This window comes from Pararge aegeria, chromosome 24 (assembly GCF_905163445.1).
Source record: "Pararge aegeria chromosome 24, ilParAegt1.1, whole genome shotgun sequence".
NCBI classification, from domain to species: Eukaryota; Metazoa; Arthropoda; class Insecta; order Lepidoptera; family Nymphalidae; genus Pararge; species Pararge aegeria.
The window spans coordinates 11,821,282-11,893,370 of NC_053203.1; the positions used below are offsets into that span (position 1 = coordinate 11,821,282).

At 37.2% G+C, this 72,089-nt stretch overlaps 2 protein-coding genes across 2 annotated transcripts in view; both read left to right on the forward strand.

The window, feature by feature from the left end:
• Window positions 1–27,640: 27,640 nt before the first annotated feature.
• On the forward strand, window positions 27,641–50,625 carry LOC120634514 (ATP-binding cassette sub-family D member). Its single transcript, XM_039905188.1, has 14 exons — window positions 27,641–28,063; window positions 34,587–34,715; window positions 35,009–35,213; window positions 35,575–35,806; window positions 36,705–36,844; window positions 37,624–37,796; window positions 38,740–38,914; window positions 39,883–39,989; window positions 40,879–41,035; window positions 42,483–42,636; window positions 45,195–45,341; window positions 46,195–46,419; window positions 47,619–47,744; window positions 48,679–50,625. Exons 1-14 carry the CDS (start codon window positions 27,899–27,901, stop codon window positions 48,824–48,826), a joined length of 2,283 nt encoding a protein of 760 aa, XP_039761122.1. The 5' UTR covers window positions 27,641–27,898; the 3' UTR covers window positions 48,827–50,625.
• Window positions 50,626–62,062: 11,437 nt separating this feature from the next.
• Window positions 62,063–72,089, forward strand: part of LOC120634549 (inhibin beta B chain) — a 21,043-nt gene continuing 11,016 nt past the window's right edge. The window contains exon 1 of the mRNA XM_039905240.1: window positions 62,063–62,428. Within this exon, the coding sequence (XP_039761174.1) occupies window positions 62,119–62,428 (310 nt within the window). The 5' untranslated portion in view covers window positions 62,063–62,118. The remainder of the gene's footprint in view (window positions 62,429–72,089) is intronic.

A 72,089-nucleotide genomic window follows, 5' to 3' on the forward strand; every position in this document is an offset into this window, starting at 1 on the left:
TTGTACCCTACATTGCTGAAGATCTGTTTGGTTTGGAGTGTAATGATTGAAGAAATTATAAATTACACCATACAGATTCACCTGCTTTTCGCGGATTATAGCAAATTAAGTTTAATTTTCATAATTTATCATGGAATTCCGCAAAGGCCTGTTCTTACGCCTGTTTCTATCCAATAAAATGGAGAACTCTCAGTCATATAGGTTTTCTAAACGATTACCTGCATCGTTAAAGCACGTGATTTTTAATTGCTTAAAACGCACATAACTCCTAAAAAAATACGGTCTCAAAAGGTATGCTAAACATTGCCCTGGGCTCTTGGAGATCAACAACAGTGTAAAGTTTCAATAAGTAACTTCAATAAAACGCACATAACTCCTAAAAATACTGTCTGAAATCCTAAACGATGCCCTGGGCTCTTGGAGATCAACAACTCTTTCAATAAGTACCTACAATAAAAACGCACATAACTCCTAAAAAATAAACTTACTTAAAGGTATCCTTAACAATGCCCTGAGCTCTTGGAGATCAATAAAAGTGTAAAGTTTTCATAAGTACCTTCAATAAACTAATTTATGAAAACCAATCAAGCTTGCATCCCTAAACAGTTTTAACATGATGATTCCGTCATCTTCGCCGGTTGTATAACAGTTCCGATCAGCGACATCTCAATTAATCGTCCGTCGAGTCCGCGCCGAGAAAGTTTTGCGGCCGGTTTTTGCTTCATTTTTTTTGCCAGCTCGTTTTGATAACACTTTCACCTTCATAACGCCTTTCGTTTAGCTGAAGTACTTACCGGAAGAGCTTGAATTAAAATCGCTATATATTTTTTTATTCCTCTAAAAGTTAACCCTGGATTTCATGGTGTTGATGGTACGTGATGGTGCAGTCTAAAACATTAGTGGGCTAACCTGTTAGGGGTTTATTAAACCCATCATAATATAAATCATAATTCAGATACTTTTAGTTTTTTTAATTTTTACAATATAACTTAAGTGAAATAACATCATCTGTTTGTCTAAAGGTTTCTTCCAACTTTTTTTGATTTTTTGATCTTCTTACTTATTTTGATGCTAGCGACGTTCTAACGTAAAAAAAAGAAACTATAGCTTCAATAAGAAGCATGATAAAAAAAAGATGCTTCGAAAAAAGTGTTGATAGCTCAGTGGTCACGTAAATCACGTATCACGAAGTTGCTCCCCATTAAAAGTTCTTAATAAAAAGTCCGCGTCCGTCCGTCCAACCTTAAAAACGCTACCAACGCTAGTAAAAAAATATAAAAAAAGATTTTCTTTTATGTGTCTTTATATTCTTTTATAGAGTAACAATAATTGATTGTAAGATATTGAAGTGGCTATCCAGGCCTCTTATGCCAAGCTAAAGACTGCGTTTTATTTTGAAGGTACTTTTTCAGTTTTGTTAAAAGACAATTTGCAAAAAGTGTTTGTAGTCGTATAGCTTTTTTTTGATGAGCTCGTTCGAGGACGTACTACCGCCGTGCATATTTCTTGCCCTTGAGGCTGGTGGAGGCTCTGGTTAATGGACACAGGGGGGGCACGTTGCAGAGACGGGTCCTCGTATTCCCTGTGAAGTTGTGCTCTGAAGTCTGTATATAGGAGATGGTTTCTGTCTGTCACAATTATTACTATAAAAAAAAACCATGAAACGAGGAATCCTACGCTGACGAAGTCGTCTCAAAACTCTAGTTTATATTATTCTCGTTTTTTTTGTATAATATTTCACTCGTTTCTGAGTCAATGTCAGTATAAAATGTTATAAGCCTCATTTTAAAACACTGCGTCAAATTTGACCCTGTTTTGTAACTTTGAACATCGCGCGATCGTCATTGCTGAGGATAAAGGTGCCTTTAAACGGTATTGCGTAACTTTTCTGATAATCAAATTCAAATTTCATTTATTTCAACTAGGCCTAATTTGTAAGCACTTTTGAAACGTCAAGTCAGTCTGTTTGTAGTGACTCTACCACCGGTTCGGAAGGCAGAGTCCACTGAGAAGAGCCGGCAAGAAACTCAGCTCTTTTCCAACATCATTTTATAGTTTAACAATCTTTAGAATTTTTCTGTTTTGTGAGAGATGAGAGAGCGGAGTGGCCTGCTTCCAAGCAGCCTTGTCGTTAAGGAATTCATCAATTGTGTTGTAACCGCGATTTGTTAAATGTGTTTTAATATATTGTTTAAACTACCTTAGTTCCACCTTAGTTTAAACAATATATTAAAACAATCTACCTTAGTTTAAACAAGGTAGATCTAATATTACCTTCGGTATCACGTTATAAAAGCATATATATACCCATCCCCACAAAGGATTTCTGTACTTTTCTCAGATAATATATCACTAATTTATGTCCGTTTCTAGTAAGTCGACTGTTTATATCGACTTTTTGTTTATAATTACTTATGTTTTGTTCAATTATGTTTGATTGTTTATTAACCCTGAGCTGATTGATGTGGAATGGCAGTGACAGTTCGTCGCTGCTTCTTGATTGGCTGACACTGGTGCCGAATCTGTTATACAGATCGTCGACACATGTTTCTAAAGTAAAATAAATTGACACTGCGATCTTAAGAAGTGGTGTTCCCTTCACAATGTTTCGGGCGGAAAAGGATAGTAATTAAAAGACCAAGCAGATGTACCACATGACGGTCAGTGGAAAGTCATTGCTGATAAAAAGAGCAAAACTCTGCCCTTTTCCAATCAACCTGATACGTTAAGGCTCATCAACCAGTAATTACAGCGGCAACCACACCCTTAAGACCAGAACTGGTAGTTATAGAGCATTTTGATGCTTGGCGGCAGAAATAAACACTCTGGCTAAAGGCTCTGTCACAAAAAGCTCTTCTACTACTACCATTGGCCACAGGTTGGGTTGTCTCCAGTGGCGTGCATTATGCACAGGGTATCTAGATGATATAAAATCAAGAAAATCTCCAGTACGAGTTATATAAAACTTAAGGATAGGCTTTCTAAGTGTTATTAAAAACCTACCCTTAAATGCTGGTGATTGTACTGGAGATTTTCATCATTTTATATCATCTGCATACCCTGTGCATACCCTCTATGCACGCCACTAGTTGTTTCCGAGAAGATCACCTAATACGACAGCGGCACGTCGGAACAAAATTATCAAGTACCTTAGAATTTTTTGGTCACAGAATTCCTATTACTTAATATCCCGTTAATATAATAAAAAAGCTTTTGTAACGTATATAAATCCCTTATTAATTAATGAGGCATGACTTTAAATAATTACGCAGTGTTTTTGGTACTCAAAGGAACTGAGCTTAATGTCGGGATCAAAAATATCCTATATTACTTCTAACACTTCCAAAAATATGAAGTTTCATGAGGATCGGTTAAGTAGTTTTTGCGTGAAAGCGTAACAAACAAACTAACATTGACATTTATAATAATAGTAGGGATGTACGTCGTGCCACAACAAAGATACAAGTTTCCGGCAATTTGAGTTAGTATTGCAATGGCCGTCGTAATTGACCCTGTTTCCGGCCATCTTGTAAAAAGTGGGCTAAAGTAAAGAGAAACTTTTTATCATCCGTCGCAAAATGCAATTTTTATACCCACTTAATACCACAGCTTAGCGATCATACAGTTCAGAGACCGATTGGTAAAAGATGGCGGATGTCGCGCGCATCAGTTGTTTGACTGATTTAAAGTTGTGTGAAATGCATTATGGTAGGTTAATTTCTTATTAAATTTATTACATTACAAATTAATCATTGAATTTTACAAAAGGTAGATTTAAGGCTATAAAGCATTGATGACTACCCTTTGTGATGTAGGAGAAAGTGGCATTAATAAGAATATGACAGTTTTATTAAAACCACAATCTTTGTTGGTTGCAACCAAACCCTCCAAAATCAGACCTAAGCTTATTAAGACAGAAAAGATCTCAAATTGTCCTACACCGGTTTTTACACTTTAACTGCCACGGCCAGCCATTATTGCGTCAGAGAGGTATAGACCTGACCTAATGAAGTATTATAAGGTTTAACCATATTTTATTCTAGTGAACGCCTGCAACCCCACCTAAGGGTTGCAGGCGTTCACTAGAAGATGCAGCCCAAGGTAGAATGCCCATGCTTAGAAAACGCCTATTCCCTTCTAATTTGAAGTTGGTGGGGAAACTTCATTTTAAAGGGTACGGGGAAAACGGAAGCTGGAAAGGCATTCCAAATCTTTGCGGAATCAAGCGCTTCGTACGTTTTCACGCAAGGCAGTTCGATGGTAAAAAGTTGCGGAGGTACCCAGATTAATAAGTTCCTAATTAAACTACATCTATGGAGTAAACTGCTTTTCTTGATCATACATACAGACATATACAAGTTGACAAAAGACATGACATCTGTATGATGCTTAAGCTGCGTTCTCGTGTAAACCGTGATAGTGAGTGGCGTATTGGTGTCAATTATTTTTTTCACCTTTCACTTGCGGGTTTTTGTTACGATGTTTAATGCACGTCTTTAGTTATACCCTTTGTTGAATTAATAAAACTTTCATAGCAATTTACTTTGAAACACACACACACGCATCTACTATGAAAGTACGCAAGCAGTCAGATCAGCGTTTCGGGTACCATAAGTGAACAGTTGTCTACCTATATTTTTTACCCTACGCAAAAACAACAGGATGTTACAAATTTGACGTGTCGGTATTTGTGTGTCTGTCTGTTGCATCGTAGCGGCTGAACGGATGAACTGATTTGGATTTAGTTATTTGTGTTTGAAAGGTGAATAATTATTCGGCAGTATTTTTACTTATGTTTGATGAGAATCGGTCCAAGATGGCCGACGCAAGTGATTGTTACATTTTTCCACAACTCCCTCAATGTGGGTGTGGAATGAAACTGCTTGACGATTAAAATTATGTACACGATATTAGAGACGATAAACATTGTTTTAACCTCGAAGTTAATAAATGTTCTATAAATAAATTGAAAATGCAAATTCAAAATTAATTTATGTGAAGTACTTTTGAAACATAGACACAGACAGAGTTGCTGTTAAAAGACACGGTACGGAAAACAGAACACTGCTAGTCGTACCGGTGGTAAAGTCACTACAGACTCTGCCACCGGTTCCGAGAAATATAAATAAACTAGTGAATACTACTAATACTAATCCCTACTTCCCTATCCCTATCCCCTATCCCTATCCCTATCCCCTATCCCTATCCCCTATCCCTATCCCTACTAATATTATAAATGTCAATGTAAGTTTCTTTGTTACGCTTTCACTCAAAAACTACTTAACCGACTCATCATGAAACTTTGTACACATATTCTTGGAAGTGTTGGAAGTAATAGTATTATATTTATATTTACTATAAGTAATAGTAATAATGCGACTCGCTGAGCTAAGTCGGTAGCTCTGGTTCTTCTACAGATCTCATTCCTGATTTGATCACGTAGAGATACTCCTAGCATTGCTCTCTCCATCGCCCGCTGAGTGACTCTGAGCCTTCTTATGAGGCCCATAGTAGTAGTAGCACAGCGGGCACTTACTTAGTAATCGATATAAAAACGCCTCGCGTGATCTATGACCTATGGCCTGAGTTCACGCAATTATCAAAGAAGATAAGTGCCCCATATTATATTGCTTTGTTTGAGTGTCTATAATTACGTAGTAATTATGACGACATGTTATAATGGAAACGTGTGTTATTTACAAGCGAATTAAATACCTAGATTCCGACTTAAATGCAAAAGTTTGTTGGTTTGCTCTTTCACGCAGCAACTTTCGTTAGTCGTATTATAAGTTGGAAATGCGTGTGTAGCTGCGTGAAAAAAGTAAATTTAAAACAAGACAGAATATTAAATAACAAAAAAAAAACCGACTTCAGAAATAAATGTTATACCAACCAAAAAGTAAATAATCACACATTAAATTTATATGTTATACCACCCCGTCGTTTTTGCATCGGGGTCTAATAATATCGTGTATTTAATTCCTTGACTACTCATATCACAGCCTCGGAACTTATCGCACCGAACCGAATTAAAAAAGTTGTATAAAATTTGAATTTCTTGCTTTTAACTGTTGGTGACTAAGTTGGTTTTTTTTTTTTGTAAATCTATTCATTAGCACGCCAGTATGTTTTGTAACTTGCTGGTTAGTTCAAGAATACTAACAAGTAGTTTAAATACAAGATCTCACGAGACACAAGAACAATTCACATCACGTTTCGCGACATCGACAGGTCATCGGACACTTTGATTGATTTCGCTTCATCTTGATTAGTATTTGATGTCTACCTAACGTGACCATGTTGCATAGTCTCAAAACTGGACGGCATCAACCTAATCCTACTAATATTGTAAATGTGACAGCGTGGATGTTTTTTACTCAATCACGCAAAAACGGCTGAACGTATTTGGATGAAATTTGGCATGCATGTAGCCTTTGACATGGAAAAGAACATAGCCTACCTTTGATCCTGATTCCTTAAGCAGTTTCCGAGGAAAATTGTTAACGAGCTAGGCTTTAGACCCAATTCTGTAGTCCACGCAGACGATCTCGCGGGCAGAAGCTAGTAATATATAGAGGATAGATAAGAAACTTTGTGATTAGTCTGACTAGTCTTTGTGATTTGAACCTCGATGAATCGAATAGAAAAAAAATTACGACATTCTTAAGCTTGGTTAAAAAATAATAAACCTTACATTTATCCTTAAATTACTACTACTCTATATCCAACTCAATCTCTCGTAAGCTAGCTTCATAATTTTGTTTCTGTCGTGTGTGAAGTTATTGCACAGGATTATTTTAGTAGTTCTTTTTTTTTTAGCTCTGAAAGTACTGGTAATTTATGCAGCAGTAAAACACTTTTTGAATTCATTTGAATCAGACATTTATTTTAAAGTACCCACGAGTATCAGAATGCAATACGAGTTCGCTTATATTGATAACTGCTAGGTATAAGTGCGAAACTTATGACAGAAGTTTGTTATTCAATCACGCGAAAAAATTGACCTGGCTGGATGAAAATTAGTTTAGAGACAGATTATACTTTCTAATAGCATATATGCTACTATTTATGCCGGGAAAACACACATACAGGACAGTTCTCGCGGGATTTTTAAACAACAACAATAACTGAGCGTGGCGGTAAAAAAACGTGTGAGCCGTCACGGGACGCCTGGCAGATGTGAAACATCGAAATTGTTTTCTGTAAGAAAATAATTGCAGATATTGAATAATGAGATTACAAATTTGTTTCACAAATTAAAAAAAATACAACCAAATGGATAACCGCTCCTTTTTGTAAGTCGGTTAATAATTACTGTTTTATTACAAAATGATTATTTATTTTTATTGTTACATACGAAATACAAAAATTCAATCATATAGTTTACCTTCGCCTATAGATGTTTCACATCAAAAAGGGGGAATTTTTGGCCATTTCAGAGGTATAATTTTAAAAGTTATTAGATTTTTAGAAAAATAAATGACAGCGTCTTGTTTTCTTTAAGTTAAAAGAAATAATTACTTATCAAGGGAGAAAGTATGGGAATATCCGCACATATTTCCTCTTAAAATGGGACGTATGGCTACTCTATAGGTACCTACGTACCTTTCGTTTTTATGCGAGATTTTTGAATATCTTTGTATGACCACCACGTAATAGTCGTCGCACATACATAATTCCAAATCTTCTTTGTCTTATAATTCCTGACACGTATGACCGATTCACTATATAATGTCATTGTTAGATTATTCTTAGGGTGTTTTCAAATTGGTCATTTCAAGCTCCGGAGAGATTTTCCTACTACGCGGGACATATATCTGTACACAAGTGTGGGCGCAAACGCAGGTGCACTCTCTATTCCATCACTCTTATAGTCCATAGAACGGCAGATCCTCCAAAAGAGATAAGGCGCAGAACAGGCAGCTTAACATGCTCTCCGAGGCACGGGGGTGAATAACCGCCAAATCAAACCTGGCTGGTTCTAAGAATTTCTATATGAAAACCCAATACTCTGGCGATAGAACCCTCTTTAGTTTTAAGTTCATGAACTTATGTAAAAAAAAAATACCATAAAAAGTCATTTCAGTATATCTGTACTTTTTTTGGGTAACCTAAGTTTGCAAATCTTACTTTCCTAAGACTTTATTCGGATAGGGCTTTCACGCGTGAAATGCTTACAACAGACAGCATAGATAATGATAATATAGATTTGTTGCAGCATTTTTTATGTTCTTTTAAGTAAGCATGTTTGTCTAATCTTTTTTGTCTACATACAAAAGATTCTCTTATTTAAATTTTTTCTCACTTTCGGGGGTTTCTAGAAGCAATCTCTTCAGGGATAATTTATCATTGTAAACATTTTGACATTTGTTTGCTATTAAAGAAATAAATAAGTATACTTAAATAAAGCCGTATAGTTTTTTGTAATATTAAACGCGCCGCTCGCTTATTATTAGTATTTTAAAAAAAAACCTTAAATACAAAAGCTATATTGGTAAAAAAATTAAACCTCTGTAATCTCTGATCAATATAACGGCTACAAGAAAAAGGTTTAAAGCTTAACGCACATGTCCTTCTTGGCAGTCAAGCTGCGTACGATGTCATAAAAAATGGTATAATTATCCAATAACTTTGAGCTGTTACACCGATTGACGTAAGTGGCTAATACATTTATTTAAATCGGTAATTCGTTATGCAGGTTACTATCTGTCTTTTTTCTCTATATATATATATATATAAATATGTATAATAATTTTTGGAAAATCTATAAAGATTTTCCAAAAACTTTGTAAAATATATCATCATCATCATCATCATCACATCAACCGATAGACGTCCACTGCTGGACATAGGTCTTTTGTAGGGAGTTCCAAGTTCCACGATTCTGAGCCGCTTGGATCCAACGGCTACCTGCGACGCGCTTAATGTCGTCTGTCCACCTCGTTGGGGGTCGACCAACGCTGCGCTTACCAGTACGGGGCTGCCATTCCAGCACCTTGGGACCCCAACGTCCATCCTTTCTCCGAACTATGTGCCCGGCCCATTGCCACTTAAGCTTCGCGACTCGTTGAGCTATGTCGGTAACTTTGGTTCTTCTACGAATCTCCACATTTCTGATTCGATCGCGTAGAGATACTCCGAGCATAGCTCTCTCCATCGCCCGCTGAGTGACTCTAAAATATATATATATATATATATATATATATATATATATATATATATATATATATATAAAGGAACATAAAGCAGGGGTATAGTACATAAAAGTGTCACTCAAGGATATATATGTTGTAGCTACTGCAGGCCATTTTCATAGGGAACTGGAGTTATATGGATGTCTTTCACTGCTCCTGAGAGGACAACATGAAGAAAATCAAAATTCCATACGGGTTCACAACTTTAAAATATAATGTTACTAGTTGTTGCCCGCGACTTCGCCTGCGTTTGATTTTGTTTTTTGTTGTGGCATTCAATTTAGTTGTAGTTCTAAAAAAATTTAAAGTATTCAGCCTTAAATGAGGGGTTTGCTGCTGTCCGCTGAAGAGTTCTGTCCTCTATCTCCAACCATATTCATCAGATATTCACAAAGTGTGGGCAAAATTACATACATATTATAACCTCTATAGTACATAAATTATTATTTAAATCGGTTATAATTTCTCGAAGTTATGGTGTAAAATGGTCAAACACTCTCGCAAAAGAAGCTTAATGTCGGGATATAAACCATCCTATATTACATCTAACGCTTCCAAGAATATGTTTACAAAGTTTCATGAGGATCGGTTAAGTAGTTTTTGCGTGAAAGCGTAACAAACAAACTTACATTGACATTTATAATATTAGGAATTAAATTCCCTACTAGGGATTAAAATATTGTTTTAGAAACAAAAAATATTTAATTAGAAAGAAAACCCGCCTGCCTCAAACCCTTTAGTAATTAAAACTTTAAGGGTCGATTTTTCAATAATCAGGTAACGTTAGCGAGCTTAACATATTGCGCTTATGAAATTTATCAAACTGTCAAAAGTTATGTACGTTTGATAATTGAAAAGTGCTAAAGTTATTCCATTTCAATTTAGCTTATTTTAAACTAGCTCGTGAACCGTTCCCGTGGGAAACGTTTGTTTTCTTGGAACGATGATTTCCTTACTTAGGGAAAAGAGAAACAAACATATTTTAGCATTTATAATGTTAGTAAGGATTCTAAAAAATCAAAAAAATCTTTTTAATTAAATCAATAATGCCCGTTTTCTATGGTTCTTGCCACAAGGTGTGGTGTGAGAAAGAAAATGTTTTATTTAAAAAAAAGCGTGGGATGCTTATTAAGATATTATTGAAATGATAATCCTTCTTCTCAAATCTGTCAATTAAATATTTATAATTATTGACACCATGCTCCCCACGCTTTAAATAAAACATTTTTTTCTTATCATCACTATTATTCATTTATATTTGTTAGAACTTTTTATACTAACTTTTTATACTAATTCTTAATTCGAATTTATTAAAATCTATTTCCTATTTTTTAGTATAAGAAAGAGTGATTTTAGTTATTTTTTGAACTATTATTTATTTCTCTACGCATCACTCAAATCATTAGGCATCTGATTTAAGGGTTTCCTAGGTATAGTGACATTGTAAACTAATAAACATATTACATTGTAAACTAATCTAGCGACACCTTATGATAGTCTAGCTTTCAGGTGTCGTTCATCCAGCAGTGGACGACTAAGTTGATATGATGATGATATTGATGAGAGTAAGGAAAAAGGCTTTGTAATGGTAGAGTAGTTGCCATCGGAAAAACTCAGTCTTCCCGCCCTTTATAAACGTGGCGTAGCGTTGTAGTAGTAACGCAGTGTTTTGTCACGTTCTGACATTTGAATGGTGCTGTCAGTTGAAGTGTGACACTGCGTAGATATTCGGACGTTACGCCACGTTTAATAAAACATTCAAGTCTTATGGGAAGAGGCATTTGCCCATTTGCCCAGAAGTGGGACACTAATATAGCTTTGAATGATGATTAATGATGAACAATTTTTATGTGCTAACAGTGACATCAAAGATAATTTAAATTACATGATTAATGAAATAATTGTGATTAATGAGTAAATTATTTCATGAAAATTGACTATCATGATATAGACGACATTATCGTTTCACACTATGACCTTTTGAGGGCCATGGAATATTACCAGAAAACAAAATCGATTAATTTTAACGCCCTTGATCGTTTTAGTACCCGTGTAGAACCTGTATAGTGATACACGTATAGAACTTTTGATTTTCGATGATTAATAGCTGGGTTTAACTGGGTTCACGTACCGTATACAACGGTGGAAGCAAAAAACTCTAACTAAAATAAACTCTAAATCTGTTTATTTCATATTTTTCGCAATCTTCGCAATGCAAAAGATACACAACACCATAAAGAGTCTTTATTTCATTCGACCCATTACCGGCCCACTATAGGACACGGGTTTCCTCTAAGAATGAGAAAGATTTGGCCGTAGTCCAGCCACCACGCTGTCCAAGTGCGGAATGGTAGAGTTCACACGCCTTTGAGAACATCATGGATAACTCTCAGGCATGCAGGTTTCCTAACGATATTTTCCTTAACCGTTATTTGATTGCTTTACAAAAATTTTTATAGTTAATCCACAGCTTATTAACGTCCAATAGCTGGGCACAGCATATCCTATCATGGCAGAGACCGTTTTAGTGCATAGACCCACAACTTTGCTCCAATACGGGTTGGTGGGCGTTAATGACTATTACCACGAGTGCGTGATAATAACCGGGAACGACGGCTTCACGTGCTCTCCAAGGCACAGGAGAAGTTATCGCAACTACATTCGTTAGCCAAAAACAAAGCTGGGAGGTCCCAAACGGATTCCGCCTTTGTGGTACGGAGCTCTAAAATCTTACTATATTTTACTTCTAGGAAATTACTTTTTTCGCTTGCCAAAGAAGGAAAACAAGAATACCTTTTGTAGTACTTACGTCGATACATAAAAGCAACCTGGTTGTCAATCTAAGGTCAAGGTAGCGGCTCGCGTGCGGATCGCGACACGTGAGTCGTTTCACAAGGAGGCCGCCTCGGGACGCAATTATTCCTACTTTATAACGATGATTGATCGTACGTCGCCACTCTGTACGTTCGTCCTGTATGCTATTAGACTGACTCAGATGGAAATTGTAATGTGATATAAATCTAAAAAATAGTTAAAGGTATAAAGTTAGAAGTGACAAAGTATTCACAAACATAATGTCTAAAAAAAGCAAACTCACTCCAATATAACCTTGAGGTCCTAAAAATATGGATTTTAATTCAACAAAATGTCAAGAATATTAAAATAAATTACTAAATATACTGAAATATAAAAAAAAACAAGAGAAATCCATCCATCAAAACTTTAAATGTTTAATAAATTTTATATGTGATCCCGAGAATTAAGTTTATCTGATATAATCCAAACCCCACTTTGGTTTGGATTATGTTGGACATATTATAAGGGTTCAGAAAAATTACGAGACTCGTTGAGATAAAGTAGTGCCCATATACTTTGCTTGGCTCATCTTTGTGAGGAAATTACTGTGCACTAAGGTAATTAACACAGCCTTACAATAATTAAAGAATTATCATCAACATAATGGCATCACTTTTAGGCATCCTCACTTGTACTTTAACCCATCCGTACCGCGGTGATTCAGCTAGATAGAATTGCTTCTCGGTTTAGATAAAATAATCGCTTACACGTGAGTCGTCTCACGAGGAGTCCGCCTCGGGCCGCAATTATTTCTATTATACAACGTTGATGCGGTGCCGTGTTCAGTCGTGCAGGGAGTATCCACGTTACAATTATGTTAGGTAATTATAATGTTTATGGACCCGGATAAAAATATTTACTCGTTTTTATGCTTCTATCTATATCTAACTGGCGCTGCATTATTTAAACCTTGGAACCGGAATAAGTTATAACCGGATTATTAAATGTGTTAAAGAATACACTTACCTGGGGTAATTTATGATGTAGCTCCTACTCTGAGATAAAAGGCTATTGTTTTTTTTTTGTTCAGGAATGACTGAAAAGCTTGATGATATAAAATAATCAGAGAAAACCACCACTATGTTTTAAAACCGTTTGGAACCCTTCATACTTTAGTTTTAAGTTAATTAATGAATACACAATAATGAAACATATATGTACATAATGCTTCATAAGTCCCTTCTGTGGGCTTACATGAATAAAGATATTAGAATTTAAATTTAAAAACTAGAAACTGCTTCATTCAAATTAAGCTTATGTATCGTGCATACTTACTTTCACATTTTTGAGAGCTGATGTTATTATCTAAACTCATTAATTTAAAAGCTAGGAGGAACCAAATGGCACCCTTCTAGCCAAATCTATCATCTGGCTTTTAAGTCCGTACACCCACAGCTTCTTTTGTTGACTCATTATTTCAGAAACCGAATTGTCTCGAGGCGATTAAATATGTCCAAATCATTTTTTAATCCATTTGCTAACCGAGTTTTCTAAAAGCTTTTTTAAATGCTGTTAGTAAAGAAATGGGTCGGTAATTTCGCGGAGAATCTTTTTGATGCATGCATGGCATGTTCGAGTTTTATGGAAAAATAGAATAAGAGACTGTTGTTCTCATTCGGTTGTAAGTTGCATATAGAAGAAGCTACATATTAAATGCTTTAGATTAAGTTTTTGACGTAAGAGTCTTCTGTTTACTGAGAATAGTAATAACTAGAGATTAGCCCTCTTTTAAACAAAAGCTATTGTAATTTTGCCAGAATAAACTTAGCCGTGTTATTTTGTCGACTCCGCTGTGCAATTTGTGAATTAAAGACTATTAGGTTTGGCAAATCCAGACAGAAAAACGGGTTAAGACCAAGCAGAAGGAAAATCGATTTTACTGAAATGTACTTGAAGGACAGTGTTATAATTTTTGTTTGATAAGGAATAGACATTAACAAGCGATTTGTTGATAAAGTAAGGGATTTCTAGTATGTCCTCACAAACTTTTGAAATATAACGAGATATTATGACCGTAGACAAGTAGAGTTATTACAACTCGCAGTCTACCAGAAAAGATAATACTAGAGGTATGAAATACATACTTATTTATACTTTTACGAGAGACGTATCATTTGATATTAACATAAATGTTAAAAGTATGAATAAATGAACGTTTATGTGAGTATAAACGCAATCGTAAAAGCATTTATTACGAAATAGTTATTATTCTGCCCGTTGTAATAGTCTATTTGTCATATATTATGATTGCTTATGTATTATTAATAATACAAGAAGGTAATGATTTATTTAGATGTATGCCATGTTTTTATTTTCATTTTAATGCTTAGAATTACTAAGAGTTTAAAAGAAAAACTATACAATATTCATAGAGGTAACTAACTACACCGTTAAGTTTTTCTGGACTTTGAACAGGATATTATTTGTTTTGTACCCTTATTGTGGAATGAACACGCGTTTAGTTGCAGTGCAGTGTGTAGCGTCTTTTCTGAGGGAAAAAGTAACGTTTTCTTAAGTCATAATGGGCGGGGCACCAAGCTCGGCCCTTGGCCACCCCACACCGGTAAACGCAGCATTGGTCGAACCCACGAAGTGGACAGACGATATCAGGAGACTCTGGACTCTGGAGTGGTACAAGCCTATGGATTTAGGAATTCGTTACAAAAGACCTATATCTATTACAGTCTTCTGCACTCTCCTAGAAGAACTTATATCACCTTAATAGGTTGAAAAAATTCCTTTACAATTAAAGACACTTCATAAAAATTTAAAAAAAAAACGGATTCAAATAGCTCCAACTGTTTACGCTAGAAAACTCAGACACACCCGTGCCAACGCTTGAACTTTTAACACCCATTAATACGTTACTATGTGATAACACCCCTCTATTGCCGTCGGGTGTTAAAAAGTGGAACGTGTAACTTCAAGGTAACGTTGACAATTAAACATCGAAGAACTGAGAATTACATAATACTTTTAACTAAACAATTTATATAATTGCGTTATTAATAACAAAGCCGTTATTTCCGTGTGGTTTCTTCCTACTTCTTACTTTAAATAAAACGTTAAAACCTGCGGTAGCTTACCTACCAAGGGTACGTAATACATTTAACCCCTTCTTAATAAAGATTATTTACGCAGTATTCTTTCACGTTCTGATATTTGAAAGCTTTTTTTTTAACTGTAATAGACGCGCTTGACCACAGTCTCGCCTGATGGAAAGTGTAGATGCGGCCTAACATAGTATACCTAGTATAGATATACCTAGTAATACAGAAAATTAAAAAAAAATAAAAACAAGATTGTAGCGAAACTTGTGGCAACAATCTTTTTTGACCAGAATTAGGCATTAATATTGAAGAATGCATATTTCATAACAAATCGCCGGTAAAAGTATTAAATCAAAAGTAGCATATTTATATTTCCATACAAACGAATTCAAGATATTCTAAGTGTTTACTGATGACAACCCTATGGAAGATAAAAGACCGACACGCGCATAGTACCTACGCTCCACGACGCGTACCTAAAAAAGTGACAGGAGTCACTTGTTGTGATGTAAGGGCTGTATCTGATTTCTTTCAGTCAATGGCAGTGGTTTACTCAAAAACTTTTAGGTTTTCGGTTTCACAGATAAGTCTCAGTCGTAAGTAGGAGAGTCAGTACATAATATACCTCAAAATCCTGTAATGTATTATTTCGGTCTTCACTTCACGACACGTCGCGTTGTTTAAATGAGAATAGCATAAAAGTAAAACAAAGAAACCATTTCTTAAATAACCTCAAAGAATAGGCATCACGATAAACCGCCGATTGTATTGTATAACATAAAAGATAATTTTATAACATGGGTAAGGACTTCCCTTTGGAGTTACCGAGTCCGATCTCCGGGACGTATCTCTAACTTTTCGGAGCTATGTGCGTTTTAAGCAATTAAAAGCAAAACATCGTGAGTAAACCTGCATGCCTGAGAGTTCTCCATAACGCTCTCAGAAGTGTGAAGTCTACCGATTTCCACTTGGTCAGCGAGGTGGAAGACGACCTAAACCCTTCTTATTCTGAGAGGATACCCGTGCCTTGTCGTTAGCTTGTAACGGGTTGATAAATATGATGAATGTATTACTAATGTATGATTTTACAATGTCTTGCACCTACTATAGTTTATTGCTTATGTATATTTAAGTTCTGCTATAAGTAAGTACTGCTTATGTTTATTGCTTTCCTTTCGTGTAGACCGAGTTCGAGCCCCGGCACGCACCACTGACTTTTCAGAGTTATGCGCGTTGCGTTTTTAATTTAAGCAATTTAAACATTAGTAACTTTATACGGTGAAGGAAAACATCGACAACCTGCATCAGTGGCGTGCATTGGGTTTCTTACCAGGGTATGCATTCAACAGGAAAATTGCATAAAACGACACGAATTCTCCTCCTACTCCAGTTATATATCAATGTTAGGGTATGCAGTGCTTTTGTGCATGTATGGAGTGCACGCCACTGACCTGCTTATCTGAGTGTTCTCCGTAATGTTCTCAACGGCATGTGAAGTCACCTTAACCCTTCTCTTTCATGATGATAATGCGGAGACTGGCATATATGGCAAACTACAATCGGTTTTTCTCTATATCAAGTGTATCTAGTGTATAATTTTGTCTTCTATAAATGGCACGTTTGTTTCACATGCAACAAACGTGCCATTTATAAAAGACAAAATTTATATTGTGTACCTATTAATAACTAATTAGTGAGATGGCTTAACCGTCACGTAATATGCAGAGATAATAAATCTGAATGAGGATACAAAAAATACACAGGAAATAGCATTTGAACGAATGATTAAAACATCGACAACAAAAAATTTTATGTAGGCACTGATCCGAAAATAATCCGGTATTCCGGCCGATAAAATTATAATCTTTCTATCGATATTTAGTACAGCTAAATTGCCCGTAGTTAAAATAATAGGAATGAGGAAAAATAAAAGTGAAAAAATATTTATTTTCCAAAAGAAAAAAAAAAGTAATTATATACCTGTTGGTACCCACACTTGGTAATCCTGTAATGTGGATGAATGTTATGCATTTAACAATAAGTATTACAGTTGTCATTCGGCTTTCACTAAATTAATTATTAAAAGATCAAAAATTTAAATAAATTAAAAGATCAAAAATGGAGAATTAAATAATTGTTGCATGCGTTTCACAATAATTAACTCGATATTTCCCGTACACTATTTGCGAAAGCATTTCTTCAGTAACTTGGATTCAAATTCATACGTTATTTAATCAGGTAGACAAATCGGTATAGAGACACCCTCTAAATGTGAACCTCAGGTTTATTGAAAGACACTTCCAAATAACTAAGAATTCTAAGCTATTAATTACAAGTGAGCGTTGGGACAAACTGGAATTAATCTTTCAGGGACCACACTTTTTTTTTTTTTTTTTTTTATACACAGAGAAAATGCCTGACGCATACCACTCCGTTGGGGGAAACGGAGTAGTTATGTGGAACTTGCACCCACTAAAAAATCTGTGTGTCCCTCGATAGCCCTAAAAGTGAGAGCACGGGGTTCACTTGCGTATTCACCGCACTCTCGCCAAGGTTTTGACCCCCCAGTGCGTGGCGGGTCCTATCATCACTGGCCTGATCGCTGCCAAATCCTCCAGAGAGGCGTGCACTACACGGCACGCCACCTTCTTAGGCAGGGACCACGCTTCTCTTATGCGGGTTTGTGGGCTTTAACCATTATTATCACAATGATAATAACACGCGACGTATTCTTAGGCTCTAGGTTAGACGACACAATATAATAAAAACTAGGACTTGTGTAAATGATTCAAATAATAAAATACGTAAATTAAAAAACTTACATAATATAACTCACACAAAAAGTATCATTGGATTTTGATAGATTAATGTGCTGGAAGTTTCTGTTTTTCTTGTAAGTTATATTATGCCTCCATATTTTGGTCCTTGGTTAGTAAGTAACTCATTGCAATTAGTAACGTTTTTAGCGGATTCTATTCGACAAAACGAGTTAAAAAACTGACTTTAAGTACTTTATAGAAACCGGTCAAGTACGTGTCGACCTAAGCTCAGTTTAGGGTAAGAACATGTTAGCTGGCAGCAACCATTTGGCCAGAACATAATTATAGAAACCGTGTACTCGACTTATATTAAAGCTTCGAAACCATTCCACTTTAGTAGCGTTTCTCAAACAGGCGGTTAGACACTTCACTCCATTTAGCAGTTGATATTAATTATTTTACATCTAATGTTGTAAACGTTTACCATAAAATGGGAAAAGTTTGTAAGCTAGCAACATTCCGCGATGCTAAGTGACTTCTCACTTTGCGCGGGGCGTTTACACTTATTTTGGACACAATGCATTGCGTCTAATAATGGCTGAATGTTCTTAATTTTTTTTTTAATTTAATCATTTGGCTGGTAGGATGTTCATACTTGACTCATACAAGAATTTGCTCTTGATCTAAGTCCAGAAATGGTTTCTACAAATCTGCCACACTTTTAAAACAGCAATCTACCTTTTCAGAGTTATGCGCGTTTTTAATTTAAGCAATTTAAAAATTAGTAACTTTATACGGTGAAGGAAAACATCGACAACCTGCAATGCTGACTGATAAATTATTTAAAGTCAAAGTCAAATATTTCTTCATTCAAATAGGCACACATATGGTACTTTTGATGCGTACTTTACATGTAAATTCGTCCACTTAAAACTAAAGTTACGAGGATTCAAAACGCGCCCTGGTCTAAGAAGCCTACAACAAACTTAACCGGTTGTTTTTATGTTATGATGGTGATCACACATTGTCTACTTCTTTTTACTTTTTTACATTAGGGAACTAAGCTAAGCTGCAAACACACAGACAGACTTACGTTGCGAATTTATAAGGGTTCTTTTTGACTATGCAACACTAAAAAAATTAAAGGTCACTGACTCCATAAACATGAAACCTCAAAACTTGACTTTCCAAAACACTCCGCCCGCCTACGGCCTTGTATGAAGGTACAACAATCTTGCGCAGTACTCAAATATAATGACAACTGTCATCAAATAATGACAACTGGACAAATTAAGGTGGCTTTCCACTAGAGCAATGATTTTCAATGTTCGTCAAGTCGAGTTATTACTTTCTTTATTTAAAAATGGAAAACACTCGATACATACATATATATTTTTCCATAATAGTGACGTGATAGTGGTAACTAAATACGTTAACGTAAAAGTTGGATGCAGCTCAAAAAAATATACCTACGCGTTTGTTTAAAAAAATCAGGCGCATTGGCTGTGTACAAAATGTTTCTGTTCAGTATCCGATTATTTGACATCGAATTGAATGTAATATTATTATTTGACATTACTATGATAATATTGACATTAACTGTATAATTTAATTAATTAATTTTCAATGCTTGCTCAACAAGATTTTGCACACATGTATTAATGACTTGTTGTGCACTTTAAACTTCGCATGCTTTATAGTAGAATATGAAGTAATGTTATTATAATAAGATCATATAAAAGCTCATGTTCAGCGAATAAATTTCATTTCATAAAGCTGTGAGAGTTCTGAACGCTGTCTTGCAAATTATTACAAAACTTATCTGTGCTCAGTGTCGTTGTTGCCTTATATCGTGCATCTGATAATTTGTTTTAATAAGATTATTCTATTAGCATATTGAGATACATCTCCAAGATCAGCAAGATTTTTTTTTTTTTTTTTTAATCTATTGTTCTAAATAAAAGTAACAAATATTTTTCCAACATAATTATCCATTCCCTTAGAAGGAGGGCCTTGTCACTCGCGTCCGTAGAAGTTACCTTTCAATACTCTACACGTACCCCCTGGGTGGTGCTAAAAGAGTGACCCCACCGGACCAAGGCGGTGGCTAATAACCTAATCTGGATCACCAGAATGGTAGCTACAAGCCAAGACTAACCTCTAAAAGAGTAGACTCGCCAACCCGCTCGGCAAGCGTGGCGTTTTATTGCCAATTACCTTCATGCAGCACGATTCACAGATATGGCCCTTAGTCTCCAGCAGCTCTGCCAGGCCCGGCCACGACAGCAGTCGGACAACCAGCAGAGCAAAGGGTGCTAAGAATCCCTGGAGTAGGAATGGCTGTCATAAAACGATATACCTGGCTACGTATAACATTCGCACTATGATGACAAATGACCGCTTCTGTGAACTGGAAAATGTAGTCTTGCAACGAATAAAATGGCATGTGATCGGCCTAAGTGAAACAAGACGCAGAGGAGAAGATCTACAAAAGTTGACCTCGGGGCACCTCCTGTATTTTAAGGGTAATGAGGATAGCTCAACTGGTGGAGTTGGCATGTTGATACACAAATCTCTAGCAGAAAAAGAGATTAGCCGACGCATCCAACTCGGGTGGGTAGCCTTTAGGAAACTCTCAGACGTCCTTAAGGGAGACATTCCTTTATGTTTAAAGCGCAAAGTGTTCGACCAGTGTGTCCTACCCACTATGACATATGGAGCAGAGACATGGACCCTTACAAAGAAGGTGGTGCACCGGCTCAAAGTGGCTCAGCGGGCAATGGAAAGAGCGATGTTAGGTTTGTCTCTATTAGATAAGATTCCCAACGTAGAGATCAGAAACCGAACTGGAATCACTGACATCGTTCAAAGAGCAGTGGCCCTGAAATGGAACTGGGCGGGTCACATATGTCGAAGGGAGGACGGGCGGTGGAGCCGAGTGATTCTGGATTGGCAACCGCGTACTGGACACAGAAGCATTGGCCGACCACCAGCTCGATGGAGAGATGATATTGTAAAGGCAGTAGGGAAGAACTGGATGCAGTTAACCAGCAATATACCGAGATGGCGTGCAAATGAAGAGGCCTTAGTCCAGCAGTGGACTGAGATAGGCTGATGATGATGATTATGACTTAATCTTAATGTAAAAATATTTAGACAATCTTAATCAAACAGTGGCATTTGAACTATTAGCTAAAAAATGTCTTTTACAATTTCTTAAAAATATATGTTTTTTTCCATTTACACATTGCAAAGCAGGTTCAATTGCATTTGAACGTTTTTCTATTCCACGGGGTGTTTGATGGCGATGGTTCTTTGATTATTATTGAATTTTTCGTCCGATTGATATTCATATCACTTTCACTCGTCTTAAATATACTTTTTTTTGGGATAATTTGGTCGTGTTAAGTAAAGGATAAAGACGTACAGAAACATTTAATTCTTCCTTTATGCTTTAAAACCTGCTATAGTTTTGACTTTAACGTCGTTCGAACGCGCCTGCTTCTATCCAATATTAATAGATTTGTTAACTTAGCGAAGATGGGTTCACAGCTGCTGGAAAGCCACCTTAACTCGGCACGAACAGTTTTTATTGTGATGTCATAGTAAATACTTGATATTATAATCAAATCAGCGTGATGATAACGACGATGCGAACGGATTTTTACGTTACGTTTAACTGCATAAAGCGTGTGATTATTGTGTACGCTGTCTTGAGTTTGCTTCTGTAGTTTTTGTGGGGTGCTATAAGACAGTGTGTCATCGGCCTATCAAAGTTTTCATAAATGAGAACCATATATATAACTTAAAAATATAAATAAAATATAATAAATATACTACGACAATACACATTCCTATTATACTATAAAGGACTACGTAAATGATAAAAAAGCTTGGGTGTAAATTATTGCTCTAACCAGGTTGCTCTTCTAATAATTTTAAATGACATTGTGAGATGGTGATAACAAAAAAAAACACCCGGCTAAGTTTGTTGTGGGCATCTTCTTAGACCAGGACGCGTTTGGAACCCTCGTAGCTTTAGTTTTAAGTTTACGAATGTGGTTATCGCCATCATCTCACTACCGTGTAATTCCTATGTACGCATCAAAAGTGCCACCTATGGGCCTACTTGAATAAAGATATTTTTGACTTTGACTTTGACACACATCCAGCCCCAAAGTAAGCGTAGCCTGTGCTATGGGTACTAAGACTGATGAATAATTTTATGAATAATTTACGTTAATATACAGACAAACACCCATTGGAAAACATTTATGTTCATCACAAAAACATTTTCCACACCCACAGCCTAGGACTCAGAAAGCAGGGTCGCTTCCCACTGCGCCAATCGACAGTTATAATATTAGTTTTTTTTCTCGGGAGACGAAGTATCTTGTTTTTTTTTATTTTAAAATGAAATCCCACTTTAACCTGAACGTGACATAACAATATAAATTACACGTTAGATCTTTGGGCAGTAAGAGTACAGAACACGCAGCGAAGTCACAAGATAAACTGTAGCTTAGTACGATGTATATCTTTCTTACCTGTCAGCTATTGAAATTTTTAACACATTTGTGTGGTTATTTTTTATATATTTTGAACAATATGTGACGGATTGATCCTGAGGTCGCTACTCAAAAAAAAAAATTAGAAGTAAAAAACACTAGCCAGATTACGTACTAATCGATGTTATTGCGACATGTCTGTTTTGTTTGTCGTGCTTTGTTGTTTTTTTTGCCTCAAAATATATTCCGGTTGCTTCCATCTTCCTGTTGTCACGAATAATGTGATTGTTTTTTGTTGTTTTGGTTAAACACCATTAAAGTTTTTCAGTTTTGGAGGTAATAGAACAGGCGGTTAGACACTTCATTCCATTTAGCATTTGACAGTAATTATTTTACCTCTAATATTCTACACGTTTACCATAAAATAGGTAAAATGGGATAAGTTTGTGAGCGTTCTGCGGGTGTGAAGTGAGACGTACGCGGGGCGTTTCCACTGTTTTAGGACACAATACATTGCATATAATAGCTGAATGAGAGTTCTGTATGTTCGGAATTCTATGCGTAGAAAAAAATGTTATGCTAGGTGTCCTATATTAAGCATAAAAGCATGCCGATTTTTAGCTAGAACTCCAGTCCAGATGACGCTATAAGAATAGTTATTTTCTAGAGCTTTTAAAAGCAGGTGGCTTCTCTGATGTTAAATGGAAAATCATCGTCTATAACAAGCAAGTTATGCTATGTTAAGCATAAAAGCATGCTGATTTCCAGCTAGAACCCCAGTCCAGATGATGCCAAGAAAATTAGAGCTATACGTAAGACAGGCTTTTAAAAGCAGGTGGCTTCTCTGATGTTAAATGGAAAATCATCGTCTATAACAGAGCGAGACTTCACAGGGCATGAAATGGATTCGTCCTGCAACGTGCCGCCCTGTGTCCATCAACCTCAGGCGTATGTTAAACCTCATGAGCCTGGACTTGCCATGCCACGTGGTGACGGCAAATCAGTTTTCACCCCCTTCTCTAACCGCTGATGTCGTACGATGTAACGATGAACGGGTGGTACTTCTACCATATACTGCGATCACCAACCAGACACCAGTCTGCCCATCGCGGTGATTATGGACAACCCCTTTAGTCCAAAAGTGGACTAGGCTATCGATGATGATGATTTTTTTTTTATATTAATAGGGGGCAAACGAGCAAGTGGGTCACCTGATGGTAAGTGATCACCGCCGCCCACAAACATCTGCAGCACCAGAGGAGCCACCGATGCTTTGCCGGCTTTTAAGGAATTTGTTTATCCGCCCCTTGAATAACCCTAGATTGTATTTTTGAGGAAACACAACAGTAGAAGATTACCAGGCATCCAGATGATGAGGGTGGAACTTATTTCTACGACGTGAGGTGCGGTCAGAGAACAGGGAAGGAGGTATCAACATGATATGATATCATGATGATGCATGGCAATGCTGCATAGCGGAAGAAATAACTATGGCGGTAGTATCTACTTCCCCGCACTAGCTGTAACAAAAATCACAACAATAGCTGAATGAGGGTTCTGTAGGTTCTTAATTCTATGCCATGCCTACCACTACTAAAAGTTCATTTAATATGTTCTAATGTGAATTATTACCATCTCCACCTATCTCTAATTAGGCTTAAAAATTACCGCTCATTAAATCATACCGGACATATATGTTAATGCCAAGGAAATAATCATCCGTTTTGACCGAGTAATGCAAGGCCTAAGGTTACTTGGGTGGAATTTTTTCTTAATCAGAGGTCAGAGCTTCATGACTTCTAAATTATTAATAATAGTAACTTAAAATTAACGTGCTCTCTACTAAAAATTGTCCGAAACACTGACAGCGTGGCTGCTAAACTAACTACAAGTCGCTCAGCGTGTTAGGAAAGAGATATGCTTGGTATTTCTTTGAGCGATAAGGTCCGTAACAAAGTGATTCGCCAAAGAACGAAAGTAACCGACACAGCTCTTAGCGCTAAAGTGGCAGTGGGCTTGGTCACGTTTGTCGGATGATCTGAAGTCGAAAAGTCCTCGAAAGGAGTGTAAGGCGCCTCCCAACTAGGCGGAGCGACCTCCGAATAGTCGCAGGAAACGACTGGATGAGAAAGGACGAGAATAGGTAGAGTTGGAGCTGATTCCAAGAGGCCTATGTCCAGTAGTGGATGAACATTGGCTAATAATGATGTTGTTTGTCCAAAATTGAAAATATAGCATGACGACGTTGCTATGCGTTTTTATTATTTAGTTGCAGAGCTTTTAGTATCAGACCTCGTGCGAGGAGTGCTACTGCCTTGCTTATTTCTGCCGCGAAGCAGCATAAATTATATACTAGGCTGGCTACCCATGACTCGTTTTTTTTTTTAAATCTTATTCTAAGAGATGATTCGCTGGGCGAATATACCTCTTTGTTATGTTACATTTGATGAATTTCTTAATGACAAGGTTGCTTGGAAGCATCCGGCTCCGCTTTCACCTCTCACAAGATTTAAAAATAAATTTTAAAATGTAAAATGTAAATTGTTGATATTGGAAAAGAGCAACTGCTGAGTTTCTTGCAGGCTTCTTCTCGGTAGAATCTGCCTTCCGAACCGGTGGTAGAGTCACTACACACATACAGACTTGACGTAAGGCCTACTTGAAATAAATGAATTTTGAATTATTTTTTTTGAACATTACGTACAACTTCATACTGTAGGCATTAGCTAGGAATGGCATCGAGAGAGGAATTATTATTGTCTCTTCTCGATACCAATCCCAACCGTTTTCTTGCTGTCATTGAATGTGGGTGGGCACCACACTGTTAAAATATCCAACGGAGCTTGGAATTAGCAAACTGTTTCTGTTCCACAAGCAAAGTCCATACGCAATGTATATAAAAATATTTAACCATCCGCCAGGTTTTATTAGGAACATTTAAGATGACAATGAATTTAATCCCTATCCCTATCCCTATCCCTATCCCTACTTCCCTACTAATATTATAAATGTCAATGTAAGTTTGTTTGTTACGCTTTCACGGAAAATCTACTTAACCGATCCAGGAATATGTTTACAAAGTTTCATGAAACTTTGTACACATATTCCTGGAAATGTTAGAAGTAATATAGGATACTTTTTATCCCGACATTAAGCTCGGTTCCTTTTGGAGAGGGGATGAAAGTGTTTGAAGATTTTACACCATAACTCCGACAAATTATAACCGATTTAAATAATTATTTTTTAGAGGTTATAATATGTGTTTAATTCTTCCCAAATTTTGTGTAGATCTGATGAAAGAGGTTGGAGATAGATGACAGACCTCCTCAGCGGACAGCAGCAAACCCCTCATTTAAGGCTTAGCGATACTGAATACTTTAATTTTTTTTAGAACTACAACTAAATTGAATGCCAGATCAAAAAACAAAATCAAACGCAGACGAAGTCGCGGGCAATAGCTAGTAAGATATAAATAAATACCTCATTGATTTTGAGCATCCCCAATAAAATCGGTTTCCCTACGATGTCTTACTTATGTTTGTTAAGTCTTCACTTATGTACAACATCTATCCCATCTGCATTGACCGTCAATTATAAATATAAAAAATAGCATTACTAAACATGACGTCAAAAAATAAATAATCGTTAGTAAATTTTTAAATATGAAAAATTATTTAAATAATAAACATTTGGTAGATAGAGGATGCAATTTATAAGCGTTCAATAATTAAAATCACAAATATTTTTCTTTACTAATTAAGGAAACTGTCTAGAGGTGTGAATTAATATGTGAAATGTTTAGTGTGTCATACCTGTTTTTATTACGTTTATCGCGAATGTATGCGAAATATTATTTTGTTGGAAGCTTCAATAGCCTCAACGTTTGGATGGACTGCAGACTGCATGTTATTGAAATACCCATAAAAACAGTAATTCTATTTTAACCCACCACGCCAAAATTGACGGGGTGTTATAAATTTGACATTTCTGTATGTGTTAGGTGGATAAAAAAAAATTCAAAATTTCTTTATTCTCGTAGGCCTATCACAGGCATTTATGAAGCGTACATACATACATGTTTACATCATCGTAAGGGGATGGTGATAACTTCGTTCGCCAACCTAAACCTAAGGCTACGAGGGTTCCAAACGCGCCCTGGTCTAAGAAGAGCCCACAACAAACTTAGCCGGGTATTTATTTTTGTTATCACCATCTCACAGTAAATTTATTTAGCTATGAAGCTAGAGCAATTCACACCCAAGCCTTTTTTTATCTTTTAAGTAATCCTTAATATTATAATAGGATTTTTCTGTAAGCTCACTTTTGATATAAACTTTGAACTTATTGAGAGACATCTCATCTAAATAAATATACTACCACATTACACACATCGCCATCTAGCCCCAAAGTAAGCGTGGCATGTGTTATGGGTACTAAGTTGACTGATGGATATCTATATGAATAATATACATAAATACTTATAAAATGCAGATACACACCCAGACAGTTAAAAAACATTCATGTAAATCACACAAACATTTTCCAGTTTTGGGAATCGGACTCAGACGGCAGAGTCGCTGCTCACTGCGCCAGTCGGCCTTCAAATATCAATATATATGTCTGTCTGTGGCATCGTACAACCGGAGAGATGAACCGAATTAGCTTTTGTTTTTCTTAACTTTTTTAGGTGAATTAGTCTGTAGTGTTTATTAGTTATGTTGATGAAAATCGGCCCAAGACCGCCTCCATAAAATGGCGAATTTCAATTTTCACAAATCCCTCAATATGGGTATCACGTGAAAGGTCTTGACTAGTGGAATAATGTAGACAATAAATAAAGGGAACTAGGAATATTAACTAACTAAGATTTGGATAAGGAAAGTGGAATGATGACTGATATAATATGTAGGACCTTACGAATAATTTTTTAATTAGCGTACAGCTTATGAAGTTATGTTTGTTTTTTCTGTTTTTATTTATGCTGATACACTACGATATAGATGAGAAAACATTTTTTTTTGTTAGTACGATGTAAAACTTAACGTTTTTTTTTCTTTGTTACAGAAAGATGGAGGAGAAGGAGCACACGCAGCTGATAACGACTTGACAAAACAAGAATAAAACAAAACAAAATACTAACCAGTTACAGACTGTGATTTTAACCTTAACGTAATACGATCTCGTTTAATTTAGTTACAATAATTACTTAGAACAAACAAACAAGCAGCGAAACTAATATTAATAAAAATAAAACAAATAAAGTAATTTTACGATAATTTTTCACAAAATAACTACTATTTTTATACATTTAAAAGTTGCAAAATCTGTTAAATTAAATTGAAGAAATATATTGAAATCTGAAGTGACATGATGTACCTATATATTACCCATGATAAACTATAAACTTTAAATCGATTTCACGCACAGAGTATAAATAGATTGTAATTTACACAAACTGTAATTTACACAGTGGCATCGCCATAAAATATACACGAAATCCGAAACGCCGCGCCGTTCGGAAATAAACCAAAATGCCGGCGATATTGACGAAGATTCGCGAGCAAGCATCTCGCGTACAGCCCACGACGACGATAGCTCTGGGAGTGGGCGTGGGCGTGGCCTTAGCCGCGTGCGCTGTGTACGGTACCAGGGAGAAGAAGCAAGCACCCCCTTGTCATAACAACAATAACTATAAGGTAAGAAAATACATATTTAAAAGGTTTAAAGACATAAAGGGTACAAAAACAGTTACACTTAATGAGAAATTAAATTAACATAAATTAGTTAATATATTATCTTGTTTTTGTGTTACAAAACTAGCAGCTTAAACTAATACCAAATGAAGGTAGCGCGCTTATAAGAAACTAACTTTTGCCCGCGATTTCGTTCACGTTACGTTAAATACTTGATTTGGTAAATTTTAAAGCAGCAAGACTTTTTTTTAAACCTTTGTAAGGTTTAAAAAAAAAGTCTTGTATCATGTAATATCTTTATTCAAGTAGGCCCATAGGTGGCACGTTCGATGCGTACATTACATGAGAATTACACGGTAATGAGCTTAAAACTAAAGCAACGAGGGTTCAAAACGTGTCCTGGTCTAAGAAGAAACCTACAACAAATTTAGCTGGGTGTTTATTTTTAATCACCATCTCACATTGTCATTTAAAATTATTAGAAGAGCAACCGGGTTAGAGAAATAATTCACATCCAGGCTTTTTCATCGATAACGTAGTCTTTTATACTATAATAGGACTTTCCTATAAGCTTACTTACTTCCTTGCTTACTTGTTCAAAGTCTGTATTAAACAGACTTTGAACTTTTTAAGAGACATCTTCAAGATGATAATGGGTAGTTTATTGTAGAATTGTTTGCAATTTCCTTTAAACTAATTATATATGCAAATAAGTGATTCTAATTTCAATATTAATTCCTAAGTCAAAGTCAAATATTTGTTAATTTAAATAGGTAGGTCCATGAAAGACATTTTTGAAGCGTATTATACGAAAAGTGTTTACTTAGAACTAAACTGAGGAGGATCGCGCAGGGTCTAAGATAAATTCCATAATAAAGTTATTCCGCATAAAAATATGGACGTAAGTACTTATTTCTTCATGACATGTTCGAGGAATATATCTTTCATAAAACATGATTTTAAGCATTTTTCAAAGAATATGAAATAATTGCCATTGGAACATTTGAGAAGTATTTTACTACTCAAATAATCTCTAATTGAATATCGTCTAAATAAATTGTGAATTGAAGATTTGTCACGATAAAAATGTAATCGGTTAACGGTTAAACGCGATTTGTACATCACTACTCCGTTAAATGAAAATGCGTTAGCCAACTCGCAGAATAATAAATATTATTATTCGAAAAGCCAGCTATTTAGAAATGATATAGGGATACTCAAATACACTTAATTGAATTATATGAAGCTTTTAGAGGTCTAATAACAGGCATATAATAGGCATAAAACCATCAAATTTTATAGTAAACATTGTAAACTTTTATGCACCAATAAAATATTGGTTAAATATTGATACGCGCAATTCGCACGTTATTTATTTCCTTTTTTTTTATGCATATTGATTTAAATGATGACGCCATTAAGTAAAGTCAATAAATATTTAAGTCCGTAACACGTTCTTTTTAACCCCCGACGAAGAAACGACGGAGTTTTATTAGTTTGACATGGCTGTGTGTGTGCGTGTAAGTGCAATTTTGATTTGCTTTTGTTTGTTTGCAAGGTGAATTAGTTCTTAGCTAAGTTTGATGAAAATCGTAGATGGCCGCCGTCTCAAAATGGCGGACTAAATATTCTTTCACCACTCCAACAATGTCAAATGAAAGGGCTTGACTAGTAGAATAATGTACCTACACTATATTGGAAGACGGGGGCTTGTACTCGTAACGTAATTTTTAATGCTAACATCTAAATTTTATTTTTGAAAACATTCACAAAAAGTAAGATGCTCCAGCGTTAAAGATGTTGCAGTTTCGTACCGGAACGCTAAATCGCTAGCCTCCGACTAGACCCGGAGAGATTTTGAATCGACGAGGTCGTTAGATGACATCAGGCGAGTCGCTGGGAGCCGCTGGAGGCAAATGGCCCAGGACCGTGTATTGTGGAACTCCCTACAAAAGACCAATGTCCAGCAGTGGACGTCGATTGGTTGAGGTGATGATGATGATGATGAATTAGGAATGCAATAGGATAGTGCCATGACCGGATTAGATTTTAGTATGCAACGTTGCAATATGATTTTTTTTTCGTAATCTTTTATCGGCGACTTGGAGTCGTATCTCCAAGTCGCCGAATTCATCATAAATTAAATTTCATTAAATATTATCAGGCATAAGTTTGTAAATAGCTTAAGACAACCAAAATACGCTAAACATTTTTTCCCTTTTTTTTTTTTTTTTTTTTAATAAATAACTAAGAGAAAAGCACTTCTAATTTTCGTTACATGTAACTTTATTGTTTTGTATTCAGAACATTTTGCATAGCAGTGAAAAGGGTGTAACTATAATATACTCGAAAAAGAATAACATATATCTTTTTTTTTTGCTGTAAAAAATTACACAGATTATTAATACTTTAGGTTATTTCAACATCAACTTAAACCTAAGGCTTAACCTTAGGTTTAAGTTTCACATATATAATAGGTGAACAGTTGCTGCACGCACATTTTTTAGAATTCCGTATCCGAAGGGTAAAACGGGATTATATTTCTTAAACTCCGCTGTCCGTCCGTCTGGCTGTCTGTCTGTCCGTCTGGTATCACCAGGCTGTATCTAGTGAACCAGGTCGTATCACGGTTGATCATAATATCCGTTTTTTGAGCGGCAACACAAATACATAATCTGTGAAAATTTCTACAGTCTAACTATCAAGATAGACAGTAGAAATTTACTACTGTTTTACTATCAAGTTTTTTTACTATTACTAATTAAAAGATTCGAAGTATATGGAACTCTCCGTCCTTAAATTCAAAATTCATTTATTTCAAGTAGGTCTAGTTTATAAGCACTTTTCAGGCGTCAAGTCAGTCTGTTTGTTGTGACTCCGCGAACGGTTCGGAATGCATATTCTAACGAGAAGAGCAAGAAACTCAGCACATTGCTCTTTTTAACATCCTCTTATAATTTAATAATCTTTAAATTTATTTTTTTATTTTGTGAGACATGAGAGTGTAGTGGCCTGCTTCCAAACAGCCTTGTCGTTGAGGAATTCATCAACCGTGTAGTAACCACGATTGATTAAATGTGTTTTATTACATTGTTTAAACTTAGATAAAGGTTTAAACTATTATGCACAACCTGTCTGTCTATTTCCCTTTGTTTTCCTTATTCTAAGAATAAATAAATAAAGGTAGGTCTAATATAGTCACGTACAACTACCATTAAGCCAAAAGCAAGACGATTGGTTGCTCAGTTGGGTCGTAAAGTAAGGACAAACAAACAAACACAATTTCGCATTTATAAAATTAATAATGATGGTTATAAGGAACCTTCGTGCGCGAGTCCGACTAGCACTTGGCCGGTTTTTTATATTTCATTACGTAGTTTGCATTACGTTATTGCAACGAAATTAATATTTATTATAATTAATACTATTATATTATATTTTTGTGCATCTATATGTGTATTGTAATTATATATGCAGATTAACATAATTCGCACGTTTATACATAATGTTATAAATACTCGCGGCAACCTTGACTCGTGATATGATGAAACAGTCGAAGCGTGACACATAGCAAAAACTTAACTCTATTTTATCGTAATAGGATTAAACGAAACGATCGAGTGTTAGACTAACGTTTTGAGTATTCTTTTTAATTTAGTAAATACTAGATGTTGCCCTTTCATTGTCCGCGTTTATAACCTTTTTTTAACGTTCGTTTTCCTGGGCTAAAAATTTGTTATACGACTAAGACACCGAGAGGTGTCTTTGCATCGTTCGAGTTCATGTACCCACCGAATATAATTTTAATGGTTGCTTGAAAACTATCTATAAATATAGTTTTAGGAAACGTAACATCCAAAGCATTGAGAAATTTAATTGACTTATATAATGTAGCGGTAAGTTAAATATAATGTGTCTGTAACAAAGCGGCATAGTCGCATTGATGACAAAGCTCTTTAAATAAAGATAAAAAAAAAACAACCTATCTTTTAATTAAATAATAATTACTAGCGTATTTGTAAAAATCCTAATCAATTTAATAAAATATCTGGCAAATATGAATTTATACTTATCTAAAGTTTAATTATTTACCCAGTTTATAAATTTACACATGTCGCTCTCCGTCCTTGCAACTAAGCCAGTGGCGTGCACTTCATATATGCACAAAATCATTGCCTACCCTCAGATTTATATTTTTTATAACTCGTATAGGAGGAGGATTTTTGCCGTTTTATGACTTTTTCCTGCTGTATACCCTGGTAAGGAACCCAGTGAACGCCACTGAACTAAGTCTACGCTGTAAATCGATTCAATTGGTCACTTAGTGAGGCCGTAAAATAAGGACTAAGTAAAATTACTTAACAATTATTCATTGTAAAATCAACATCTCCTGAGGAAATTAAGCTTAATTTTCATAAACGACTTACCGCCTCTTCGAGGAACACTACTAAATTCGAATGGTTTTGATGCTTCAATTTTAGTCGTGTTCAAGGTTTCTGTATGCTCTAAATTCTTTGCCCGACAAGTACTTCTACGGCCTTGGCAGCAGCAGTAATGACTTGGAACATTCCCGAGCGCAAACGCTGTGAGCAGCGTAACATAGGTCATTGTAACAGGTTTTGGTGCGGCAGGTTACGGTTGCATCACAGCCATCAAGCGCGGGCTGAGACTATTGTCAGTGAAGTCAATTCTGAGCTTTATCACTGAAATTCAAAATTCAAATTCAAATTCATTTATTTCAAGTAGGCCTACTTTATAAGCACTTTTGAAACGTCAAGTATGTATGTTTGTAATGCCTCTACCACCGGCTCGGAAAGCAGATTCTACCGAGAAGAGCCGGCAAGAAACTGAGGGACCCTCCCTTCCAACTAGTGCCGTGCAGTTTTTATAGGAGTAAAAGCATAGCAAAGTTTTGCACTTAAAGCCAAAGTCAAAGTCAAAAATATCTTTATTCGAGTTGGCCACTTGCATTTTGATGCGTACATGAGAATTACACAGTAGTGAGATGATGGCGATAACCAAATTCGTAATCTTAGAAATACTAACGTTAGTTAGAAATAGGGTAAAGGATCTGATCTAAATCTCACTCTCCTATTGGGCAGAAGAGTAAAATAAACTGATCATCATGATGTCACGAAGAAATTTTCTCACCCCGAAATTTCTAACGACATAGAATAGAATAGAAAAACTTTATTGCAACACAACACAATAGGAAAAACACAAGGAAAAAGGAATATATAACTTAGTGCTAGGGTGCAAAGGCGGCCTTATCACTAAAAGTGATATTTTAAAGGCAACCAGAAATCAGATACAGCCCTAACATCACATGTAAAATTAAAATCAACTGACTCGTGTCATTTTATTCGGTACGCGTCGAGTAGCGTAGGTACTATGCACGTTTCGGTCTTGTATCTTCAATAGGGTTGTCATAGTTAAGCACTTAGAATGATTTGAATTAGTTTATATGGAAAAACAAATTTGCTTCTTTTGATTTAACATTTTTACAGGGTGATTCCTTATGAAATATACGTATGCACCCTTCAACAGTATTTCGTAATTAGGTTAGACGTTGTATGATCCGTAACATAAGTGTCGGTTTTTCAATAGTAATCAACTTTAACAAAATTATAACAGAGTAAAGCAAATCAGGGGAAATACCGATTCGTTCTCAGTCAATATTAAATATAAAACCACTTATTTGAACATATAATAAAAACAATGTAAATATTATGCTAGCCATTAAACATGATGGAACATTAGCATATTTAATAAAGAATTATAATTACGTGCTGTGCGGAAGAGATGCGCGAAACGTTACCGCCATTCTTATTTCTGCCGCCAAGAAGCTTTGCTTTGTTCCTGTCTGTAGGGCGTGGTTGCCGGTGTTATTAAATTCGAAATTCAAATATTCTTTATTTATGTAACCCTATCACAGGCACTCATGTTCATAATGTTCATACATATATGTTTACGAGCAATTCTTATGTAATTGGAATCTAGGGATCGGCTCCAACGATTTTCATGAAATTTAGTATACAGGGGGTTTCGGGGGCTGACCCGTGCCGTGCAGACGAAGTTGCACGGGTCAGCTAGTATACTATATGTGAGGTACTGGTTAACGGGTGGTAACTTAGTTCGCCAACTTAAGCACAAAGCTAAGAGGTCCTGGTCTGAGAGCCCAAAACAAACTTAGCCGGTTTTTTTTGTTATCACCATCTCACAGACAATTAATGTTTAGCTATGAAGTTAGAGCAATTCACACCCAAGCTCTTTTATTGATTAAGTATCCTTAAATATTGTAGTAAGATTTTTCTATAAGCTTACGTTTTATATGTATAAACTTTAAACTTGTTGGGAGACATCTCAAATATTTCATTCGGCAATTTGTTATAAAATAATGTACAATTTCCCTTGAATTTTAATGGTAGATTATAAAGGATGTTTATGAAAAAAATGTTTTTCCACTAGGTATTGAAGAATATCGTTTACAATGAGGCCTAATGTTTTGTATTTAAATGTGTTACAGGTAGCGAAAAATGGTCAGCTTCAAACAGTAGCTAATGGAGGCGAAGTGCAGAGCTGCGGGGGGAGTTGCGGGGCGGAGCAATGCGCGCTCTGCCGGGGGGACGCGGACACGGACAACAAACAGAATATTGTAAGTTCTTACCCTATATTTTTAAGTTCTTACCCCGTATTTGTTGCAACTTTAATCACATTTGTAAGTTCTTACTTGCATTTTGAAGTTCTTAATTAGTATTTGTAATTTCTTACCCTAGCTTTTAAATTCTTAACCCGTATTTGTATCTTTTACCCAATATACATACATAACAACCTGCTCTGTAGTGTAGTGTGGTTTATAAAGTACTTACTTATTACTACCCCAAAAAATTCCCGAGAACTGACGGTTTCGGAAAATATAATGTTATCGGCCTTTGTTCCATTTTTCAGGAAGATGCCGACGAAACGCAGTCAATAGAACCGGAACATGTGCCTGGCCTCAATTTGGAGTTCCTCAGGCAGCTGGTCAGCCTGGCGAGGATCATGGTGCCGGGGTTCCGTAGCCACGAAGTAGCGCTTCTCGCCGCACACACAGTCTGTCTGTTCACCAGGACCTTCCTGTCGATATATGTCGCGACCTTGGAAGGTTCAATAGGTAAGAGTTTGAGGAAGTCCTACCATATCAATATTATGCACGAACAAACTCGAGAGCGTCATGGTTTCTTCTTCTTCGTCCTTGGTTCACTTCACCACCGTGTAGTTTATGTTTTGTTTAGTGTATTGTATGTTGCCCGAACTCGGTTATCCCCGGAAACTAATGTTAACGAGCCGACGTCCTCTTGACACAACCGACTGTATCCCTTAAGTTTTTTGAAGTCTCCTTGACATTGACAGTTCATTTGTTAGATGCCAATACATTAACGTCAGCTGTCACCATTGACAATGGCAACTGAATATCGTTACCAAATTACAAAACACCCACTTTGTATTAATTCGACTTCCATCTTTGTCCACAGTAAAACACATAGTCCAAAAAGATCTCGGCGCGTTTTCCGCACTGCTCATGCAGTGGTTCGGCATAGCGGTCCCGGCCACCTTCATCAACTCCATGATCAGGTATCTGGAGAGCAGGCTGGCCCTTGCCTTCAGGACGCGGCTGGTCAACCACGCGTACGAGCTTTACTTCAAGAACCAGACGTATTACAAAGTTGCCAACCTCGACGCGAGGATAGAAAACGCTGATCATAGGTAAGACCAATACACATTCTCAGTTTTGCTGAGAGGCTAGTTACTTACCACCCGCATAGACACCGGTTAGGCTTATGGGTGTAATATAACTGCCACACTCCCTAACAGGTCACCCCGCTACCCGCTACCAGGTAAGATTGCAGTCAAGGGCTAATTTGTAATTGAATTAAAAGAAAAAAAATCGGGGGCAATACAATAATAAATGCTTCGACAATACACACACCGCCACTTAGCCCCAAAGCTAACCTAAACAGGTGTTATGGGCGCTAAGATGACTGTGCTATAAACACCCAGACACTAAAAAAACAATTCATCACACAAACATTTTCCAGTTGTGCCTTGGACTCAGAAAGCAGGGTCGATGCCAACTGCGCCAATCGGCGGTCAATAAGAATATAGTTGTCTCCTCTTCCCACGCGTGTCGTACGACTAAGAGTATATAGCGGGAAACGGGCAGAAGATTCCTCTGTGTGACTACTAGCATCTACTGCGATCACCAATCTGTTTGCAAACAGTCCCAACATAATCATCATATAAACCCATTACTGGCCCTCTACAATGCGCTGTACTCCCACAATGAGAAGGGGTAAGGCATAATCCACCACGCAGTGCGGATTGGTGAACTACATATACAGTCCCATAAATAAAGAGCTTTTAGTCCAGCAGCTTACTGCTATAGGCTATAGATTAACCGACTTGTCTCCGACTGGGGTTTTTCGGGATCTGGAACGCTAATGACACTGCAATAAAAAGCACGAGTATCATCAATTAACTAGGTATTAATAATTATATTAGACTCATTTTAACAGTACAACCAACAGTCTATCTCCAAAGACCCGATACTATTATGTTTACGGTTGAAACAAAATTAATAATTGTATTTTCTCCTTATCGACAGGCTCACAGAAGACGTTTCAGTATTCACACAGTCAGTAGCCCATCTGTACAGTTCACTCACGAAGCCTTGCTTCGATCTGCTACTCATAGTACTCACTCTGGCGAGCTATTCCAGTAAAATGAAGGGGAATATTTTCATTGGTGAGTGTTTCTGTTTATTTGGAGTTTAAGTTTTTAGCGTTATTAAAAATTTTGAATTTTTTTAGCGTCTTATTAAGCATTCACCTTTTGAAGTGTCAAAATTGGTACCGTACTCAGAAAATATCTCATAAGGCTTTCCTCGACCTCACACACACCATTGTAAAGCTACTAACAACGGTCATGTTATGTTTTTAAATAGCCACTACTTTAATAGTCACAACCTCCAATTATAAAGTCTAAAAAGTTGCCTTGTACTGGGCAAGTGTATCGTTATAGTAGATGGGGCTATCTGCTATAAATATATACTTGCTCATTACCATCCCTTAGCTCAGTAACTTGTTACCAGTTAGTATAAAGTGTGTGATAAGAAACGCTTCATATGTTGTAAGCTTCTTCTCGTACCATAATTTGAAACTGAAATTATAGTTTCACCATCATGTTAAGATGGAATTGGAAATGATATTGGAAAATAGATTTCAGAAATACCTCTCGGTTAGAGTTTTTTGCTTTTGAGGTCGTCTGGGATAAGTAACACTGCCATGTTAACTTAAGCCTTGCTGTGTTCAAGCCTGAATCAGTCTTTTTTGGCGGTGGCCCTCTTGGTTCGATTTCATTGAACACAGCTGAGAACACTCCCGACTAGCTAGTCGTCCAACGTCGTTCCAAACAAAAATCGGCCCATCTGTTCGGGAGCCAAGATGCCACATACAGGCAGCGTTAAAAAAAAGAACCTGAATTTATGAAACTGCGACATTGACTTTGACTTCGCTGCCCAACAGGCCCCGGCATCGCGACGGTGGTGATCTGCTTCACGGGGCAGTTGTTGCGGCTGCTGAGCCCGCGCTTCGGCGCGCTGGCGGGCGAGGAGGCGCGCATGAAGGCCAACCTGCGCCACGTGCACTCGCGCCTCATCGCGCACGCGGAGGAGGTGGCCTTCTACGGCGGGCACCAGGTGAGCTGGTGCATCAGAGTACCTACCTTTACTTGTTCTAGAGAAGAGCACAAGAACAGCGCCATCTTGTGGCAATGCTGGGCAACTTATTTGTAGTAATCGCCGGACCAAACAGATGCCCCATTGGTAAATGGAAAATGAGAGAACAATGTTAAAGTGTCTATTAATTTGATTCCTAGTTGTAAAGCCTCAGCAACCATGCCCTTCCGATCGGAACACAGCATTGCAACAATGCTTCTTAGCGGCATGAATAAGCGTGGTGGTAGAACTACCCCGGAAGAGATCTGGCTCTAAAAGCTCTATTACTACTGAATGTGCGTTTAAGTAATTAACATGTCACTTGCTTCAACGGTGAAGGAAAACATCTTGAGGAAATCTGCATGCCTGTGAGTTCTCCATAATGTTCTCCAAACAATCCGCACTGGGCCAGCGTGGTGGAGTACAGCCTAAACCCTCCTCATCGTGGGAGGAAACCCGGGCCCTGTAGTGGGATGGTAAAGGGTTGATATGATGATAATGACTTTTGGAAACCTTTTATTTGTTTATAGACTAAAGATGTAACATAAAAAAACTGGTTCAGATTCGTGATAACCTGCTCTGGCACCCAGATTTTGGGGTATCAGATCCTTAAGTAGTCGCATCATTTTGTCAACCCATTATTGTCCCACTACTCGAGCTCGGGTCTCCCCCCACAACCAGACGGTTTTAGGCCGTAGACCACTATGCTGGCTCAGTGCTGACTGGTGAACTCCATACGCCAACATTATAGAAAACTCTCAAGCATGCAGGTTTCTTTACGAAGTTCTCGTTCACCGTTGAAGCAAGTGACAAAGCGCATCTAACTTAGAAAAGTTAGAGGTGCGCGCTATCAGCGCCTATTTCCTGCCAAAAGTAGAGCAGGTTAAACCTCCCAAGGTCTCTAAGCGCACCCTCCCCCCGCCAGGTGGAGCTGGGCCAGCTGCAGGCGGCGTACCGGCAGCTGGTGGCGCAGATGACGTCGGTGTTCAACAAGAAGCTGTGGTACGTGATGCTGGAGCAGTTCTGCATGAAGTACGTGTGGTCGGGCACCGGCATGGTCATGCTGGCGCTGCCCATCCTCACCGGCACGCGCGCTGACGGTACGCCACGGACACATTGTACTACCATAACATATAGACATAATATGAAGAACTGTACCCATTATGACAGTAACAAAGAAAAAGAAAAAAATTAAGATTACCCAAGACTAGAACTAAGTATGGCAGTAAAACTATACAGGTTGAGGGAGCACTGCTATACAATAGTCTACCCAAAGAGATTTTTTGCGAGAAATCTTTTAAATAATTTAAAAACAAGTTAAAAAAGCATTGTTTAAATTTTTTATAAACGCGCCACCTTTTGTATTTTTGTGTTTGTTTTGTTTTTGTATCACACTAAACTAGATAATATATTACCACTTCTTTATGTTATTTTTTTAATTTCTCATTAAGTGAAACTGTTTCTTTTGAGAATAAATGTCTTTAAACCTAACAAAGAATAACAAAAATATCTTCTTCATCTAATGATATATGTGTTATCACCATATATTAAAACGGTGATAGCCATGTGGGTACGAGTACGTAGGGTAGAGATTTTTATCGTGTTTTTACCTACACTTGGCGGAAATATCAATTTCATAAATTTAAAATTTGCGAATTGGTGGACTCCAAACACCTTTGATAACGTTTTTTAGATTGGGCCAGCGTGGTGGACTACGGTCTTAACGTTAATGAGTTGATATGACGATTATGATGAAATTGTCCCAGCCACGAACTCGGTGCCTCCAACTTATAAAACAGCCCTCACCACTGCGTAAGGGAGGTTTTTTATATTAACGATAGGCCAGCGCTTGACGACATCAATGATGCGTTAGAAAGCAATGATGAGGTCTAGGTTGGAGCACTCACTCTAGCCTTGAAGGTACTCAAATTATACGTGGTAGGAAACACAGTTGCCGGGAGGGCGTTCGACATCTTAGCGGCACGTATCAGAAACGTGGATAGAAAACGTTTCGTGCGCGTGGTCGTGAGGTCGTCCACGTGATGATGTTTGTGATAACTGTTTGCAGGTAAATCGAATGAGAGCATCAGCGCAAGGACTGAATACATGACGACGTCGCGGAACCTGCTCAACTCGGCAGCAGATGCCATTGAGAGGCTCATGTCTAGTTATAAGGTAAGCTCATTTGTATAAGTTCTTCTTACCGGGATCCCAATTACAATAAAAATATTTTTTGATTTGTATATTTTTTTTTGATTAATCCCTTGGGATACCTTGGGAATCCCAAACGAGGGATTCCAGAGTAACTTTCGAGCGTAGCGAGGATGTTGCATAAGACATACTGCGGCCAACCTCCAGTAGTGGAGAGGCACAAAAAGAGAGAGAGAGACGTTTCAAAAGTGCTTATAAAGTAAGCCTACTTGAAATTAATGATTTTTTAAATTTAAAATGTATTTAAAAATTTTCGAACCGACAGGATTTGAACCTGCGACTTTCCAGCAATCTTTGACTGAGCTTTTCCCCAGTTAAGCTACGGCTCTCCTACCGTCGATGCCGAAATTAATACATCAGTCTTAAAAAAGCATTTCAGTCGATTCGATCAACTTTTTCAAAGGTTACAAAGAGTTGTTGTATAATATTATAAGTTTATTAGTTTTTTTACCTACACTTGGAGGAATAATCAATTTTTAATAAATTTAAAATGCAATTAAACATTTTCGTAACCGATAGGGCTTGTAACTGCGACTCTGTGGCATAATTTTTAAATTTATTTGCGCACTTGCAAATTGGGTAAAAATCTCCCATGCTATGTGTTTCCTCAAAAATACAATCTAGGGTTATTCAAGGGGCGGATAAACAAACTCCTTAAAAGCCGGCAACGCATCGGTGGCTCCTCTGGTGCTGCAGATGTTTGTGGGCGGCGGTGATCACTTAACTTGCTCGTTTGCCCGCTAATAATATATATAAAAAAAGATTAGAATATTATTTTTAAATTTATTTGCGATGCAAGAGGCCGTGGCATATGTTTTGTTCGAGTTGTGATGCGTGGTGGCGCGTGTGGCAGGAGGTGGTGACGCTGGCCGGCTACGCCACGCGCGTGTCCGACATGCTGGTGGTGTTCGGCGAGGTGGCGCGCGGCCGCTGCGTGCGCGCCGTGCACGTCGCCGCGCCCGCCGCCGGCTTCCAGGTCACCTTCCGCGACAAGCAGCCCGTGCCGCAGGGTGAGCTATGACACCACTCGGACCAGGCCTCCCCCTGTGCCACTCCGCAGCATTGGGCCAGGCCTACCCGTATGCCACTCCGCAGCATTAGAACGATGATGTAGGCGCAACAGGGTGAACCGACCTTACTTTAGACCAATCGGACCATGCCTACCCCATGTGCCACTCCGCAGCATGGAGCCAGGCTTACCTGTTTGCTACCCCACAGCATTAGAACGATGATGTAGGCGCAACAGGGTAAACCGACCTTACTTTAGACCAATCGGACCAGGCCTCCCCCTTTGTCACTCCGCAGCATTAAGATGATTGAGTAGGCGCCGCAGGGTGAACCGACCTAAGCCTACACCACTTGGACCATGCCTCCCGCTGTGCCACTCCGCAGCATGGAGCCCGGCCTACCCGTTTGCTACTATGCAGCATTAAGACGAAAGTATAGGCGCCGCAGGGTGAACCGACCTTACTTTAGACCAATCGGACCAGGCCTCCCCCATAGGCGTCGCAGGGTGAACCGACCTTACTCTAGAGTTAGACCACTTGGAGCAGGCCTACCCCTATATTGCTCCCAGCATTGGGCCAGGCCTACCCTTATGCTACTCCGCAGCATCTCCTGAGTCCAGAGCTATTTTTTTTTCTCCCGGAAACCTAGTTAGTGTAGCCACTAGAAATGTCGCAATCATTTCTCAGTCTTGAATATATTTGGAAATTTAAGGTCAAATAACCAAAAATACATCTTTTTTACCGCCATATTCAGAGGACTCAAAGACAAACAGCAATGAAAGTAAGAGAAACCTTGACGTACTTTATATTTTCATACCAAAAATAATTGGATTGGCGGCGTAATAAAATTCACTTTGTTTATGGCATTATAACAATGCTTTTACACCAGTCAGCTATGGCCATGGTTTTTAATAAAAAATAATATTAGAATTGTGTGTGATTGGTGGAAAATTATCGCCAATAAACAGAGCTCGCCATGAGAAGAGCCCCAGGGCACGACGACATGGGGGGGGGGAGGGGACGTGGGAGACGTCGACCCGAGGTTGCCTCCAACGAGGGCTCGGACCTCGGCTTGGTTCAACGTTAATCTGAGTGTTAACTGCAATATTCGCCAAATGTGCCTTTTATACCTTTCTTACCCCCACCTTATTTATCTAAGCCCCTCCCACCTCATTAGTGCCTATGAATATGTCCAATAAAGGTGAAGTTGATAAACGGATCCGGAACGAAACGTGTGTAGAGGGTACTGTTTGGTGTGGAGCATAAGAATTGAAGAAATTATCAATTACGCCATACAGATTCGCCTGCTTTTCGCGGAGTATAGCAAATTAAGGTCAACTTTCATAATATTTTGGAATTCCGCAGAGTACCGCCTGCTTCTATCCAATAATGCCACTTTTATAGCGTTATCATACTTATTCTGATTCTTACGTGTTTATTTATGTTTCAGGTAAAATTTCTTACACAACAGACCTGTCGATCCGTCTCAAAAATGTTCCGATAGTGACTCCCGCGTGCGACGTGGTGGCCAGCGGGGTGTCCATCGAGCTAAAGCCCGGCACGCACCTTCTGATCGTCGGGCCCAATGGATGTGGGAAGTCCAGGTATGTTTCTATCTTAACTTCTTCAAGGCTTCTTCAAATGTTGACATTTAACAATGACAGAACATTTGACGGCCGATTGGCGCAGTGGGCAGCGACCCTGCTTTCTGAGTCCAAGGCCGTGGGTTCGATTCCCACGACTGGAAACGTTTGTGTGATGAACATGAATGTTTTCAGTGTCTGGGTGTTTATATGTATTTACGTATATTATTTATCAACATATTCATCAGTCATCTTAGTACTCATAACACAAGCTACGCTTACTTTGGGGCTAGATGGCGATGTGTGTATTGTCGTAAAAAAAAAAAAAAAAAAAAAAATATCTCTGTAGCTGCTAATATAAGTTTTTCAAAGATTTTACAGAGAATGGGTAGTACAGATAAAGTCAAAGTCAAAAATATCTTTATTCAAGTAGGCCCACAGGTGGCACTTTTGATGCGTACATAAGAACCACACGGTAGTGAGATGATGGCGATAACCACATTCGTAAACTTAAAACTAAAGCTACGAGGGTTCCAAACGCGTCCTGGTCTAAGAAGAAGCCCACAACAAACTTAGCCGGGTGTTTTTTTTTTTTTTGTTATCACCATCTCACAATGTCATTTTAAATTATTAGAAGAGCAACCTGGTTAGAGCAATAATTTACACCCAAGCTTTTTTATCGTTTACGTAGTCCTTTATACTATAATAGGACTTTTCTATAAGCTTACGTTTAATACAAACTTTGAACTTTTTAAGAGACATCTCCAAGATGACAATTGGTAGTTTATTGTAGAATTGTATGCAATTTCCTTTAAACGAATTATGAATTTTATGTAACCTAGTATATTGCACTGTAAGTTTATTCTTACTTCTAATGTTTAAATTATTGCAGTCACATTTTTTCTTAAATTTAGAAATGTTTTTATGAACGTACATTAAATTGTCAAATATGTACTGACTATACACTGTCATTATTTTAAAATCTTTAAATTTATCTCTCAATGACTCTCTCGGACGCATTTTGTAGATAGAACGAACAGCCCTCTTCTGCAGCACGAAAATAGTGCTAATATCAGCAGCATTACCCCAAAGTAAAATTCCATATGACATAATGCTGTGAAAGTAACTAAAATATACCAGTCTCGCAGTTTCTACGTCGGTCATATGGCGTATCTTCTTTACCGCATAGGCAGCAGAACTAAGCCTGTTCGATAAATTATTTACATGAGGGCCACATTGAAGTTTAGAATCTAACGTTATTCCTAGAAAAACTGTCGTATCCTCCAGTTTCAGTTCCTCATTATTAAGTAGTACAGTGGTTTTCACGTGTTTAACATTAGGTAAAGTGAATTTAATGCACTTGGTTTTTTTTCCGTTAAGAACCAAATTATTAGCTTCAAACCACTGTACCACTTTAGCGAGAGAGTTGATATTGGGTCTAAATTTAGAAGATTCGGTAGTACTAGCCGATTTGAAAAATTGAACTAATTTTCCGTGTTTCATCAAGTCAGGATACATGCCACAGTCTATACAATTAATAAATATGAATGATAGATCGGGTGCAACTATATCAATCATGGACTTAACAACGTTAACGGAAGCGCCCCACAAATCATTTGTTTTCTTATTATTTATTAAATTAAATGTCTTTATAACATCTGAACTACTAACATGTCTGAATTCAAAATGATTATTACATCCTTCAACAAAGATTCGATAAACAGTAGAGGCAATTTCTGAATTTTCTCTGGACTGGTCTGGGCTAATTACCCTACCGACAAAAACGTGGCGCTAGTTTAGTGCGATGTCGTGTAGAAACCTATTAGGGGTGTGACAACCATACTACCTTACAGGTTAGCCCGCTACCAACTTCGATTGAATCACTTACCAGATGTGGCTTTGCAGTCAAGGGCTAACTTGTAGTGTATGTAAAAAAAAACTGTGTGTGTAATTATGTACTCGCGTTAGAAGTTATAAGATAAAAATCTTCCAGAAATTTTATCTTTCGCCTTATTTCTACGTTTGTAGAAAAAACGACAATAGAAAAAACATGTAATACATACGAAGTTTTATATAAAGGCATTATCTAGTTAATTCATTACGGGACAACCAAGTTCCACTCAACATTAAATTTTAAGATTTTTGTATAATTAAATCACCTATAGTTAGTTCAATCCGTATACTCGACACCAAACAAGACAATGTACCCTCTACGCACGTTTCGCTCCGAAACCGGAGCATCCTCAGGAGATGTTGACTTAACATTGAACAACTTAACAATTATTCATTTTCATTTTCATTTCAGCTTAATTTTCATAATAACTTTAGGGTGTTGGTTTTTTGTCGCATCGTAAAAATTTACTCTCATCATTTTTCTCATCAACATCGCTATAAGTGATAAGGCCGCATTTGTTACACAAATTTAATTGACTTGTACCTTTGTTGTTTTGTCTCTTTTATTTATTTTTTTCTTGTGTGCAATAAAGTATTTTTGATTGATTGATTTTCCCAAACGCGCCAAAAGAAGTATAACTTCAGAAACTTGTGGTGATTGCTCATCGGCTGAACGTCGGTTGCAGCTTGTTCCGCATAATCTCCGGGCTGTGGCCGGTGTTCGGCGGCGAGCTGAGCGTGCCGAAGCCGTGCGAGTGCGCGCACTGCGCCGCCGAGCCGGGCGCGCCGCCGCACTGCCTCGCGCGCCCCGTCATGTTCTACATACCGCAGAGGTTCGTGTTGCGACGCCGATTAAAGCATATAACCAAAAATGAACCACTTCAACCTCGCGACTCGTTGAGCTATGTCGGTAACTTTAGTTCTTCTACGGATCTCCTCATTTCAAGGTTTTTTAAATTTGGATTTTATGACGAGCATTAATTACTTCAAGTCTTGAAACATCTAGGCATCCAGCGTTGTTGAAATGCAAAATAATAGCAAATAATTTGCAATTAAAATGAAAACATAGGCTAAATAAAACTTATAGCTAAACTGCCTACTGTTAAAGTCATGCCGGCGTGGAATTGCGCCAATAATAAATATATAATATAAATATATTACGACAATACACACATCGCCATCTAGCCCCAAAGTAAGCGTATCTTGTGCTATGGGATCTAAGATAGCTGATGATTTTTTATGCATATAATAAACATAAATACTTACAATATACAGATGAATACCCAGACACTGAAAAACATTAGTATTCATCAGCCAATCTAATCAACAGCCTTAGACTCAGAAAGCAGGGTCACTGCCCACTGCGCCATTCGTCGTTTATTTAATATTTTATTTGATTCGAATTTTTGCTCGCACTTTTTGTTTGTCCTATAAATAAAAGAAGGGTTTTCTTTTTGTTATTTTCATGTTTTAACGTTAATGTAGAATTTTTTAAATTGTTTTTATGAACTACAACTAGTAACCTTTTACGCCACAATTATCTGAACCAGTTCTGAATTAAAACACTCACTAACTATATATCAGGGTATATATATAGGTGCTATATATAGGATCTCTATTAAGAGCCGAGTCACGAATGGGTGACCATGATCGGACTGTAAATAACGGGACAATCCTCTTTTCTAGGCCATACATGTCAATGGGCTCCCTCATAGACCAGATCACGTATCCGTCCCGCGTGTCGGACGACGACGCGGCGGCGGAGGCCCGGGCCATGCACATCCTGCGCGTGGTGAGGCTCGACGCATGCGCGGCGCGCCACGGGGGGCTCCGAGCTGTCTGCGATTGGAGGAGCACTTTGTCCGGAGGCGAGAAGCAGAGAATGGCGTGCGCTAGAATGTTCTATCACAGGTGAGCAACTTTGTATGACTTAGCGAAAGGATCTGGGGGCCAAGTTTATACAACGCGTCACAGAATTACGAAATAATATTTACGGATGCATAAGTATATTTCATAAGGAATCAACCTAAAAAAAAAAATATTAAATCAAAAGCATATTTATTTCACCATACAAACGAATCCAAACCATTCCAAGTGTTAACTTATGACAACCCTATTGAAAATAAACGACCGCCACGCGCATAGTACCTACGCTACGCGACGCGTACCTAATAAAGTGACTGGAGTTACATTATTAGGTACGCGTTTTTGTATTATTGTATCTTATTTCTTTCAGTTAAAAGTATGGCAGTGGTTTATTCAAAAGATTCATACTATTAGGTTTTCGGTTTCACAGATAAGTCTCAGAAACAGTACAAAACCTCATGATGACAGTAATAATGTATCGCTATATTATTGTATTAATCAACAAGGCAATGCCTAATTGAGTAACGCTTAATCAATGAAGATTCCTAGGTATACATTTACCTTAAACCAATCGATTTTCACTAAACAACTCATGTAACCTTACTTGTCAATCCTTTTTGTGGATTTAAGATTATTAAAAAAAACCGTATTTATATTTTCTTTCATCCGTCAAGTGTCAGTTTAACAGTACCCTCAACTTTACGTATGGTGGTAACTTTAGACGCCGCGTAACGTCGTTAGACATACCTAACGGAAGAGTTCGTGAAATTTCTGTTTCTCTAGGAATCGCTTTAATCACTAGGCATCCGACTAAGCCGATTCCTGTGTTTAGTGAAAACGGCCATGACTTGTTTATTTTATTTATCTTCAAATAGCTGTTGCCGGCATTCTTCGCCCGCCTTTATGACGATTTTTAATAATCCCCCGTTAGTCCTCCTGGCATAAAAAGTTAAGACTAGAAAGGATTCTGTTAACATTCATAATGGAATAAAAAAAACCGAATAATAATTCGACTGTGAGATGGAGATAACAATAAAAAAAAGTTAAGTTATTTTAAGTTTGGTGCGGACTCTTCTTAGACCAGGGCGCGTTGCGAACCCTCCTACCTTTGGTTTTAAGTTAAAGAATGCAGTTATCGAAATCACCTAACATGTATGAACGCTTCATAAGTGCCTGTAATAAGGTCTACATGAATAAAACATTTTTGAATTTGAATTTAAATGATAACCCGTTTATATTCCCAGACCGGTGTACGCGCTTCTGGACGAGTGTACGAGCGCCGTGTCGCTGGAGACCGAAGTGGTGATGTACGAGGAGGCTATCAAGGAAGGCATCACGCTGCTGTCCATTACCCACCGTCCGAGCGTTTGGTAAGCTAAAAACTTTAACCTTCCATCTTGAACCCAATTCTAGCATTTCTTTATGAATACTTTGAGAACCCCTTCGTGCCAAATTTAAAGAAATAGGTATACTTACAGTAGCCTCGCAATATATTTATAACCAATCGTGGTTACTACGCGATGGATGAATTCCTTAACGACAAGGCTGCCAAGGCAAAGAAAAATTCTAAAGATAGTTAAACTATAAAATGATGTTGGAAAAGAGCAATCTGCTGAGGTTCTTGCCGGCTCTTCTCAGTGGAATCTGCCTTCCGAACCTTAAATAAATGAATTTTGAATTTGAACAAAAGGTTAAGAAAAACAAATAGGAAACCCGCATTCTTGCGAGTTCTCCATAATGTTCTCAAGCCAATTCGCACGTCGCTACGCCCTCGCGTAAATTGCGAAATAGACTAAACAAAGTCGACAGATAGGTGGAGGTAAGAGTAGGGTGTTTAGGTGGTAACTACCCACGTACGAAGTCTCCCAGCAGGCAGGAGTAGTCAATGTGAATAGTCATATTGATAGTAACAAAGAATAGCTAAAATATTGTATTTATCTAATGAAATTAGATAAATACAATATTTAGTTGGTATATTATGAAAAACCTATTTTATTTATATTCCAAGAGAGATTGGTACGATGCAACTGTAGCATACTGCAAAATGTAGCGATCCGACATGACGGGTGAAACGCCGAACACAAAATTAAGACGTCATTTCTATACAGACATAATTTTGTACAATTTGCACTTTTAAAGCATTTTGTGATTTCAAACTATGGTCTGCTAAGTTTTTTTGCTATCAATAATCTTTAGCTATGGAACGAGGACTTACTAAAGCTCTAATTTGCTTATTTACGGTCATAACACCATATGGCATTTTTTCAAAATTAGTCATCATGTCAATTATCGTTTTGTTAATAGGAGATACCACACCCACGTGCTGGAGTTCGACGGCGCGGGGAGTTGGTCCTTCCGGCCGCTGGAGAAAGACGCGCCCGCCGTCACGCCCTCGCTGCCCCGCATCGCCGAGGCGCCCGAGACCCTCGACAGGGAGCCCACCATCGAGTGACGCGCCGCCCGCGGACACCGGCCGGCAACCAGCGCGGGGCCTGCGACGACCGGCCGTGTGCTGAACCAGACCGTGGCCCCACCACGCGTAGCTTACACTTCTGTCGAAAATAGCACGGATGGCATGGGCTGGAGACATTCTACTTTCCCGGGAAAGGATCTAATGTTATTTTCTCCCACAGCTTTATCAACTCTCCGAGCGTTAGCGCATAAGTGGAAACAATATCCAAATAATAAATGGGGCTAAACTTATCCGGTTCCTTGTTGCCGTGCTTTGGCAGGTGGATGCGTTTATTTTATCCCCGGATATAATCGGGGGATATATTGTATGTCTCCTGTTCATGCCGTGCTGACCCAGTTAAGGTAATCCAGACGAACTAATGGTACTGGGGAGCCTTTTGTTTTGAAGGTCATATGTGTCTGTGATTTGTGAAGACTACAGACGGGGCGATTGGTGATTAGGATGGTCTCTAAATCTTTAAGAGTGTCGAGGGGAGGCTCCGTGCCCAGGTTGAGATTTCAAGGGCCAAATTCTTCTTCTTGCCCTTGTCCACTTTAGGTGGAATCGGCACAACATGTTTTCTTCAATTTTGAAGACGTAACTAGTTTTTTTTTGCTAAGGGGCCAAAATTCATGTGGTAAATTAACCGTGTTTCTGGATCGAAGCAATCGAGGACGTGGCTAGGTTAGGTTATCAATTAATCAGTACTGATGAATGTTCCTGATACGGGACACATCTTGAATAATGGAAATGTTTGTTGTACTATTGTAACAACAGCCGCTAGTACCAGCTATTATTTACTGCAATTAGTTTCCCAATACCAACGAAATCAGAACTGCGACCTGATTTTTTATGACACAAGAACCGTATAACTTTTACCACCTCGACATCATCATCATCATTCCATGAAACCATTACCCAAGCCCACTACAGAGCACGGGTTTCCTCCCACAATGGGAACGGGTTGAGGCCGGAACACACCACGGCAACACACCTTTGAGAACATTATGTAGAACTCTCAGGCATGCCGGTTTTCTCACGATGTTTTCCTTCACCTTCGAAGCAAGTGATATTTTATTCACTTAAAACGCAACGAACTTAGAAAAGTTATAATAAACTGATCGATGCTCGACATACACATTTAGGCACAGATGTTTCAGGTCTCATTCAATATAATAATAATAAGAAACTTTCCTCTGTTCTCAATAAAGAAACATACATTTTCGATAACATAATGTGTTATTTATTTATAGCTCTTAAAGATATGTTTAATATCCATCCATTTAAACATTCTCATTTTAGGGCAGTAATTAGAGTAAAGTTAAAAAAAATCTCTAACGAGCTATAATTAAATTTTGGGGACAACATATTACGTGAGTGCGGTACAGTTTCTATGTCATAAAAATTCGGGGTCCAGCGAAAATTAAACTGAGATGAGCTGAGAGATTTTGTAAAGATGAGATTTTTCGAAAAGGTCACCTTTTAGGGTGATGACAATCCGATCCAAAGCTACGTAAGTTTAGCATAAAATGGATATAAAACCTAGGCAGTCTATAAATAGACTGATTTTTAGGTCGTTCAGTCAAACGTATATCGAGGTATACCAGTTTTTAGTGTAATTTTAGTACATTTAAGGTTTTTTATATTTTATTTTACCTTTAATCTAAATGTTACCTTAGTAATATTTTTTGATGTGATAAAACAAAGAACGTTTAAATAGGCGATGTAAGTTGAGGTAACTTTGCTGTTTGATGTCACTTTGTCAACAGACAAGCGTAAAATGGTTCGTTTTTTATATTTTAATCCACAATGCCCAGTTTGCATAATTCAAATTTAATTTCACATTAATAAATTAAATGTAGCTTTAATTTGCATAAAATAGACTGCGATGTCTTTATTAATAAATTTTACTGTTTACCTTCAGTCTAGAGTAACGCTTTAATTCTATACGCCCAGTTTAATAAGCGTGGTGCCATGACACATGTCGTAAAATAAATCGATTCGTAATATGGACGTTTGCAAGCACATTGTACTCTTAACAAAGTGATAAATTGATAAAAAAGTTACATGTAAAAAAAACGGTATTTGTACCCATTATAATCACACCAGTATCCAGAAATTGGAATTTGGTCCATCCACGAAATTTGGTTATAGCAAAGAATTTTACTAAGTAAATAGAACTTTTTTTCTCTTTTACGTTGTCTGGGCAATGTTACATAGAAAAGGCAAAGTTCCTTCATTAGTGTATCCGTTTTATTAATAGCCTAAAATATTATTTTAAATAATAAAAATAATTTGGATACACATAGATTTGTAATATTAGAGAATCGTGTCTATGACTAACATAATATATTAGTTTTTTTTTACATTATGGTAATCGAAGTTGGCTGTATAAAGCTGAGGGCAGACATATTGCGTTACCGCAACAGTAACCGCACGTCGCAATCATTGTTTTTTTAAACGATCCGAGTCAATTAAGGAAGTTGTCAGTACTTTTTTGATTTAGTAACCTTTAAATTAAAATTTCTTTTTGACGGTAAATAATTGTCAGTTTCCTAAATATTAAATATCAAGCTTTCGCAGGACGCCTGGCAGATATAAAATATCTTGCCGTTTTTGTATAGAAAATTTGCAAATAAGGATAGTTTAAGTATGGCATAATCAAAAAAAAAATATTATAGTTATTTATGAATCCTATGATAAGGAAATTATGTTTTGTGCTCACGATTTATCACATCATTTTTTTCAGCAATAAGTATTTGATTTTATAAATTTTAAATGCATATAAAAATTTTTCGGAACCGACAGGCTTATAATTATTAAATAATTTATAAAATTCATAATTCCTCCAAGTGTAGGGAAAAACACTAATAAAAATTATAAAAATATAAAAAAAAAATAATAAGTATTTAATTTTGATTTTGCTGCCCAAGTTCTACTTTAGATGAATTTAAAACACGTTCTTAGTCAGGTTATATAACTGTAGGAGTCGAATCGCTGCCGCCACTCAATCAGTGTGATGTTCAGTGCTGTTGCGTTTATGCAATCTGTGTGTATTCAGCTTAAAAATGTTTGGTTTTAATGTGAGACTGTCCAGAATAAAATCATATAATTTAAGACTCAACACTGACACGACTCAAGTTAAAGCATTGGAAACTGAACTTTATAGCTGTCATATAAAGTCCACATTCCAATGCTTTAAGCGAAGTCGAGTCGGTTTGATAAATGAAATCTTACTCAATCATACCTTTGTTTGTAAGTTCTGGACGGTCGGTAAGCGATACATATCGACGTATTTCTGTACGGATTGTAGTATATATTTATTAGATTGCGACGTAAGTGTGAATACGACTGTATATAAGTGTAACATATAACATATGACTATACTATGTGTAGTGTGTAGCGGCTACCGACAGTGATGTCTGTGGTGATAAGAATAAAGGGGTTTTATATATGTATACTGCTTTGTGTATTATTTTATGCCATCCCAGCGACCTGTATTATGGAATTAAAATCTCGAAGTTATATACGGTACGGCCTGTATTAAAGCATTCCTGACATTTCCTGATACAAGTCTGACAGCAATCTGAGAAAACAACAATGTATAGTTGACTTCGTAATCAAATCAGCATAGCTAGAATGGGCAGAAGACAATTATCTCCCCGGGGAAAGGATAAAAATGTATCTTCTCCCACAGCTTTATCAAGTCTCAGAGAAATAATAAACGAGGGTAAGCTTCTCTATTCCATGTTACCGTCCACCTGCCTTTATTATATCCCATGTTATGGGATATTCTTTTTGTCTAGCCCCGCTGGAATGTGTTCCCTAGAGATATGGACATCGCTCGACGAGTCACATCGCTCGAAGAACCGATAAACGTTAGGGCCCAGCCATCTAAGCCCAGCTGTGAACGCCAATCGGTTGATCACTCAGATCATTATCAAATGATAGTTATCAATAGTTACTTATTATATTAAAATTTTCTTATTCATAAACAAAAATAACCTATAACAACCTATTTACCTAACTAAATTCGAAAATTCGAAATTCATTTATTTATAGTAGGCCTAGTAAAACCACTTTTGGAACATCAAGTTTCTAGTGAATTCACCGGTTCGAAAGGCAGATTCTGCCGACAAGAAGCCGGCAAGAAACTCAGCAGGTGCTCTTTTTCAACATCAACTGTTTACAGTTTACATTTTAAAATTAATTTTTCTATCTTGTGAGAGATGAAAGCGGAGCCGGATGCTTCCAAGCAACCTTGTCATGAAACTAAAAATCTAAAACGTCTTCGAAACCACCGCAGCGAGCCAATTTGCTAAAATGCTTGCAGCATTGCCCCTTTTAACAGTGGACCGTTGATGATGATGATGATGATGATGAAGGAAACTAAACCGCGCTTTTACCAATTGACTGGGCAGCGCGTTGCCAACGGAAATGAGCTCGCTCGTTTCACATTTTGTATGTTTGATCTCCGTAACAAACTTGGATAAAGAAACTGCATCATATCAACCCATTACCGGCTCACTATAGAGCACAGGTCTCCTCACAAAATGAGAAGGGTTAAGGGCTTAGTCCAGCACGCAGTCAAGTGGATAGCGGATTGGTTAGACACGTATTTGAGACCATTACATTATGGCGAACTCTCAGCTATGCTGGTTACCTCACGATGTTTTCCTTCACCGTTAAAGCTAGTGATATTTATTCGCCAGAACTCCGAAAGTTACATGCGCGCCGGGGATCGAATTCGTTACCTCCGAAAGAGAAGCCGAATTATTAACTACTAGTCTAGTAGTAGTATCAGAGATACATAATGCCTATCCCTATCCCTATCCCTACTAATATTATAAATGTTAATGTAAGTTTCTTTGTTACACTTTCACGCAAAAACTACTTAACCTATCCTCATGAAACTTTGTACACATATTCTTAGAACTGTTAGAAGTAACATAGGATACTTTTTATGCTGATATTAAGCTCGGTTCCTTTGGGAGAGGGGATGAAAGTGTTTGACGATTTTACACCATAACTCCGACAAATTATAACCGATTTAAATAATTATTTTTGTACTATAGAGGTTAAACTTTGTGCAGATCTGATGAATGTAGTTGGAGATAGAGCACAGAACTCCTCAGCGGACAGCAGCAAACCCTTCATTTAAGGCTTAGCTATACTGAATACTTGAACGCCAATTGAATGCCACATCAAAAAACAAAATCAAACGCAGACGAAGTCGCGGGCAACAGCTAGTATTTATATAAACACAAGCCGTTTCTAAAATGTCAAAACACTTTTGCACGTTGGGTCGTCAACTTTTTAGATAATAATAAAAAAAAATGTCGACGTACCTTGGATTAACCCGCGCATTATAGGTTAACGACTAGGAATCGTAATCAGTAATAGTAATTTAATATAGTACAATAAAATCAAAGTGTTGGTCCGTTTTTTTACCACTACTATAACTATTGGGATAGCCCTTGACAGCAATCTCACCGGATGACATGATGATGCTAAGATATTAGCGGGTTAACCTGTTAGGGGTATAGCAGTTTTATTAAACCCATTCCCCTAATCGGTTTCTATTATTCTGCTTGCCGGCAGGTCACGTTAGAGTGGTGACTAGCCCCGACCGAAGCCGCCAGCCAAACCAGACTAGAGTAAGTTCAGAAATTTCAGAATTGCTCCCACCGGCGATTGGAACCCGGGACCTCCCAATAATACACCATAGCAAACACCACTGCGCCAAAAATCATAATAACCACATCATTTTGTGTTTTTTTTGTGGTGTTTTCATTCATCATTTCTACCGCGCACTTGCAAATTATGGAACAATCTCCCATCTGATGTGTTTCCTCAAAAATACAATCTAGGGTTATTCAAGGGGCGGATAAACAAACTCCTTAAAAGCCGGCAACGAATCAGTGGCTCCTCTAATGCTGGAGATGTTTATGGGCGGCGGTGATCACTTAACATCAGGTGACCCACTTGCTCGTTTGCCCGCTATTACTATAAAAAAAAATCGGTTGTCTGTAAAGTCGGTTTACTGACGATAGTTGAACGTGCCAACGTCATTAGAAAACACTGATGGAATGGCTTCAAAAGAAAATTTTAATTTTGTTGTTTGATAGATATTTTGGATAGATATAGATAATACAATTATGTAAATTTTTTTTTTACTCTTTTCACTGCATTTCATACTTGACGAAAACATGTAAATGTATTATTGTATAGCAGCTGTCCACGCGGACGCATCGCTCACTCAAGTAGGAAAGGGACAGATGTCGAGCGATGCCGAACGCGGAGGCCGATTGTGCCTCTTTGTCGCTTGTTCCGCGCTCTCGCTTGCACTTCAAGCCTTAAATGGAACGCCTCAGAGCGAGGTAACGCCGCATGCGCCATGTTTTTTCGTGCGCGCAGCCGGCTCCATCGAATTAAAAGACGTTGTCACGTCAAAAAAGAAATCGCTCGTTTATGCAAGAGCCTTCTTAAGTTACGTGGTAATATAGGTGCCTTGTTTATTAACTACACTGGGTGTTGTTTATTATGACCAGTAGTAGTAGAGCTGTTTGCAACAGCTCCTACGGGGAACTACTCTTGCCACAAGTACTCCGCCTGCTTGTACTTCTGCCGCAAAACAGTGTTGTTGCTATACTGTGTTCCGATCTGAGGGCGTCGTTTCGCCTACGCCTCAAGGACCCAGTGCGACACTTTCCAGAACATGTTCCTTGCTCTGATTATAGGCGATGGCTTTCCACTTAGCTTCATCATCATCATATCAACCCATTAACGGACCACTAAAGGGCACGGGTCTCCTTCTACAACGAAAATGGGTTAAGCCCATCACGCTGGGCCTGTGTGGATTGGTGGACTGCAGATACCTTTGAGATAATTATGCAGAAGTCTCAAGGATGCAGGTTTCCTCAAGCTGTTTTTCCTTCACCGTTGAAGCAAGTTATTATACTTATTCAATTACTTAAAACGCTCATAACTTAGAGCGTGCTGGGATTCGAACTAGGCCCCCCAAAAGTTAAGCCGAGCTCCTACCCACTGGGCTATCGCTGCTTCTGCTTTGTCCGACAATAACTATTATAAAAACTAGCGTTTTCACATGGCTTTGCTCACATTGAGTTCGATTTTCATATAAATCACTAACCCTTTTATTACACGCTTTATATTGGCTTTGCCTGTACCTGTATCTTTGTACGACTCCTTTGGACTTCATTTTGACCCTCTTCAAACTTTGTTGATGTATCGTGGATATATTATATACATTATTCCAATTTTCATTTAAAAAAATAAGAATATTGTTACTTTATATGATTTTCATCTATAGTTGATGTGCCAGGAATGAATTAATTTAAAATTATTATGTTAATAAACTAAACTAAGAGTTAGAAATTAGTTTGGTTTTCCAAGTGATTTTTTTGAAATATTAATTCATTTACAAGTTAGTGCTACAAACGTCATTTACATACCAACTTTTTACACAAGTAACTGACTGGGGTATTCCAGTTTCTCGCGATTTCTGTGATGCCACGCCCGATGCTACACGTGTTGAGTCTTAACCTCTTATCATTGTGGGAGAAGAGTCGTACCCTGTAGACTGTAGTGGGCCTGTGGTAAAATGGGATGATTTGGTGGTGGTGATGATAATGAAAGCTAGCCTGCCAATACATAAAATGTACTTAACATTTTATGTAAGTATTGGCAGTTCCAATTAATGTTTTATTTTAAATAAAACTTTGAATTTTTTACTTATCATTATTATAAATGCGAAAATACGTTTGTTTGTCCTTCCTTTATGCCGTAACTTAACAAATATAATTAGTCGAATGCGAGGAGAGTAACATAGGCCAGTTTTTATTCCAGGAAAACTAACGCTTCCCACGGGATTTGTAGACGAAGAACGCGGGAAAAAAGAATAGCAGAAATTGCGTACGGATGAAGTCGCGGCCACCTGCGAGTCTAATATTAAAACTATCAATATTAGTTCTAATTGGATGAATGTATAACAGTATTAATAAACAAAAACAAACTGAGGTACTTAAACGCTTAATGCTGTAGGATTATAGGAAAGGTGAAATAGAACTCGGGTAGTTAAGTAAACTATAAATAATTTGTGTTCATGTTTTGTGAACGGTTATTTATAGAGGAAAATTAATTAACTAAGTATGACTTTTAAAAATGGGGTCCTAAGGGAAATTGGAGTAGAAATCCTTGGCACAGCTTTATTTAATTTATTTCATTCCTAGTGGTTGGAGCTTCGACATTCCTTTCGGAGGGACCGAGTTCTATTCTCGGCAGACAACTTTTCGGAGTTATGTGCGTATTCGGCCCCGGAAGTGGGCTGGTTTGAGGATAATGATGATGAATCATATCACTACCTTATAACAGTTTTTTATACTTTAGAGAAATTATGGCATACTTCGTTATATTATAAATGCCAAAGTGAGTTTTTAGGTTGTCCTTGCTTACCGCCCTAATTATGCAACCAATCAATTTGATTTTTACACGCTTTATATTAGCTTCACTTGTATGTTTGTTTGTAACCGACTTCTTTGGGCGCGATTGTGACCCACTTTAAACGGTCAGATTTCTTTCAAACTTTGTAGACATATCGAGGACCGATGACAATATACTAATCTGAAAAGATTATTCCAATTTTCACTATAAAAAATAAGATTTTTTACTTATTACTACAGCGCCATCTAGACCCAATTGTAAAAAACCTATGGCGTTCGTGTACCTAACAAATTCCACAGAAAACATTAAGCTACTAGATGGTTAGCTATTACTTTTTAAAGACCTGTTTTAAATAATAATTAGAACTTGCATTTCGAGAGACGGGCACAATGAATAAAAAAAAAAATATTTTATCTCTTTAATGGTGGATGGGTTACCGATTAATTTTGCTCTAATAAAAATAATAGATCAAGAAAAACTAAAAAAAATCGCTATTATGAATAAACTTAAAGAAAGAAATAAGTTTAGTTTTTTATACCAAGCGTGTTTTTTTAGTTTACATAGAGTTAGTTGAAAGGACGGAGAGAAACTTAGGCTACTTTCATCCAAGCAAATCATGTGTGATTTGCTTGGCTTCAACGATTTTGGTAAAAAAATCGTAAAGAACGCAGGTAACAGCTAGTATTAAAATATTAAATAATAGATACTTTATTATGTCTTTTTTTAGAATTTATATTTTAAATGAATAACGAGGGAACTAAGACCTACTTTTGTATTCCTAATTCCTACTTATCATACACCTACCATCTACGTTTATATTGTTTTACATACACTGTTTATGCCAACATTTTGATAAATATTACAAAGCGTATGTGAAAATATGCCAATACCGAAACAGTCGGCACTTACCTGTGTTTAAGAAGAAAAATGCACCAAGTGTATGTAAAAATTGCTAGAAATATAATTTGATCACTTCTAAAGAGTGTGTAATGAAATTATAATTTATTCCTGTAGAAGATAATTTTAATTTATTAATTTATAGTCAGGACGTAAAACTAACATTATGTGACTAAGCTATTTAAATAAATAGAAAAAAAGAAAAGACAATAAAAAAATAGTACTTTATTCGTTATTTAATGAATGTCAATCTGTATTGGAGCAACGTGGTGGATCTATGCTCTATATTTATGTCCGAAGCCAATCCCGAGATTTGGGAGTGGGCATGTCGCTTATACCTACCTATCTAATTACTGGGTAGCAACATATATAGGTATAATAAATAAATATAGTTGATAACTATTGTTTCGCTGTCAGCAGATTGTTGATCCCGCTCGATCCGAGGCAAAAATAAGCGTTACTTATCTCAGGTTCAACGAACTGGCGAATTCCTAGAGGCGAACAGCCAGGAATTGGGTCGAAAGAGTTTAAATGTTATACTAAATTAAAATAAAATAATAGTCGAAAGATATTTCGCGATTCGGCATCACGCGTCCATGCGTGCGATATACTGATATATCTATATAAATAAATATTATTCTTAGCTGTTCAGTACAAGTTCACAATTGCTTTGTAAATTAATCAGGCGTTATTAGCAATATTTCGTTCAGATAAATAATTGTAATTGGTTACTGAAAAGTAGAGTAACTGTTAATGGATCAGCTGAATTTTCTTATAAATAAATAAAATAGATGCCGCCCATTTATTTGTTTAAAAATTTCTAGAAAAACGTAAACGGAGAGGTTCAAAAGTAGGTCTATCCTTTTCGACAGGGAGTGTTGTGAAAGGGACAGATCTACTTTTAGCACTTTTCATCAAAGCAAGGTTCTACACATTGAGATAAATTGAATTTTGTTATGAAACTATGAAAGCAGCTAATCATGTTTTAGGAAATTCGAAACACGTTAATACTAAATGTTGTGGCTATAGGATCGGATGTACGAGTAGCTTAAAGCTAACGAAAACGGCCTGAATATATTTAGGTTTAAGCTAAAAATGTTTTTAATCTGTATTTTTTAGTAGGAGCATATTTAAAAAAAAGATAAATCGTGGCGCCGCCCGCGCCAACGCGTTGCCGATTTTTTAACCAACTTAAAATGTAGGAGGTTCTGTGATGCTGTATTTTTTACATGTTTGTTCATCGATTTCTCCGTGAGTTATGGACTGATTTTAGAAATTATTACATTGTTTTAATGGTTACACTCTCGAGGTGGTCCCATTGTTACCAAGTCGGGATCTGATAAGTAAAATCCACCTATCCTAAAGAAGTTGTGGAGAATCCTCTATATGTATAGCAATATCAGTGTGTTTGTGGAACTCTATTAAATTAAACTGTGATTTTTACGTTGTAGTTCCTTTCAGCGGAAACTTATTTAAGGAATATGTTTTTCTGCTTCTTGAATAACAGTCTTATTTTGGATGGAACATTAGATGGGTGGCATTTCACTGCGGTAGATGGCTTCATCTGGTTGGAGCTAAGGCTGGCTCGCTGGCTGGATCAACCTGGCTGATCAGCGCAGTAATTCAGGCGTTATTCTTAGCACCACGCGGGCGTGATATATACAGTAATCAGTTTAGTTATAAGTTTTATTGTAACATCAAAAATAAATTTCAGTATAAGGACATGACACGACATAGTGACGGATCTCGTCTGGGGTACAACTGCCATGCTTGTTTCTGCCGCCGTCTGCGGGCGCGGTTGCCTGTGTGATAACAGTCACACGAGGCTAATTTCCTACGCAGAACATGGGCGGCACTTTGCAGGATATGCCCCTCGCATACACTGCTTGTGCGAAGTGTTTCTGTTTATAAGCGATGGGTTTCGAATTACATCCGTCAATTATTTGTGCTTCCATTTCCCCCAGTACCTACAATATGAGTACCTTAAAATCAAGAGTGAATAGGCATCTTCTAAGCAAGCGCTCGTCTGTAAACATAAAAAAAATAAATTAAAATAATAAAAGCACTCTCAGTGTTGCAAGATTTGTAAGTGCTCGGTACAAATAATCTTATGTACCTATGTCATAAACTCATAACGTAAACATGCATCCAAATATCCGATCTGTGCGATATATCGTGCAACAAACTAGTAGAAGGTGCGTAAAACCGAAAATTTGTCAAACAACTCATCCCGCGGTCGCTATCACGCGGGTCCATTGTCCAAGAACGACACTTCTTGACCTCCGAGGCTGCGATATACTTACTTACACAGATAAGAGAAAGTTATAGATGGATTATGAAAACTATGTTACAATATAGCGCTGAAATCGTAGTGGTTAAAGCAAACTCAAAGGCAAATCTTTTTTAATTCAAATAGGCTACACATGGCACTTAAGATGCGTACCTTTATTTAAAAAATAGAGAGTACATATAGTGAGTTAACTTAGTCAGATTTCAATCTCCCCTTCGGGCGCACAAAGTTCGGAACACAGGCGTTTTTAATTCAAGCAAAATATCACTTGCTTTAATGGTGTAGGAAAAATTCGTGAGGAAACCCGCATGTCTGAGAGCTCTCGATAATGTTTTAGTCTCAAAAGTTATTTTGACTAAAGCATACAAGTACTGTTGAACTTATTTAAAATGGCTATAATAATATGTAAGTACTGCAAAGTTTGGCAGAATTCAGAACGAAACGTTCTCAAGCCAGAATCTAAAAGCACCCCCTCAACCTAATTAAGTTCGAATGCTGGGCACAGACCTCCTTATCTGTGTAAGTAGTTTCCCTTAAGAGAGATTTAGGAGCATGGAATCACAATGCTGCTCCAATTGTGGTTGGGATGGATTTTAACGATTATTATTACATTGTTATAGCAACTGGTACCAACAGTTTAACGTCCTATCCGTGCTGGTATTTGTATTGGATTTTATAAAAAAAATACCATACAAATGAATCTAAACAGAAGTTACGTCAGAAAAAAACCACTCATATTACTGTCGTAAGGCAATTGAAAATTATCGAGAAATGAATTCCCTTATACAGGGGACGAGATAGAGTGAATACATACTACTACTACAAGTAGAACTGACGTATTAACTGATTCCGTGATGTATTTTTTTAACATTATGTAAAACTAATAAATCGATTAATTATTTACGGTTTGATAGTTACGGCACATAAGTAAATTGGTTGCAGTTTTAATGACATTGACACGTCAATACATCAACATAGCATAACTTGTATAAATATGTATTAAGTAAGTAAGCAAAAATTTAATCAAATAAAAAAAACAAACGGAAAAGCTGACACTATTGGTATTTTTTTTATGACATATTAAATATTTTTGTTAATTTCAGAAAAAAAAAAATACTAATTATGTTTGTATTGTATGCGTCAATAGATAATGATTTTCTAAATAATTGGTACAAGGAGTTTTGTTCCCAGCAGACAAATTAAGAGGATTGGGAATATGATAGCGATGCATTATAATTCAAATTGATTCCAACTTTTCTGGTAGCATTCCCTGCCTTAGTTAATATTTCCTATATTCAAATAATACGTGGACCTACGCGGTTTCAGCCTAGCTAACAACCGACGATTTAACACCGTAAGACATATATTCTGGAACTCCCTGTTGCAATTTTCGAAAAGATTTCCCCCGAAGAAAATTCTTTTGTTACGGGTAATCGGCTTCGTAGCAAAATCAGCATCTTGTCTATCTTTTTACCTTGACTCTGCGACCACTAGTAGTAGCTAAGATCTACGGAACATCCCTCGCATATATTAGTAGGCGACTCCCGCGTGCGGCCAGTCGTGCCCAGACCGCCGTCGCACGCATGTGTGACTCCGGCCTACTCTCCTACTTCATCTGCGTACGTCGAAGGAACCTGCCGCGATGATGATACGTGTGTTTTACGTGCTCCTCGTCATAAACCTCCCCAGCCTGGGGGGCATCGCTGCCAGCGCGAACTGTGTGAGCGCGGAACTCAGTGTGAGAGAACTAAACGATGTGAGGATAGAGTTCGTGAAACAGCAGATTCTGAGGAAGTTGCGGCTGACCAGGAAGCCATCCGTGGCTGTGCCGGTCAACAGCCTGCCTATGCCAGTGGCTCAGGGCCAGACCTTGAGCCAGGGGACCGACAAACCGCCCGAGTTCGATGAATACTACGGCCGGACTGAGCAGAAGATCATATTTCCGGTTGAAGGTAAGAGTTTTCAAGTAAGATCGCAATTGAAATTTAGAACCAAATCTTTTCACTATAGGTTAGTCACTTTCTGTAAGATATTGTTTTAGAAATAAGAGAGCCTTTGTACGCATCAGTATTAATAGTTTTATTATATATATTATCGTTCTATAAAAGTAAATCAGTTGAGTTCAAGAAAATTAAGTAGTGATAGCCAAGTGGATAGGAGCTCGACATCACTTTCGGGGGGCTGAGTTCGAATCCCAGCATGCACCACATATTTTCCAAGTTCTGTGCGCTTTAATTAATTAAAATATCGCTTGTTTCAACGGTGAAGGAAAACATCGTTAGTAAACCTGCATGCCTTAGAGTTCTTCATAGTATTCTCAAAAGTATGTGGAGTCCACCAATCCGCACTAGGCCAGCGTGGATAACGGCCTAAACCCTTCTCATTTTGAGGGCAGACCCTGTAATGGGTAGATATGAAGAAAGAATATGATATACGATCTCTTTGAGTCTTGGCTTAATATCCTAACGGATACCTTTTGAATTTTTAAACTGGCTACGGTTTTGTTGTTTGCTTCGGGCGGAATAGTTTATAGTTTCCATGTTACCGGCAGTCGCCCATCTTAGGATGCCACGGAACCCGTTTATGGTTATGGCCCACATGGTCGGTTTAGCGCGCTTCTATTTTAAACTTCATCTGTACGCAGTTACATAAATAACATTTTATGTCAAAGGAATACGGGGGAAGCTGGGACATATGTATATATTTTATGACAATACATTTTTCCTTTGTAATTTTTTAAAAATAATTATTGGATTTTTTTTAAGTTTTAAGTAAGTAAGTGATATTTTACCCTATCTAGAACGTACGTAACTTAAAAAAGTTCGAGCGATTCAAACTCCACCCCACCGTAAGTGAAGCCGAAGTCCTCATAACTGAGATATCACGTCTACAATTACTAAAATAAATAAAACTAAAACTACCTAAGTATTTGTACCTGCTTAAATTTGAGGTTCAAAATTTGTCACTTTATTAGGTTCGCGTCGCATAGCGTAGGTACTATGCGCGTGTCGGTCTTTTATCTTCAGTAGGGTTGTCGTAAGTTTAAGTTAACACTTAGAATGTTTGGAATTCGTTTGTATGGAAATATAAATATGATTCTTTTGATTTTTACACAGTGATTCCTTATAAAATATACTATGCATAAGTATTAAATATTATTTCGCAATATTTTTACACGTATATTGAAAAAAACATTATAAACATTAAAGATTATACAAATCACAGTTATCGTTATTGTTTTCACTTTTGTTGTGCGGTCTTAAGCACATACTTTTTTTTATTTTTAAAATAATAATAAAAAGTTTGGTAAAATCCAAAAGTGCACGCCTCATAATCTCATTTTTTTCACAATAAAATTGAAATTTTTTTAACTGAAACTTTCAATGCTCATTACAAATTTTTTTTTTCATATTAATTATTATTCATTTTTTGTAAACAAGACACGGGAATGTCATAATGATTGCACATTGAAAGTTAATAATTACATGGAAATTTAACGACAGTGAATTGAACGCTCATATTAACTAAGAAATTATGTCGTGTGTTACTTTAGATAATTAAAAAAAAATTATTCCGATATGATCATTTTTTCGACCAATTTTGATGCCACATACACCCGTCCATACACGGACGTCCAGAAAAGATTATGTTTAATGTTATTATTTACTATGTTAAACAAAAAAATTGTTATTGAAATGTATTTTATGTGCCTGACAAATTATTTGACTTGATATTAGTGTACTCAAATTAACCTGTAAGTGCAATATAAATAACAAAAAATCAATTTCAGTTTCGAGAAAACTGCTTTTTTTGAAATGTCGAGAGTAGAGCACAACCTCAACGCTTCGCTTATGAGGCGTGCAATAAATAAAAATACTACGACAATACACACACGGCCATCTAGCCCCAAAGTAAGCTAGCGTAGCTTGTGTTATGTGTACTAAGATGACTGATGAATAATTTTATGAATAATATACATAAATACTTATAACATACAGATAAAAGTCTATTGAGAATCTGCAATTCGTTGGATGTTATTTGCACACGTGCGCCAAATATTTAAGAGTTGATAAAGCTGCGGGAGAAGATAAAATTTAAGCTAGCCATTCTAAAGAGCCATGCTTATGGCAACTGAGATTCTTAGCGGCTTCTCACTTCTAGGTAGAACTTTCTTTCAGAACCATTGGTAGAGCTAGTCACTACAATTGGTCACTACAAACCTATTATTAATTGCTGGTCGTTTCGTAGATATGATATCTCTTATCTTTCTATTATAGTTAAATATTCCATATATTAGTTATGCGGTATTATAGCTTTAGTGGTCAGAACCGCGGCCTCACATTCTGAGGGACCGATTTCTACCCCCGGAAACTCTAAATTTTCAAACTTATGTGCTTTTTAACTTAATTATCACTTACTTAGCGGCGAGGGAGAACATCGTTAGGAAACCGCCATGCCTGAGAGTTCTGTTCTCGAAGGCGTCTGAAGTCAACCAATGGGTGCCTATGGCCACCTTCCTTCTCATTTGGTGACCCGTGTCCTCTATCAGGCCCCTAATGGCTTGGTAACGATATTTACACATTTCCCAATCAAATTTTAGACACAACCTTCCCAAATTTGCAACATTTTGTTATTTATTTATTTAAAATAAAGGACGAATAGAGGGTAACACAAAGACTGAAGTAGAATCTAAAAGGCGGCCTTAACGCTTAAAAGCGATCTCTGCCAGGCAACCTTAGGATTAGGGCAACAAGAGCGAGAACAAATAGGTGGTGTTAAATTATTATAAACCTACATTCAAATAACTACTAATACAAATGAGAATTGACGTTTCAAAAGTGCTTATATTAGGCCTACTTAAAATAAATGATTTTTGAATTTTGAAAATAAATACTAATAAAAAAAATATAAATTTTAGGGGCCGATATTAAAAAAAACTTAACCTAGCACCATTGTAGATGACACTTTAAAGGTTTTAAAGTAGAACTTTCAATATTCCTATTTAACCGATCAGTTTGGGATAAAATTTCGCTACCTCAAGAGGATTACCTCTACCTTAGTGAAAGTCAAGCTAGAATCGATTAAGCCCCCCCAAAGATTAGCACCGACAAAATGACACAGAGACAAACATTTTAGAACCGGTGGGTTGTTCTTTTGTTCAAATGATTCAATTAACTTAAAGCTTTTTGTGACTGAGCTCGTCCGAGAAAGTAAGTAAGACGGCCTTGCTTATTTCTGCCTCCATGTCTGCCGGTCTGAAGACACATGAGGTTACACTTGATGTTAACCCTCAAATTTGAAGGGTTTGCGCGCTTTTCACAACCTCCCGGCCCGTCTTATGACTAACTCGTCTTACGTAGTAGGTATAGCGAAGATTGGATTGGAGCATCGTACATGACACAAGTTTGCTTGTTACGCTTTCACGCGAAAACTACTTAACCGATCTTCATGAAACGTTTTATACATATTCTTGGAGGTATTAGAAATAATAAAGTATACTTTACATTGAAAAATAAATTACGTAAAAAAAATGTTTGTGAAAAAAACTTAAATCTCATATATGACTATAGGTGTAGACTATTAAGCAATACGCTGCCTCCCAAAATTACGCGAGCGAAGCCGCAGAGCCACATCACTTGTAGCTATTTATAGGTGTATTCTAATAAGTACATATCTATCTTAGAAAGAAAGATAAGTATTCGTTTAAGATTAGCGTTAATTGATGTAGTGGCAAGAAGATACACTTAATTTGTTTTCTCACAAATACGGATCGTTACATTTAACCACGAGTAAATGTGTACAAACAATTTGATAAGCTCATTTTTTGTGTTTTTAACTCAAACTATTCCTCAAAATATTTAATAGTCTGTTTACCTTTTTCGCCAATCATTTTTATGGGGGTTATCGCATATTATAATTAGTGTATTTACCTATTTGCGATTCCGGTAAAAATGTTATAACAATAAAAAAAAACCAAAGCAAAAAACAATTATAAGCAAGCCATAAATAATTTCACTTAATCATACTTAGAAATCTTTGTTATAATACTTAGAAGAAATAATCGTCAAGTCACCTGTATCTAATTCAGTTGTGACCATCTGTATTTATTTTATGTCATACTAGCTGTTTCCCGCGACTTCGTCTGCGTTTGATTTTGTTTTTTGTATGGCATTAAATTTAGTTGTAGATCTAAAAATCTTAAAGTATTCAGTATCGCGTAGCCTTAAATGAGGGGCTAGCTGCTCTCTGCAGATGAGTTCTGTCCTCTATCTCCAACCACATTCATCAGATCTTCACAAAGTTTGGGCTAAATTAAATACATATTATAACCTTTATATTACAAATATAATTATTTAAATCGGTTATAATTTGTCGGAGTTATGGTGTAAAATCGTCAAACACTCATCCCCTCTCCCAAAGGAACTGAGCTTAATGTCGGGATAAAAAGTATCCTATATTACTTCTAACACTTCCAAGAATATGTGTACAAAGTTTCATGAGGATCGGTTAAGTAGTTTTTGCGTAAAAAACAAACTTACATTGACATTTATAATATTAGTAGGGATGGAGATAGGGATTAAGAGGACGAAAACTTATTTACTTAGTAGTAACAGTGGCTTGCACTGGCTTCCTTACCAGGGTATACATACAGCAGGAAAATTGCATAGAATGGCGAAAATCCTCCTCCTGTACGAGCTATATATAAATTTTAGGGTAGGCAATGCTTTTGTGCATGTATGAAGTGCACGCCACTGTTAAAACGTCTTCGAAACCACCGCAGCGAGGCACGATTCCAAAAATGCTGGCAGCATTCCCCTTTGAATGGACAAACTTATTCTTCGGCCAAGGTGCCAAACTGCCCGCTCCAGGATCACCGGTAGACTCGATAACCCTTTTTGATAATTCTTTAATAACATTTTGTTAATTATTATCTATTTAAAATGTCCAATTTCAGTTGAACAGCAAACCAATAGTATACTTGTAATAATAATCGTGGCACGAATCGCGAGTGAATAGCCAGTTGCCGCCAAAATCTGTAGAGTACACGAAACTTTCATGCAGCAACGGTGGAAAAAACGGAAAAAATGTCAGTCGTTTTCTGAGAACGCATTTGAAAGTTAGACTGTTTTTTCCTCGCAAGTGTGATGAAAAACGTCGGTGTGTGCACTAACCATGATGTAGGTATTATTAAAACATCAATCATCAATCATTTAGCCTGTAACAGTCCACTGCTGGGCTAAACGCCTCTCCCAGCGGAAGGGTGATCGCAGTGGATGCTATTTGACGGCCGAGTGGCGCAGTGGGCAGCGACCCTGCATTCCCACGACTGGAAAATGTTTGTGTGATGAACATGAATGTTTTTCAGTGCTGGGTGTTTATCTGTATATTATAAGTATTTATATGTATTATATTCACAGAAAAATATTCATCAGCTATCTCAGTACCCATAACACAAGCTACGCTTACTTTAGGGCTGGATGACGATGTGTGTATTGTCGTAGTATATTTATTTATTTATTAATCGCACAGACGATGCCCTGCCCGGTTCCCGTTATACTCTCTTAGTCGCCTCGTACGAAACCCGCGGTAAGAGCCCTGTAATCTGATTTACCGTTACCCCAAGGCATCCCCGTCGCTTCATCGGTACTAAGGCTGTGAAAAGCAATGTATAAAGAATTTTTGAAACTGGATTTGAAATGCATGGACGCCTTCAATACGCGAAATTTAACGCGTGCTTGTCAGGATACCCTCGAAAACTGCCAGCGTCGTTTGCTTTCTCATACACCTGTTGAAAACAAAAGTTATCTATTACTTAAACTCCATTCGTACCCAAGTAAAATACTAGTAACTGACTATTGAATTCTGACCAAACGGTATGAAAACATTGTTTACACAATTTTATAAATTTAAAATGCATATAAAAATTTTCGGAACCTGCCTGGCCTGAGCGCTTTTTACAATTAAGCTACGGCTCTCCTACCTTCGATGCCGAAATTAGTATATGCCTTTCACATCAGTCTTGTAGAGCGTCGCAGGTTCAAATCCGGATCCGAAATTTTTTATACGCATTTTAAATTGATATAATTGATAATTCCGCCTCTTCATAATTCGTTTAAAGGAAATTGCATACAATTCTACAATAAACTACCAATTGACATCTTGGAGATGTCTCTTAAAAAGTTCAAAGTTTGTATTAAACGTAAGCTTATAGAAAAGTCCTATTATAGTATAAAGGACTACGTAATCGATAAAAAAGCTTGGGTGTAAATTATTGCTCTAACCAGGTTGCTCTTCTAATAATTTAAAATGACATTGTGAGATGGTGATAACACCCGGCTAAGTTTGTTGTGGGCTTCTTCTTAGACCAGGACGCGTTTGGAACCCTCGTATCTTAGTTTTAAGTTTACGAATGTGGTTATCGCCATCATCTCACTACCGTGTAATTCTTATGTACGCATCAAAAGTGCCACCTATGGACCTACTTGAATAAAGATATTTTTGACTTTGACTTTGACTTCCTCCAAGTGTAGGTAAAAACACTTTAAAATAATATACAAATTGTTTACACAGTTAGATAAGTAATAAAAAGAAGAGTTAATATTTGGCGTTATTGTTGTAAATGGATTCGTATTTTAACGTTCATAGTTAAATATGTCCCGCGCCTCTATATAAAATATTCGTAGTTAAGGAATGGATTATAGTAGTATAGTATTTCTAGTCATAAGATACGATTATCTTAACGACTCGGTCGCGGAAGTCCCATCAGAGGCGCATCTAAGCGACCCTTGTGATCTTGACATAATATCAGCGTGCTGTAATAGGTATTTCATTACTGCATTTCTGATTATTACGTTAATGAGTCACTCATTGGGCGATGGAGAGAGCTATGCTCGGAGTATCTTTACGTGATCAAATCAGCAATGAGGAGATCCGTAGAAGAACGGGCAATGAGCGGGGCACATAGCTCGGAGAACCGATGGACTTTGGGGTCCCAGGGTGCTGAAATGGCGACCTCGCACCGGTAAACGCAACTTTGTGTACACCCCCGTTGGAGAGATTAGGTTGGATTTGAAATGCATGGATGTATTTTATCCGGAAAAAGCAACGAATGTTATTGCTAATGACACTTTGCCACGTTACCTTCGAAAAGTGCCTGGGTCGTTTGCCTTCACATACACCTGTTGAAAACAAAAGTTACCTAAACTCCATTCATATCCAAGTAAAACACGAGTATTTTAAATATTTATGCATGATGCAACATTTTCTTACCAAGTCTATTCATAGCCAAGTAAAATATATTCATAGATGATGCAATAATTTGTTTTATCTTGTCACTACTGAAAACTGCGTTATATTAATTGGTTCTCGCCTTATTAACCTATTCACCTGAATTCGGATTGAACCTTGTACCGCGACGCGCGCTGCCGTACGCGTGGTGCACGGTATTGCTTCAATTTTGCTTATTTTGTCTTAATAGGTAATTGTACCTTTGGACTTTGAACACCAGCATTTAAAATAATGAACGAGAAACTAAAAGAAACATGAAGGCAAACTATCTACGTTCAAACCTACGTTCTACGTAGGTTAGTAAAATATAGTTATAATGTATGTTGATAGGTGCATCAGAAACGTACGTACGTACGTAACGTAAAAAATAAATAAACAAATAAAATTGACGATTTGTGAAGTGGAAATTGCTGGACTTATTGGGTTTAATCACACAAAGTTTTCTCTAATCACTCTGCGGGCTATAGAGAGAGCTAAACTCTGATTATCTCGCACTCGGATTATTAACGGATATCTGTAGTAGAACCGAGTTGTCAATATTGCTATAAGGCCGCAAGATGTTACCTTCTAACGAATAAGTAAGAATTTGTCATTATAAAAAAAATCAAAACAATATGCATATAAAAAATTGGAAGATAAAGCAACAGTAAGTTGATACAATAAAGATAATAACAGAAATGGTGGAAACAAAACAATACACCACGATTACAATACGATATATGTTCCGGAATGTTTAGAGAATGAACATGAACGGTGACCCCGGGACCCTGCGCGACCCCAGCACGTGGGGTCGGGATGCCCAGACGGAAATTTGATAAAAAAATCATAATTTAGTTTGAATAAGTATCGCTTGCGAATTAATTTGAGATAACCTCTCGATGTGGCGATATTGCGACCCATATTTGCGACTTTGGGCCTGCTTTTGAAGGGAGACAGGAGAAGTGAACTTACAAGATTAGCATCGGTCTTGTGTGAACAGTTTCATTCATAAATTCTCTATGTATGGGTGTCTATAAGCACTGCTTACGGAAGTGGATAATCAATTACGTGTTTGATTTTTTTATGAAAAGTATTCCAGGAATTATTGGAAAGTGAGAAAGTTAACAATAAATATTGTTTCTATTTATTGTTGACATATCAAAATAAAATAGCGTTCGTACCCATACTTACAAAAAAATTAAAGACATATTTTGACTAATTTCGATTGCAATATTATCATTAGCATATTCAATCGCCATTATTGTTTACCTTCGAACAATGCTCTATGGCGTTGGTGATAAATAAACGGTTAAAGTGCATAAATTCAGCAACTTATAAAAGTTTGAGTAGTGATAGTTTAATGTGTTAACGTTATTTTATAGTTTATTCATTCATTTTATAATGAAAGCATATTCGTGCGGTCTTTGTTTGGGTTCAGTGTGCCTGGAAAAGGTACTTAGAATTAGCGAGCCAACAAAACATTAATATACTAACTTAGATACATAGAGATGACACTTAAATATACATTACATTAATACCGGGTGCTTTATCAACTCTCAGAGCACTGGCGCATAAGTGGAAATAATATCCAAATAATATATGTGTAATAATAAACGGAGGTAAGCTTCTCCTATTCCATGTTCCCGTGCTTTAGCAGGTTGACACATTAATTATATCCCCTGTCAGGGGATACAGTAGGGGGATATCATTTTTGTCTCCTGCCTGTACTAGCCCTGCAGGGTAAACCAGACGGCTGGGGGGTTAAGAAAGTGGCGGACTATATTATGATAGAATATTTATCATTAATTGATTTTCATTTTTTTTTATTCTTAACAATTATTACAAAAACAAAAAACCATATTAAAAATTTATAAGCAAAAAAAATTCACCCTCCGCTTGCGGGGCTTTTGAATGCCCAAGCAACCGGCGGTCAGGGTTCCAGAGTGAGGAACCTCCTTACAATACGCGCCGTTTCAAGGACTACTGCCTTCTGTATCCGACCCTTGATCCAACAACCAAGCGAAAGCTTCTTAAGATGTTGGTCGAAGCTTGATTGAAAGACCATTGATTGAAACGATTATTAACGAATTTTTTATTATTATTATTTTTTTATTATTATTAAATATATTCAAAAATTAATTTCTATTTTGTCTGTCGAGAACTACAAAGATTAAAAAAAATGTTAGTTCTTTCAAGCTCATTCAGCAGTATTCTGCATCTTCGAGCAACCCAATAATTAATCGGGAATTTGAAACGGATAAGGTAAAAGTAGGTACAATGAATATTTTGGTAAAATCCAAGTGATAAACGAATATAGTACCGAGATGCTCGGATCACGCGGCCGTC

Coding starts and splice junctions, on each gene's coding strand:
- LOC120634514 (XM_039905188.1), top strand. CDS start 27,899: ATGCCGGCGATATTGACGAAGATTCGCGAGCAAGCATCTCGCGTACAG. Junction 35,214..35,574: donor GACCTTGGAAGGTTCAATAG/GTAAGAGTTTGA, acceptor CTTTGTCCACAG/TAAAACACATAGTCCAAAAA. Junction 42,637..45,194: donor AATGGATGTGGGAAGTCCAG/GTATGTTTCTAT, acceptor CGTCGGTTGCAG/CTTGTTCCGCATAATCTCCG.